Here is a 72,089-nt window from a genome sequence, read left to right on the forward strand (position 1 = left end):
CTTTGCCATAGTGTTTTGGCATCGCATTTTGTGAGAGTATTTGCTCACCAAATTATGTCATTTGACATACATGTGGTAATCTCTGATGATAGTTTCATCAATTACCACATAGTGCTCTTGGATTAGAGCGGGTTTTTTGGCATCATTTGAGCGGTTTTGCTCATTTTGTTTTGTTATATTGATTGCCATATTTTTTGACACTTCTCTTAGACAACTTATGCCGGCTTATGTTGTATTTTGACAATACTTGGTGTATGAGTTAGCCAGGCTTTGGCTATTGTCAGTTGATCTATTTGTGCTCGGTCTTGTCATAGGTTATCGCCATGGATTTGGCATGTACATCATTGTCAAGGTTTGTGCTTTTCCATACAAAGTTTGATGGTTCAAACTTTGAGCATTGGAAAGCAGGTATGCATGACGCATTGACTCAACTCGGCCAAGTGTTGCCACTATAGGGCATGGATGCTAGGCCAGAGTCTATGACTGATGATGAGTGGGAGGACTTGGATGAGCTTGCACGTTCGATGATCATGTTACACCTTGGTGAGTCTGTCTATCGCATTGGTTTAGATGCATATACAGTTAGAGATTTATGGCAAAGATTGTGCAATGCTTTTGGCACAAATGAGTCTAGAGAGATGTCTATAGTCAAAGAACGATCTTGCAGACATAGAGATGTTGTGTGTTGGCATTGTGGTCATACAGAGCATGTACGTAGGTGTTGTTTTTTATGAATGAGATAGTATAGGAGACAACAGAAGAGGGATGCTATCACTTTGGATGATGTGGGAGCAGATGTAGCGTATGTGGCTACGCATGATGGAGATGTCACCTTTGTTTCCATGTTTACTCTTGACTTTCTTATGTCAGTTTTTGACGACACATTACCTTCACATTGGATACTAGATGTGAGTGTGCTAGATTTCATGTTACACCGAGTCGTGAGTGGTTTAGCACATATACTAGTGGTATGCTTGGACGTGTGTGTCTACCTTATGGTTCAATGCATGACATAGTTGGTGCAGGAGATGTCAAACTATTGTTATCGAGTGGTGCATATGTGTTGCAAGATGTACACCATGTGCCAGGTTTGATGCAGAGCTTGATCTCTATGTCAGTTACAAGATAGCAGATGCCAAGTAGTGTTGCACGAGCACAGTTTCAGATTGCATCGTGGACAGCTAGTCATAGCGGGAGGTGCTAGTGTTGGCATGATTCATGCGATGTAAGTACATCCCATACAAGATACATCCCATACAAGATGGCATAGTCTTTGTGAGTAAGTAGCCATGCAGAGAGACAAGGCATGTCTCCTTTGCAGATAGGGTGCATGATGCTCCAGTTTGTGAGCATGTTGAGCCAGTTGTGCAGCAGGGCATATCATTTGTGGATATGATGACGGATATGGATGGATTGAGTGTTGAGGATTCAGTCGTGATTCATTCATTCATGGATATGCTTAGGCCAGAGGTTAATGTGTGTAAGTTAGAGCTAGGCATTTCTCTTACCATACAGGGTTCACGACAGCCAGATGCTCTTGGTGCACATGTGACATGCAATGGACACGAGGATGGATTCCAAGGGTCAAAGTTTGGGTGTCACGGTGATTTCCATGAGTGGAATTTTGAGCCAAATTTGACTGAGTTGGTCAGATTGACATATATTGCTAGGATTGCATCAGCATTGGGAGTCTCATGTACGAGATATTGATCTCAAGACCCAAGATTGCATTTGCAGTAGGTGCATTTGAAAGTGGAGTAGTTAGTCTTGCAGTGATTGACGTTGGCCTTGAGCATATGGGCACTTTGCAGTGTATGGTGAGATACCTGCACGATATGTGCGGCTTTGGTGAGGAGTATGGTGTCGATCTTTGGTGAGGAGTATGGTGTCAATCTCTCTATACTTTCTCTACGATTAGAGTTGGATGCACACAAATTCAATGAGCCACTGGGCATTGACTGAGGTCATACTTGTGATGGCCTTGTACAGGTTTTGTATGGTTTTCTTTTCCCTCTCATGGCCACTAAAGACCCATGTGGTTGGCTATGCCAAGTGCCCACCCACTATACTTATTCATTATGTTCAAAATAGAATAAGGGGACTCACATATAGAGAGTGCATTTGCGGTAGGTGCATTTTCAATGGGAGTAGTTAGTCGTGCAGTGAGGACTGACGTTGGCCTTGAGCATAGGGGCACTTTTCAGCGTATGGTGAGATACCTGCAGGATGTGTGCGGCTTTGGTGAGGAGTATGGTGTTGATTGCTCTATACTTTCTCTATAATTAGAGCTCAATGCACACAAGGTCAGTGAGCCAGTGGGCATTAGTTGAGGTCATACTTTTGATGTACAGGTCTTGTAAGGTTTTCTTTCTCTCTCACGGCCACATTGGCCTTTACATGGGAGGTTGTTGGGGTAAAGCCCCATGTGGCCGGTTAGGCCAGGTGCCCGCCCACTATACTTATTCATTATGTACATAATAGAATAAGGGGGCTCACATGTAGAGAGTGAGTTTTAGCCCCTGCAAACACAAGGTCTCCTCTTATCCTTTCTTCTCCATCACTGCAGACACTCACACACGCTCTCATTCGCACACTTTAGAAAGCACTTCTTTATTAATTTACTGCGTTTTTACAATTCTTTGCATTGTCCATGACTACTTGAACGACATGTTCAACACCAATTTCTTTAGTTACATTAACCAAGACCTCAGGAATATATTTGCCACTTTAATTGCACTAGAACTATCAATCACCTTTATAAACTTTTCTCCCCTTGGACAAACCAACATTACATTGATCAACGGTCTTCTTTGAACATTCGATAGACATCACTCACAATTGTGCATTCTGAAAGAGAAATGTTCCCAAGTATTATTTCGCCAACATGCTCTTTGACTTCGATGTAACATTTGTCCAAGAAAACATTTCGTATCGAGTGATAAGAAGGAGCTGAAAATCCTAGGCCAAACTCACCGATTTTCTTCTAAGCAACCTTCCAATGATTGTTGTCTACCATGACCAAAGCACTTCCAGTAAAGAATATTGCTTTGGCGAGTGCAATTTTTGCTTCTTCTAGACACTGCACTCACAAGCTTTGATGTAATGATTTTTGACACTCTTGACCAAGTCCACCTTCATTGTGATGCTCAAAAGGAATGTTACTTGAAATTTCCTCACCCTGCGCAGGCTATGCTCCAAGGTTAGTTGGTGTCACCATAGGATTTGTGGAGTTAATATTTCGGTCTGACAACTCTTGACTTGCAGCCACACAGAGCTATATATATGTTGTCTCTTGCTACCCTTTTTAGCAAGCTCTTCTCCCAAACGCTTTGCAATTGCACGTGCCTGAGGATGTTCACATTTCTTACAATCTTTTTAATGCTACCCAAAAAATGGTCCCTAATACGTGGTGCACCACCTGATTTTTTTGTGAGACAAAATTTACATTACGACTCCATGTATCGGCCGCAACCTAGAAGACCTTGTAGTTAAGCTACGATAAAAGGAATTTCTCATGAAATCATCGCCTGACTGATTACCTTTTCTTTGACCCCCCAAAGTCTTTTCACAGTGATTCAATTATGATGTGTGTGCTTATTTTGTATGCCTTGGGTTTTTTGCTTTTCAAGGAAAAGCGCCTACACTGGGAACCTCTAGGGCTCTAGTACCATAGGCGATACATGTAAGTGAAGTACCCAATCAAGCTGAGATTTGTCTTCCAGATTAAGATTTTACATTGTGGCACTTTGATTTGTTTTTGTTTGTTCGTTTTCAGCATTTTAATCTTGTAACTTTGGGGGGTCATATAACACTGATACACCTCCCCAGGCTCATCACACTAGTAAACTCCCTTTATAATACTTAAGCTCAAGGTCAATAGGGTCAAGCCCAATAGAAAGCCCTAGTACATTTCACACAATGCTGCTTAAATCAGATTAAGAACCTAAGTAACCATTGATTATTAGGAAGGCATTCCCCATGGTATTAAGAGAAGATCTCTAACACCTAACTTGGTCAAACTAGCTTAGTCGGATTGCTTGATTTTTAAACCTAGACAAGTGATTATGACAAAAAATTACATTGAATTAAATGTTTGATACTAAGGAAATGTGCTGGATATTATGCTACCAATCACAATCAAAGCAGACAATCATAGATGCAAAAAAGATAAGGGGCAATGCTAATGGATAAGAAACACCTGTTTGTGTCGATGGTCGCGCTTGATTTGAAGAGTGAGTCGAGATAAAGATTCCATGAAGGTCCAAATCCTAACAACAGCAACACGCTCCTGTACACACTAGGAAACACAAGGAATACCTCTAGGAGGCACATCAGTGGGAAAAAGGAACTTTGCTAATCACTCAACTCTAAAACAGAAACACTCCTATCGTACTAATCTTACCTACCCTCCATCACTCGAGTGATGAGAATCAAAGGTGTTTTATGGCATAGGTTTCTGTTTCAATGTACCGGATGTGAATGTGTAGGTCTGAGTCAATGTTTTGACTTTTATTGTGCATACTCGTTTGCTAATTGCTCTTACTCTTTATTATTTTTTGTTTTTTTATGAGTATAAAGCTTTATATGTACATTCCCTAACATTGGGAAATTGAGAGGTCAGGGAGGAAGGTTGAGAGGGGAGTAAGTGAATGATGACTGTCAACAAACACTCCCCCTTCCTTGGGTAGATCATACCATTTGAAATGAGCTCGTCACCCTTTGAAACCAATCGTTCCAGTTGATAATAGGTGAGGATTTTTTCCAGTAGTTTTCTATTACCTTAGGTGCTTCGTCGAGTTGCAAGGGTGGTAAGGTACTCTCCCACGATCGAACTTGAAGTGGTTCATCAGGTGATTCTTGAACACTGGGAGGTGTGGATTCTTTTGTAGCTTCATGAGGTCCACTATTGTAGGTGGAGGCTGTGGAGAAGCTTTTACCTCTAATGATGAATTACATGAGGAGCTAGAAGCTTCATGGGACTCCCCCTTCCTGAGCTAGGTGGAACAAATCGTTCTTTCTTTGGTACCCAAACTAGCTCTAGAGCAGGTATGTAGCATTCTGTGATTTTTTTCTTTCCACGATTATTGATTAGTTTTGGAGCTATGGGATTGAGCTCACATGGGCCCGGTGACAAGTAAGAACACAATCTACGTTTTGGTACCCAGATTTGATCATTTCCTTGATAGTATCCTTGGGCTTCAATAGTCGTTTAGGAATCCATCGCAACATTTTCTTACTTTTCTTGGAACCAGTGGGACGTCTCTTACAAGGCTTTTGTTTTTTAGAACTACCTATGGTCGCTAAAGAAGATTTAGGGACCCACTTGTATGTTTTCTTCATTATATAAGGATGAGTCTTGTCAGAAGCTATATGCATTGCTTGTAGCATATTTAAGGGTACAGGCATTTCATCCCCTCAGGTGTTACCCAGGTCGTCCCCCTGTTTCCCCAAGTGTCTATGGTTGCTTCTAGGTGGACCCAATCCACATTGTCCGACTCAGTCATCCCAGGTAGTACATCCATATAAGGAGAATCTTCCCCAACATCAGTGTCCGCTTTACACGTATAACAATACTGCAATGGGGCCGAGTGAACTGTGGTGTCAAATCTATGATCAATTATAAACCTGTTTCCTAGAGGGTGTGCTCGACCGGTCACAAGATCCACTCGAATGACAGAATCTTGGAACTGCAGGTAGACATGGTTCTTAGACCAGTCATGCACCATTTTTGCTTCCCTCATGAAAGGACGTCCTAAAGATCATCTCCGATGCCATAGTGTGCTTGGAGAAATCCATAACAATAAAGGTAATCCTTATTTTATGTCCAAAGACCTTGATCTTGAGATCTTCTAGCATCCCAATAGGTTTAACAATAGACCCATTGGCCATCTTCACTACTATGGTTTGTGGTCGCAAGGTGAGGTCTTCCCATAGTTTCCCAGCAATTTTTAGCCACAATGCTAACCCTTCCATTACATGTGGTTTGGATTTTCCCATTTTGAGAGTCGTTGAGCAATGCGCGTTTCTTGTTGTGCCGACATACCATGTGCTAGAGACTTCATGCGCTAAAATGCATTAACATCCGCTTGCGTTAATTGATCATCATGCACTGATTGGGTGCCACAAACTTGTTCTTCATCGGCCATTTTCTTTTGGAGTTGCAATGGACAAATAGACAAATATTCAATATCATTGGCAAATATATATTCTCACGATTCAATAGTCTCGTAGATGCACAAGGTAGCAACTTCTTGTCCACTACATAAGACGTCATAGCCGACTAAATCAAACCACAATTGATGCGACTAAACAAAATCATGCCGGACCCCATTGAACCACAAGACAAATTTGAAATACCCCGTATAACACGACAAATTTAAAATGACTAAAGATAATTGACTCAAGGAGGTGAACCACTCCAAACTAGATAATACACTTCAATAAAAATACAATACCCTTGACAAGATAGATGTATATCATAAAAATGTTTAGATCGGGTAAAAAGATGGTGTACAAGTTCAACAAGGGCATGTTGGACAGGGTTAGGATATGTCTTTAAATGTTCTTTGAAAAATATCAAAGCGTCAGATGCAGTTCTTCTTTGTTTTTTCTCTTTTAACTTCAGTTAACAATCTATTTTAATCTGAATGGCCCTCATAACATCTTGGTCCGGGTGGTAAAAAACTTCTTCTGAAAAATAAACTTTTCTTGTTGCACTCCAAAAATCTATCAACATGTCGAATAGATAGCCCAATGCATAAATGCGCTTGATTTTGTGTATGCATATGTGCACCGTGGATCGTACATTTCTAGAGCAATCCACGATCGCTTAGCCATCTCTGCATCCTCTGTTCTGTGCCTCCAAAACTACAGAGTCCGACTGTGCACTTGGATGCAGATAATTAATCGACGTGCGCTTAGCTGGCGTTTTGATTCCCAATCAATGATGCCAACACGGGGTTTATTTGCACGAGTAAAGTCCAACATTATGTTGAATGGGTGTACGTCACTGTGCACTATCTTGATTGAGTGGGTAGCCACAACGCCATCAATTAAGGTGTGACAAATGGCTAGCATCTTCTCAATCACTCCTTTGATCCGCATCGTGTCTATCTCTTATATAGGAAGATTTGCTACATGCAGTGACCTCCAGTCGTGTTGTAGCCCTGTGCATGTTTCATTTGAACAATCCGTGGGCAATTGATAAGATCACATCATGTCCCCCACGGTACCCCCATTGTAGTATGGGAATATTGTGATCCAAGGAGCTTCGGTGGTAAAGACAATGCACCTTAACATGGAGGGGTGAAGCGTTTGTATTCCTTGCCCTGGCTGAAAGCTATCAAATTTTGCCTCACTCCCTCCCTTGTAGCATTTTACCACATATGCAATGTGGTTTGGAAAGAAAAAGATACCTTTGATGGTGTAAAATATGCACACACCAAAGGAGCCTGCTCCAATCCTTGTACTTTCTACCAAGGCCTTGTGAGGATGCCGACAAGATAAGTGCACTTGGCATTCAAAGCCGTGCGCATGATTGTGTCGGTGCCCCTGCCATCTGATCGACCTTCCAAAGCTGCTTGCACATCTTTGGCCATCTTCAATCTCTTGGGTAAGGCTGCTTGGTCCTGCGCTTTCACATGCTTCATCCTAACCTTCTCTTCCTCCCACAATTTATCCCAGAGCTCTAATTTTGACATGTCGCAAATAGGAGGGATATCTTCCTTTAAGTCTTTGCAACATACTTTCATATTTCCCAACACTATCCTGACCTTGTGGTGGGGATCAAATTCTTGAATCCCTGCTAGAATCAGCAACTCATGTTGGCCTTCATCTCGTAGCCTACACTCTGTGTTCTCCCATATAGTGCTAGTGAGGTCTTTGATGAAGACGTCACTTTCACTAATATGTTATATGCGACCATCTGCACATGATGATATTGCCAAAATACATTCTTTTTAAATGGCATGCAAAATACTTTTCTTTTGATATGGCGTCATTTTTGCATTGGACAATAAAAAACATCATATCAAACACAAATTCATGGTTGCACACTACGCTAACACTCTCACACTATTTCAGGCAAACGCTCAACCATGACTTGAAGAGTTCAAGAAATGTGCATGGAATATTGATAAAAATTGAAAACAATCTTCACTTCAAACTGCAATCTGTTACACGTGTAAAATGCAGAGCAAACAAGTGGTTTATAGGAACTTCATCCAAATCAAATAATACCATGTTTGAAAGGTATGTTGGTGAGTGTGGTTGTGCAGTAGGTGATCCGTAGGATACAAGGTTCTCGTGAGGAGGACTCTACTTTACTTGGTTGGAAGGGGGGTCAAATGTTTTTATAGAGCAAGATGTTGTGCACATTGGTGATTGGTTGGAAGTAGGTTGGGTGCACAATGACGCTTGGAGTGGTGAGGATATGGACATTATATATGCATGGATGTTTATGTGTGTGGGTCTAGCACTATTGGAAGCCGTTGTAGATGGTATAGCTAAATTTGGTTGATGCTATGAGGAGTGCAATGCAGGGCTATGTGTGCTCATAGGGGCATGTCGAAGTGGTAAGGTAGGTATGAAGGTCAAGGGCAGGCAAAGGGCACCATATGTGTATGCTTTATGTGGTTTTCAGGGCCGGAGTGCTTTGCTCTTGTGCCTATCAAAGGTGGTTATTTGAGGTGTGCAAAGTGCAAGAATGGGAGTGCTAGAGGTGGCCCTCAGTGTGGTCTACAGACCGATTCATATGGATCCTCAAACGGAGCTACAATGTGAAAGATATGGTGGTTCAAAGTAGGAATGCTTTGCAGTACCCCGACAAACAAGGCAAGTGGAGATGAATGGTCAAAGCTAATGTCAGTGGATAGATACAGAGTGCTCAAGTTGTGGCACATGCCGGTATTTTTGAATCATCAATCAGAGTTTGAATGTGCAAGTTATGGCCAGTTAAAGATTTGTTGGGGGGACCAGTTGTGTGGCTATTTGACGGCATCGGTAGGCATGCCATCTAGTGTTTTTTTTCCTCACCAAGGTTCTCAGCATTTGTGTGCATTGTGTGGAATCAACAAAATTTGACATCTTGTTAATCAAAAGCATGGTTGTTAAGATACGGCTACTCAAAGTCAAGTGCATTTGCCAAGGGGACGGTGCCATATGACCTTTACTCATTTTCAAAGTGTTGGATGGTGGCCTCAAGGAAGTAGAAGTTTGGTAGGGTTCTCACAGCTTGGAGTCAACATGGTGGAGTTCTAGTAGGGTTTTCTGGCTTGGGCATTAGGTTCAAGAGCAAGAAATGGAATTTCTTTGAAATTGGAGAGGAAAAAGAGTTGGGAGTCTCAATGTTTTTTTGGAGCTCTAGGAGCTTGGGAGGGGTGGATAACTAGAGGCTACCACATGGCATCGTAGTGGTCCCGTATGCAAAGTATAGGCCTTGGAGGCTGTTTTATATAGTGCGGGATGTAGTGCCCCCATTGAACACAAGGAAGGACAGAGAGGGGAGCTCCCTCCTCCTGGAAATGGCATCCGGCACCCTAAGGCTGTGTGCACGGGTGGGTGGCGACCCTGTGATGTTTTGTTGCAATGGTGGCGTATGCCGCTATCATTGGCAATGCATGCAGATGATGATATGGTACCCCATGGAGTTCTTTCATATGGAAGGCTTCAATAGCCTCCCCTTTTTATTGAGGAGGAATGTCACACTCCCCCCCCCATTGTCACGGTGCAATGACAACCCAAGAAGGAAGAGCGAGGCCATGCATGGAGTATGGTCCAAGCAAACCTGAGGGCAAAGTGGTGGTTCACATGTGAGGAAGCTAAAAAAGATAAGAGCTTGGCAATAGGAGACGCCAAAAAAGCCTACACGCCTTATAAGAGGCCATTCTTTTGTAGTCTTCAAAAAGTTACTGGCATCGAGAGCTTCACAAGGGTGGACTTTTTTGCAGTGTGGCTTGGGAGAGCCGAAGCTAAGAGAGGTGTGTGCCCTTCTATGCAAAGAAATAAAAGTATATGAAGGTTATTTATGGTGTGTTTTGTAGAGAATCCAAGTTGTCAATTGACTATAGTGTCGTCTCTCCTTCCTTCCTCCCTTTCTTCTTTGCTCGTCTCCGGTATGTATGGTGTTGGTGTGTGTTGGTGTTGCACCCCCCAGACCATTTGTGTGTGTGAGAGAGAAAGAGAGAGAGGTGGTGTGTTGTGGAATTGTTGGAAGTGGGAAAAATTGGGGTGATTGTTGCCTGATAGTTTTGCAGAGCATGTGTGCATTACAATGTGTACGAGTGATGATTTTCTACTAAAAATGTGAAGTTTTCAAGGTGACTTTGAGAGGATTGGGGTGTTGTGACTACCCTAGGCTGTAGAGAGTTGATTTGGTGTGTTTTTGGGTGTGTTCACATTCCCCCTCTACATCTTATGGTGCCCCCACAGAGGAGTATGCTCATTGCTCCTATTTGAAGGTGCAGTTGTGGTCTCAAAGCTACTGGATGTGAAGTTTTTGAAGAGCAGATGCTCTTAAATATGGCATTCTTTTGTTTTCTATTTTTCACTTGGCTACACGATTATGGGTTGTTTCTTCTAGAGAGAACTTTTTCAAGAGCAGAAGGTGTGGTTCAAGTTTTTTCGCTCCTCGTTTGGGGTAGAGGCAAGAGATGGTACGATGGATTACTTGATGAAAAAAAGATGAATTGGGTGACTTTGGAAGTGTCCTTTTGGGGAAAATTTGTGGTAAATACGCAGTTGGATAAAGTAAAGGGAAGGTTAGATGGTCTAAAGCAAAGCTTGGATGGTGATTTTTGAGCATTTGAGTGGGAGTTTAAAGCTCTTTAGGGATAGCTTAATCAGGTAATTATTGCAGATAATGTTGATTTCTTAAAGTTGAGAAAAATCATGGATTTCATGAATGAGGAGGTTTGAGACAAAGTGAAGATAGCTGGTCCTATATTGTATGAAAAAATGGTGGCTCTATCTAGCGCACAAAATAAGAAAATTTTGAAGAAGCACCAAGACATGCAGGGTTTGTGGAGTCGGGTGATGCCAAGGCAAGTTTAGGTGATGGAAGTGAAGCCAAAGTTGGTGCAAAAGGATGTGCCAATGCAAGAGGAACCAAGGCCCTTCTATGGCTACAAAGAGATAGAGCAATTTCTAGGCCCAAGATGCTAGTTAGGGAGGCTCCAACTATGAAGAAATTATCGTGATTCCAGATCAGATAGGAGATAAACAAACAAGTCCAGGTATGGTTGGTGAAGCTCCTTTGACATGTGCTAGAGGTCAAAAGGTTGCAGATGAGGTCAAAGCGGTACATCTTGATGAGATTCTAGATCTCAAGATGAAAGAGGACGTAGAAATCAGTGATAGAAGTTTTCTAGATGCAGATACGACCTAGGAATAGACTATTTCCAATCGAGGTATGAAGAGTTTTATCTATTGCATGTGCATAGAGGTGTGGTGAGTGTATGAGAGGAGCAAGAATAAGTGCAAGCCAAAATGTGGGACATAGACCAAGTGGAGGGGTCCAGGCCGACTGGTAAGGACATGAAGGGGAAGATGGTGTGTGGTACCATGTTGATGGCTATGCTTGTGAAAGGGGTGTTAGAATGAGCTATTGTGGTGCATCAGGTACGAAAATCTACCAGGAGAGGTAGGGAAGCCTCGACTATGGAAGAAGAGTAGGTGGATGGTGGGGTATGTGGTGAATTTCTCTCTTCTTTTGCTAAGGATGAAGCAGGGGAACATGTGCTTGAAAAGCGGGCAGGTGAAGTTAACAACACAGAGGTGCTAATTGACCTTGATGGGCCACTTGATGAGGAAGGTCTTGATGATGCTCGGATTGACTGCATTGTAGGTGTGAAGGAGAGCATGGAGCAAGGTATGCAAGAGTGTCCAATGCAGAAGGTATGCTCCATGGTGCATGAAAAAGGATCCCATGTTGTGGCTTTGCTTTCAAAGGAGGTGTGAGTTATGGTTGAAAGGTATGTTGGTGAGTGCGGTTGTGGAATGGGTGATCTGTAGGATACATGGTTCTCTTGAGGAGGACTCTACTTTACTTGGTTTGGAGGGAGGGTCAAGTATGTTTAAAGAGCAGAGTACAAAGTGGTGATTGGTTGGAAGTAGGTTGGATGCATAGTGGTGCTTGAAGCGGTGAAGGTATGCTATGGTCATTATGTATGCATGGATGGTTATGTTCCTGGATGAAGGACTATTGGAAGTTGTTGTAGATGGATGGGTGTGCTCAATTCCAGGTGTTTTGATCCAGATGGTTTTACTATGTAGGGGGTTGGGAAACCCTCTTGATTGCAGGTGACATGAAGCAAGAATAAGACTTTGTACTTATGGTGGAGGTTTTTCTTCTTTAGTTTTTCAGTTTCGAGGTGAATAAAGGCTTCTTGTGGTTGAACATGAATGTTCAACAAGAGGGTTGCAAAATGATGGTATAGCTAAAGTTGGTCGATTCTATGAGGATTAAAATGCAGGGCTATGTGTGCTCATTGGGGCATGTCAAAGTGGTAAGGCAGGTATGAACGTCAAGGGCATGCCAAGGGCAGCACATGTGTATTTCTTTATGTCGTCTTCGCGACCAAAGTGCTCTGTTGTTGTGCCTATCAAAGGTGTCTAGTTGAGGTGTGCAAAGTGTAGGAATGTGAGTGCTAGAGGTGGCCCTCACTCTGATCTACATGCTGGTCCAAATGGCTACTCAAACCGAGCTACAGTGTGAAAGATACGGTGGTTCAAAGTAGGAATGCTTTGCAATTTCCTAGTGGATAGGGAAAGTGGAGATGAATGGTTAGAGCATGAAAAGTGCTCAAGTTGTGGTGCATGTTGGTATTTTTGGATCATCAATCCAAGTTTGAACGTGTGAGTTATGGCCAATTGAAGATTTATCAGTGGCCAATTGTGCGGCTATTTGACCGCATTAGTAGGCATGTCATCTTGTGTTTCTTTTTTTTCCTTGCCAAGGTTCTGAAGGATTTTATGCACTGTGTGTAATCAACAAGATTTGACAGCGCGTCAACCAAAAGCATGGTTGTCAAGATACGGCTAGTCAAAGTTGGGTGATGGATGGCGGCCTCAGGGAAGTTGAAATTTGGTAGGGTTCTCACGGCTTGGAGTAGACACAGTGGAGTTCTAGCATGGTTGTTGGACTTGGACATTTGAAGGTGACTTCAAGAAGAGTTGGGTGTTGTGAGAATTCTTGGCTATATAGAGAGTCAATCTGATGTGTTTTTGGGTGTGTTCCCCTTCCCCCTCTCCACCAGCTCTAGATCCCACCTCCCCATACCTCACCGTTGACCTAGAGGATAGGCCACTCTTTGGTAGCTTAGGGGTCTCTTGGTAGTGCATTTTCTAGGAGCCACCTAATGCAAGAGGAGGAGCCCTACTTGTTGTGGACACCTCTCTTGGTGCAAACATCACCCTTTGTGGAAATCCCTGTGAGTTGACTAGTTTTGACATCTATCACCGTTGGGATTTCTTTGACTAAGACTTTACACATTTTCTCTGAGACTCTTCTTCTAAACTCGGAACGGCTTGTTTTGGAGTACATATTTTATTTCTGGTATCCAAAGGGGCAAATTCCCTAGACACAGTGGTTGGTTATTCCTTCCTATTTTGTAGCAAGGATCAGCAGATAGAGTGGACTATGCATACTGTGATGGATTGACTTTATGTTTAAACTCTCAAGTTCTCTCACCACATGGAAGACTTGAGGATGATAGATTTGATACAAACTCTATCGCTCCTAGCCAAGTTCTATAAGTCACCCACCAGATGAAGCAAGATGTAGGCACATTGTGGTATACTTCTTTGCAGATACTCAAAGTGCACCCTCCTATGTATATATTCATGAGGACTCCTAGAGAGAGGATGCTTCTCTATGGATTTCACACCTTTCTTGGGTATGGTTCAGATAGACACTCCAATCACGGCTTTCTCAAGGTCGCTTGAATGTAAATTACTCATCCATCCAAGCTTGTCTCAAAGGTTGCAAGATTGGCTATGATGGTAGCATCCACTTTGTCTTACTGACCCCATGAGGACTATCTCATGGAATGTGCACAGGTTAGGTGGATCCCAATTTTTATGTCAAAGGGGTCAACACAAACAAGATCTATGGAGATGCCTTGTGGGTGGAGGGATTGATATGATTATGATTCAAGAGCATCATTTGTGTGAGAGTCATATTAGGCAATGCTGACAGATCTTGTGTGATCGTTGTGAGACCTTTTGGTCAACTTCTTTTGGGATTGGTGGAATTTGGGGAGGTGTATGTATGATTATTGTGTATTTATGGTTGCAGGCCATTGTGGGGGAAGGAATCGCTGTGCCAAGCAATGCCCAATGGGTCCATATGCAGGTCTTTGGCTGCCTTGTGGGTTTTTTTAATATATATGTATTCAACCATGCGAGTGGAGAGGATGAGTTTTGGTCACATTTGGTGGATTCCTTATCCCATGCAGAGCAATGGTGCATTTGGGGACTTCAATATGCTTGAGGAAACTTTGGATAGGATTGGGGACAACCATGCTACTATACATGGGGGTGACTTGTCTACATGGGAATGACTATGTATGGATTTGAGGATCTCATATATATGGCAGCATGCTAGCTTTGCATCCTCTCTTTTTCTCAAGCTAACCGCAAAGTAGAAGGAGTGAATCTATCCACCAGGATAGGTCTATTCTAGTGACCACTTATGTGACTTTGGTGGTACAGAATGCATCTTGATAGCATATTTTTTCTGATCATGCACTAGTGATCCTTACTCTATCAAGGTATGTTTGCCATTCCAGGCAATTTACAAAGCAAAGTTTCAATGACAAGACTAACAATTGCAAATTCTAATGGAAAGCCTAATTTAAATCGCGAGGTCCATCGACACCGAGTTTGTAAACTAAATGTTCGAAGTCTATCAATATGAAACAATAACTTAGACCTTTTAGCTTTGCCTGAGATAGTTTGACTTAAGGAACAGTCCTATCGCTACACCCTAGCTTCCCCTTGAGAATCCAGAATAGGCAAAGGAGTAATGTGTTGCTTCCATGAGAGGATTTTTCTAGATACATAGCTCAAAGAGAAGATTGTTTTGCTTTGGGCCAAGAATGTTGACATGGTGGGGGACGTTGCTACTAGAGTGGCTAATGGCCTTAAGGAGCTTAGTCGCTTTTTTCTCTAGGTATCGATAGCATGTTTGGCTGCGACTCAAGAGAAGTAGAAGTGGTTAGGTTGGGGCATTGCCTCCTTATACGGATGCAAGAGCAACGCCCAACTAGTCCTTGGATGGAGGACTAGATGTGACAGGCTGAACAAGAGCTGATCACCATTGAGGAGTGGCGCCATGAGTTTGCCTACCACCGTCAGGCATCTTAGTGGACCCATGTGGGCGACAAATTTATTGGAGAGTTTTTTTAAATGATGGATCTTTTCCATGCACATATCAGTGTTCTCCTATTGAGGATATTGGATGGGTTGGTTTCTACATAGCCTGAGGATGTACAGACTGTAGCTACTGACTTTTACCGTGAGCTGCTCTCAGTTGAGCCATAGTCAGAGCACAATGGTGCATGTAGAGAGCAAGTGCGGACATAGATGCCTTGCTTAGTCATTGAGGAGATGGGATAGATTCTTGAGAGTCCCCCTCTTGGTAGAGGAGCTTCAAGAGGATCTCAAAGCACTCCCCCGTGGTAGTTGCTCTAGAGAGGATGTTCTGACTCCCTACTTTTTCTTGGAGTAATGGGAGATGCTTGGACAAAATCTATGTAGCGCATACCAGCACATTTTGCACACTCAAGAGACTGATAGCTTGATCTAGGGTTTTTAGAAGTATGAATCAAAGGATGTTTTCTTTGTACAAATGTGCTCACAATTAGGTGTTTCTCTTATTTTTGGGAGAGGAGCTTGTGGACTTTGAGTTTGTTGATGACTCAAGTATGTTTTTGGAGGGTTATAAGGCCACTGAAGGTGTTCAGTTGTGCATTGGGAGCATTGTTCAATTGGAAAAATACAATGGCTTTTTGTGTTGGTGATGCTCCCACTCCTGACTGGTCGCCTAGAGAGGGTTTTGTTGGATCCCTTGAGGGATGCAAGTTCACTACTTGGGCTGCCGGTTTGGCTTGGACTTGTCACCACAGTAGTAGATAGGTCCCCTCCTCTTAAGAAGTAGGAGGAATCTAGGGCATAGAGCATGTGTCAAGACATTATCGAGGCTCTACCAACATAGTGGCACACATATATAGAGCCGGCAGCTACCATAGGAGAGAGTGGGGACTAGCACATGCAAATCACCACTCAACCATGCACTGTATAGGCCTTAAGCCATGCTATTTATAGGACCCTGTTTACCGCATGTCTATCCTAGCCTTTGGCCTGCCCAATCTTACCTTAGGCCTGACATTACTCTCCACTTGAAGAAGCGTTTTCGTCCTCAAAAACAAAAATTGGGATATCTTCATAAGAACACTAATGTTTTCCATTGTGACATCCTTTCTGGATCTAGTTCTCCATTTGATTAGAACACGGCTCAGTAGGAGGTTCAATGAAATCAAGAAGAACGTCTTTTTTTCCATTGTTGTCCCTTTGCAGCTGGTTTGTGTAACTAGCCTATATCCAACACAGTGTGTAAACTCTATCTATAATCACTAAAGTAGGCTGAATGAGTTACCACAACTACGAGGTGTCTAAAAGTATACCTCTTCTCACTTTATGAAAGTAACATGCTGATATAACTTATTGGCAAAGATTAAGTCCTTTACTTGTTTCATTCTGCATCAATAAACAACCCCAGCGTAACTAGTGATCGAGGTTGCAAACCTAATTGAAACATGGTCTAAACTCAGTTGCAACATGCTTTGCCTCATGGGAAGCAAACTCCAACTATAGAGATAACCTTTCCAATTGGATTGCTTGGTGCTAACATACACACTTAGCATATCCTTTAGCACAAGATTAACATTTGTAATATGCATATACTCTCTGAATGACTGCAAGTACAAAGATGTAGGTGTGTCTCCCCACCGTTTATAGAAAGTCCTCCAAAATGGTTGGGTAAATAGGGATCACAATTCCTTGCAAAATTGTTAATTGTAAACAATGATGGGGTGAATTATTCTCACCGTACTGCCTTACCATGCATGCATATCAGAAAAATAAAGTGATAAGCCCTTGGCTTAAATGACGGTCTCAACCGTGTGAGCCAATTGCATATGTGCCTTGCACAGTTTGTATTGGCATGGATAGATCACAGTAGGTCATTGCAAAACATAAATTGTGAACTTATACCCTCTTATTTCCAATACAATATGCCAAACATGTTACCCTTGATCCTAAGTTAATGGGTAATACTTTTGCACGGAACAGAAGACTTGCTTTTTGTCAAAGTTGTCAAAGCACTTTTCTTTGCACAATAGGAAAACCATTTCCAATTATAAAGTTCAAAACACAAAAAAACAAGAAGAGCTTGAAATTGGTTAACCTTGTCGTCCCTCTATGACCAGTAATCCTAAAATTCAGAAGGAGATGCTCGTTTGAGAGTGAATTTCAATCTGCATTTGTCGTCTGTGTTCTTGAAGCTTGCTCATAGCCATCTGTGTTCATGAATCTGGCTTATAGCCATGTATGCTAACAAAGCCATGTATACTAACAAAGTGAGAGTTGTCATATGTCCAAGCATGCCCATTTGGGCTTGCCCATGCTCACATCCAGTGAAAGATCATTCATACATGTTACAAAATCTAGCTCATAGCCATGTATGCTGACAAAGAAATGTATACTAACAAAGTGAGAGTTGTCATATGTCCAAGCATGCCCATTTGGGCTTGCCCATGCTCACATCCAGTGAAAGATCATTCATACATGTTACAAAATCTGGCTCATAGCCATGTATGCTGACAAAGCCTGTATACTAACAAAGTGAGAGTTGTCATATGTCCAAGCATGCCCATTTGGGCTTGCCCATGCTCACATCCAGTGAAAGATCATTCATACATGTTACAAAATCTCCACCCAAGATAGTATATTCCAAACTTTGGAAACTTTTATGCAATATTCCCTAAATTGAATCCTTGCTTTGCATAAATACAACAAAAAAGATAAGATAGGATGAAGCATGTGCTCATAGATAACTGACAATAGATGTCATGGAAAAATTAAATCGACCTTGTCCAATCGACCGTCTCAAATTGTGACAATAGATAGCTCAGAAAATGTAGCTATCAAACTTCATCCAAGTGTCAAACTTTACTTGATCGAAGCAACATTTGCTTGTCAAGTTGGCATTGTTGAAAATTTTGCAAGATTGAATAAGTTCAAAATTTGAAACTTAAAATAACATATTTATCGAGTTTCTAGAATTGCCACCCTAGGCATCAGAAGTTGTAGCACCTTGTGATATGGCTATCGACGTTGGATTCAGGTCATAGTTGTGGATGTCAATGTGCATCCAATGCGCTTAGTGTATTTAACTTGCCTGCACTCTGGCAAGCTATATATTCTTTGTAGTAACCATGCACCCAATGCATATATAGATATGGAGTCATGCTCCTAAAAGCCTTGCTTTTCCAGAGATTTCGATGGATTTCCCATTCTCGTGAAATTACCTAACCACTCATTAAGTGCTCGTAGCACCTTGCCTTGCTATGAAACAACAGGGAATGGAGCAAACTTGGTCGTAATGAAAACCCGCTTAGAGGGCATAACCAAGCTTTGGAAATGGCAAACACTGCTTGTAGAGATAGTTGTGCTATATTCCTCAAGCTTGTATAGTGTTTTTGGAAAATAAACTCTATATCAAATTAGAATCTAAGTAAATCAAACAATTTCTAACCTTGTTCTAGCCTCTTTGATTCCATAAATCTTCTTTGGAGTTTCACTTGAGAGGCATCTATGATAAATTCCCATCTTTGCCCTTGCAAGCCCCATGGATTTCAAATATTGGGGGTCACTCATAAGATTTTTGCAAATATTGGAGGTCACAAGGTTGACCCCCATGTATGTCCATCGTTCTCCCAACCACCACCATGCCTTGCATTGATTCTGCATGAGTTATGTAATGTAATTGCTTGCAATATCAATATGTCGTGCAAGTTGCGATTGGAGAGTTATGGAATTCTTTAATTTTCAAAATTTCAAACGTTCTACATGCCTTGCATAGTCGCCCCATGAGCCGGAGTCAAGGGGTTTGCTAAGTACCTTACCCGTGCACAAGCTCATCGGATTGAGGCTAGCCAATTTTGGTTGTGGGCTAAAGCCCTTAACCGGGGGGGGGGGGGGGGGGGTTCCTAGATTAGGGCAGTCACCCTAAAAACTTGAAAAGAAAACATGGTGACTTCTACAGCACAATGCAAAGTACCAGCGCAAATCTACCAAACTAACATATTTTCATGCAAGTCATCACCCGAGCAACTTCCACCTCCATTGTATACAAGGGTGTCCAAGAGCGTTCTTCTTCTACCCATCTCAGAGAGAGAGAGAGAGAGAGAGAGAGAGAGAGAGAGAGAGAGAGAGAGAGAGAGAGAGAGAGAGAGAGAGAGGGAGAGAGATCCAAGGTAGAGAGAGGATCCATCCTTCAAGCTCCACACCTGCTTTCCCCCTTTGCCATAGCTTCCTTTTTTTCTGAGCTCTGATACCAATATAAGAGACTGGGGACTAGCACATGAGAATCACCACCCAACGATGCCATAGCTATTTATATGACCCCTGTTACAACATGTTTTTTCCTGGCCCTTGGCTTGCTTGGTCTTACCTTAGGCCTGCCATGCCAACTAAATGGGGGCCTTCACTCGCCTTGAGGTCCTCATCACAGTAAGGGCTCGCTTAGACTCAGGCTTGTACATGCTCTTTGAGGTTCATAGAGAGGGTTGCCTCCATAGAGTTACTATTGAGGCACTAGGGATAGCAATATTGTTTGCAATGGATTCGAGTTATGGGCAAGGTATTGAGACTAGACATTGGAGGCTCTAGTCATGGGAGAGTCACCCTCTGTTGTGATTGCAGTGGGACCTCGGGGACTGGTTTTGGGGCAGGACATGTGTGCTTGATCCTAACCCATTAGATCTTGAGACATGTGTGCTTGATCCTGACCCATCAGATCTTGAGACTAGACATTGGAGGGACATGTGTGCAGTGGGACATGAGTGCAGTGGGACCCTGAGGAGTGGTTTTGGCAAGATCCTTTTGCTTTAGTTGATCACCCAACATACTAGCTCCTGAGAGAGAGAGAGAGAGAGAGAGAGAGAGAGAGAGAGGCATGCCCTGCTATAGCAGGTCGCTGGTACGAGGAGGGCCTCATAGCTAAGTTCCTCGTAGTCTTTTGTGAGCGCTTGTGGGACAACAAGCAGACGAAGAGAGTCACCATGTTTAGTGGCTAATCGAGCTACCACATTTGGGAGTTGTTTGGTCTACAGTGGCCATCCGGCGGGTTGTGCCGCTTATGTTCATCCACTTGAGTCACAAAGGCATTGGCTATGGGACTGCCCCATGGTACAGCACATTTGGCTTCAAATTGTATGGACGATGCCAGCCTTGTCGTCAGCTAGGCAATACACTTGGGGTGTTGCTACCCTCACGGCCCAACACTTCGTTTTGAGATGTCTTCAACTAACAGAATGATTGTGATACCGGAGGCCTGCCTGCTCTCGAGGATGCCATAGAGCTTATGCCTCATGAGTGGCAGTGATAGAGAGCTTTGTTGGGAGCTCAACTGCAGCATGCCTCTTTGGTTCATTTGGAGAGCCCGTTGCTTCCGCATCTTTGAGGCAATGTTATTTCAATATTCTAGTGTTTTGACTTGTAACGGTTAAGATTAACATGTAGTGGAGTTGAAAATATACAAGTATAACTTTGATCTATTGTTGCTTTTGGATAAATGTAGTGAGGCAATCATCTTTTGCATATTTCACTATTCTAGTGGTTTGACTTGTAATGGTTAAGATTAACATGTAGTGGAATTGGAAATATACAATTATACACTTTGATATATGATTGCTTCTGGATAAAAATAAATAAATGTAGCTGAAGGAGTACGAGCGGAAGTGCGACGCGAGAGAGAGTGCGAGAAGAAGAGCACGACGATATGGTGAACTTGCTCTATTGTAATGTGTAGAGCATAGTGAGTTCTTATTAGGTTTTTACAAAAGAATATGTGTACATACCTGGCGGCCCGCCCACTTACCTGGGCGAACACATTGGGCTTTATACCCCAACAACCTCCCACTTAAAGTCCAATGTGGTACTTTAAGTGTGAGAGAAGCTACTATACAAGCTAATATACAAGAGATGTAGAGAAGTGATGTACTACCCTACACCTAACTGCTTGCGAAAATGCGCAAAGCTCTCTGAGGGAAGTCCTTTTGTAAGTAGATCAGCAGGATTTTCTGTGGTGTGAACTTTGACAAGCTGAAGTTGCTTATCCTCGAGCATTTCCCTGATGAAATGATACTTCACATCCACATGCTTTGTCTTTGAGTGATAAACTGGATAGCGAGGCAATTGTATAGCACTTTGACTATCACAATATAACACAGGCATCTCTTCTTTGATTCCCAAATCTGTTACTAGTCGATTAAGCCAAATTGGTTCTTTACATGCCTCTGATGCTGCAACATATTCAGCCTCTGTAGTAGACTGAGTAACACAATCTTGTAATCTAGAACGCCATGATACTGCTCCACCAGCCAATGTAAAGACATACCCTGACGTAGACCTTCGGTTGTCTAAGTCACCTTCATAATCTGAGTCTGTAAAACCCTTTACACTTAGCTCCTGACTCCCATAGCATATACGCATACTCTTTGTAACTTTCAGGTATCTCAATATTTTTTTCACTGCCTCCCAATGTTTCTTGCCTGGGTGTGACATGTATCGACTTACTACTCCCAGTGCAAATGCAATGTCTGGGCGAGTAGCGATCATTGCATACATCAAACTACCCATTGCAGACGCATACGGAATCTTATCCATTTCAGCCTTTTCTTCCTCAGACACAGGACAATCTTGTTTGCTAAGTTTCACATATGGTGGCAATGGAACACTCAATGCCTTTCCCTTCTCCATATTGAAACGTTGCAAAACCTTGTCAATATACTTTGTTTGAGATAACCAAATCAACTTCTTTGATCTGTCTCTCTCAATGCGCATACCAAGTATATGACTTGCCTCACCCATGTCTTTCATGTCAAACGATTTTGCCATCTTTGACTTCAAAGCTGAAATTTCTTCCAAGTGCTTGCCAGCAATCAACATGTCATCCACATACAAAATAAGGATCAGCCAACTGCCATCCTTAGCCTTCTTTGTATATAGACAGTGACCGAACTCACTACGTTTGTAGCCTTGAGAAAGCATAAACTTGTGGAATTTATGGTACCATGCCCTCGGTGATTGTTTTAAGCCATAAAGACTCTTTAACAACTGGCATACCCAATCTTCCTTGCCTTTCTCAACAAACCCTTCTGGCTGCTGCATGTAAATTTTCACATCTAAATCACCATGCAAGAACGTTGTCTTGACATCCATTTGGTGCAACACCAAATCTAATATGGCAACCAATGCAAGAAAGCATCTCAATGTAGTCATCTTGACCACCGGAGAGAAGACTTCATCAAAGTCAATGCCTTGTTCTTGCTTAAAGCCCTTGCAACAAGCCTTTCTTTGTACTTTGGCTGACTATCATGAGCGGTGATCTTATACCTGTAAACCCATTTACAAGGTAGAGCCTTTTTTCCCTGTGGTAATTTAACTAGCTTCCATGTCTTGTTTTTATGCAAAGCTATCATCTCTGACTACATGGCCAATTGCCAATTCCCGGAGTCCTTCATTTGCACTGCTTCCTTATAACATGAAGGCTCATTGCAATCAGTCAACATGACATAATTCATAGATGGAACAAACCTATCAGGAGGTCGCGTGACACGTCCAGATCTACGCACAATAGGTGGCTCAGGCTCAGCCACAACCTGTGGTTCCACTCTATCCTGTCCTTGCTCCTCTTGAGCCCTGACATTTTGTCTTGCACGTGCTGGTCCATCTTCTTGGAAGACAACTCTTCTAATCTCCTCAACCCTCTCTGGTTTAGAATGATATTTGGATTCATTAAAGTGAACATCATTGCTGCGGACAACCTTTCTGGATTCAGGATCCCAAAGTCTGTACCCCATCTCGCCAGAATTACCATAGCCTAGAAAGATGCACTTTCTACTCTTTGGCTCAAGTTTGTTCCTAAATTCCTTTGGAACGTGAGTATATGCCTCACAGCCAAAGACTCTGAGATGCTTGTATGAGGGCATTTTGCCTGACCATACCATCTCTGGTATTGAATCCTTCTGCAAAACCTTGCTAGGAGATCTATTTACAAGATGAACAGCTGTTGATACAGCTTCAGCCCAAAACCCATTTGGCAGTTGTGCATTAGACAACATACTTATGACCTTCTCTTGTATGGTCCTATTCATCCTCTCAGCAACACCATTTTGAGGAGGATTGTAAGGAGCAGTAAGTTCACGTTTTATACCTTTTGACTCACAAAAGTCCTGAAAGGCCTTTGAAACATACTCTCCACCATTGTCAGTGCGTAAGCATTTAAGCTTCTTGCCACTCTGATTCTCCACAAGTGTCACAAACGTTTTGAAAACACTAAACGCTTCATCCTTGTGCTTGAGAAAGTAAACCCATACTTTCCTCGAGTAATCATCTATAAATGTCATAAAGTAAGAAGCTCCCCCTAGAGATAGGTTAGGCATAGGTCCACACAAATCACTATGAACAAGTGCCAACTGTGTATCTCTTCTACTGCTTCTATGCTTATGTGGCTGCTGTGTTTTCTTACCATACACACAATGTTCACAGAATTCAAAATCATTAAATGAAAAGCCAGGCAAATAACCAGAACGAGACAAGATTTCCATTCCCTTCTTGGACATATGTCCTAACCGGCTATGCCACAAAGAAACGTTCGGCTGCTCGGTTACATTGATTACATTTTTAGAGACATTTGATACATAAATCATGTAAAGTCCTCCAGACTTTACTCCATGTGCTACTGTCATAGAACCCTTGGATATCTTTCACATGTTCTGTCCAAAAGTGGTGACGTAGACAGCATCATCAAGTAAACCTGTGTTGATCAAGCTCTTTGTAATTGCGGGAACATGTCTCACATTCTTCAGCGTGAAAGAAGAGCCATTCTGAAACTTCAATTGAACATCTCCAACACCTAAGATCTCACATGTCTGCCCATTGCCTAGCCGAACATGATCTTTAGTGGTCACATAAGAGGTAAACCACTCCTTGTTTGGAGACACATGAAGTGATGCCCCTGAGTCTATAATCCAGTCACTCAGTGCATTTCCATCAGATGCTGTAAGAAGAGTTGAGTCCATTGTATTCTTCAAGAAGTAGATGTCTCCTGACACTAGACTGTCATCCTCTGCAACAGTGTTTGTCACATTTATTTCTTGAATCTTCACTGAGGACTTGTTCTTCTCACCATGGTCTTCAGCTTTCTCTTTGCCTTTTTCTGATTTCCATTCTCTGCAGTCTCTTTTCATGTGACCCTTCTTGCCACAATGGTAGCATTCTATGTCACTCTTGCCTTTAGCACTGTGGGACTTGCTACGAGACTGATTCCTCTTTCCACCTTTGTACTTTTCTTTGGTCCTTCCCCTGACAACTAAGGCTGTTCCTTTGCCTTTGTCCATTGTCTTTCTATTGGTTTCTTCAGTAAACAGACTTCCTTCTACACCTGCTATGTTCAAACCATCTGGAGGTGCAGAATTACTCAAAGCTGTGCGAAAAGTGTCCCAACTTTCCGGCAATGTGATCAATAGGAACATAGCTCTAACAGGTTCATCAAACTTGACACCTTGAGATGACAACTGACTATAGATTGTGTTGAATTCATTCAGATGATTGGGCATAGGTGTCCCTTCTTTCATCTTCAAGTCAACAAGCTTCTTAAGCCAGTATACCTGTGAAGCTGCACTCTGCGTCTCATAAAGATCACTCAGCTTTAACCATGCTTGATAAGCCGACATCTCGTTTGCTACATTGAAGTAAACGCTTTCTGCCAAAGTCAGCATAATGGTAGAAAGTGCCAATTCATCCATTTTGTTCCATTCATCTTCGTCCATATCTTCTGGTTTTATCCCCTTGAGATTTATAGGTTTTATCTGCTTCTTTTGTACCAACACGTGCCAAATCTGCTTCTTCCACAATGGGAAATTGGTTCCATCCAGCTTCTTGATATTGTAAAGAGCAGTGTCCTGTGATCCAGCCATAGCTACGCTTCACAGTGGTTTACTTTCCTGGGAAAAATTCGGCAAAGTTTCCCCTGTAAACTGACCTCTGAACCAATATCAACCTGTCAAATGAACCAAGAAAGCTTCAGATTCTGCATAAATTTCGGCAGAGTCTCCTTTGTAAAATGGCTCTGGTGTACTCAAAAAACAGACCAAAAAACAGCTCAAAAAACACTGTCTCTCTGACACTGTAAGCTGCGGGTAAACCTGTCCTGCACATGTACTGTCTCTCACTGTCCTGTCACTGTCCTGTAAGCATAGACTGTGACAATGCCTCAACGGCAGTAAAGCAAAGATGCAATCCCAACTGTCTAACTCACAGTCAATACATCCTAGCTGCCTATCTAAGGGTGCTCGAGGGATCGCTCCAAGACCTGTATCACCGAAAGGATCTCAACATTCGAGAATCCCCTAGCTCAATAAAACCTCACTCGACTCTCAACAAAGGCTGCAGTAAATCTGACAGTACGTAGACTTCCCACAAAGTCATACATCCACAAATTTTCCACTATATGTTGTAACCGCTGCAGCGGTTGTTTGCTGCGTGACTCACAGCCAGCAAACCCTCAACAGACATACATCATCTCTGACAATACATCCCATGTGGAAGTACCTGCAATGTCAGGATGAAATCTGGAATATCAAGCAGCAAACACAAGCTACCTGATGAACTAGTGGATGTCGCCTACAGTCTGTGTGTAGATGCGCCCGTGTCGTATGTGACACGCCTCCAAGAACTGTGAGCCGTCCTTCGATGTGTAGACAGCCACAAATCAACACTCTGGGAGTGTCGATATCCTCAGCACCTGCAGTCGTAGGTTGAAAACCCCAAATTTGCAGAGACAGATCTGCACCCGTCGAGACCACGTAGTCGAAAATGGCCTGCGCAGACCTTTGTCGAAGCCGAACGGTGACCGAGATGACCTCAAAATGAAATTCTAAGCACACCTAGCTCTTTAGGACTTCCCACAGGATTTGGGGCCGTGTCTTCGCCTGTCGAATCTCACTCCAATCTGAACTGGTGACTCTAGCCTCCTGCAATGCTGCCCCGAGCCTCGATCTGAGCTCTGATACCAATTGAAGGAGTACGAGCGGAAGTGCGACGCGAGAGAGAGTGCGAGAAGAAGAGCACGACGATATGGTGAACTCGCTCTACTGTAATGTGTAGAGCATAGTGAGTTCTTATTAGGTTTTTACAAAAGAATATGTGTACATACCTGGCGGCCCGCCCACTTACTTGGGTGACCACATTGGGCTTTATACCCCAACAGTAGCAAGGCAATCGTATTAAATCAGAGTTTTTTATGGAAGGTAATTTGGGTGCTCTACCTACGGGGGTGAAGATTCAGGAGAGAGGGATTGGGTCAGATCGATGCTTGGGGTGCAGGATGGCGACAGAAGATCTGGCCCACTTATTCATGGACTGCCCAACTATTAAAGGCCTTGCAGGAAAAATATGCGAGTGGGTCCAAAGAACATGGAAAATTAGTTTCTTCAAGACTGACCTAATCCTTGGAGGCAAGAATTCAAGAAATCCTGCCCTCCTCGTCAGCACTCAAATCGTCAAATATTTCTTCTTACATAATGTATGGCAGACAAGAAACCCCCGTGTGTTTGAAGGAGGTTCTGAGGTGGCAAGCTTTGCAAAAATTACTCAAGAAAGCAAAGTGCTCATATGGACGCTCGAGTGCAAGGAACAGTCGGAGGATTGATCCAGGACAAGTGGTGCCTTGTCAGCAAATGGAATGCCTAGGACGGGGGAAAATCTTGGACATCGGTAAATAAAAGATCTCAAAAGGACAACTTTATGGACCCTTTGTAACAAGGAAGAGGCGGCGGGTTGGGGGGACTGCCTTGATGTAAGTATAGTCATGGCTCAACAAGAGCATGACTAGACCTTGTAATTTTTTGGGATGTTCAACATAATTCACTCACAATTGGGAGTTATGCTATAAAGTTTTCTTTTAAAAACATAAAGAGTTTTTCGCAAACACTCTTGCCAATAATTTGATTTATTTGAACTCGTGCCTAGCATTTGAAGCCCCAATCTAGGTCCTAAAAATAGGAGTCACCAATGCTAAGGACAAGGAGGCCACTTCTCCATTCCCAACACACTCGTCTAATGATCGTGTGCGTAGTATGCCCGTTCACTTGTGGTAAAAAACATGCACAAAAGTGACATATATTCCATAAGTACTGTAATCAAATAGTCACTTCGAATGACCTCTTGATTTTCTTTTCATGTTTACAACAGTAACAGTGTAGAAAAACCACCACCTCGAATGAGACATCTTGTAATCGTTACCAAGGTACATGCATCTTTGTCATTGCATGCACATGCACGTCCTTGCAGAGGGATTTATCCCATACATCTAAATTTCCAAACCTTGGCTCTTTACCTATTCACACGTAGGTACACCTATACATAAGCACCACCTTGTCTTGAATGGATAGCATTGGAGTACATTGTGGTTTCATAGTGCCAAGCAAATGGAAGCAATATGTTGCCAAGAATGCCTGTCTACTTTCCTCGGTGTAAGACCTTTGACAAAAAAGACCCTGATGCCATTGAGTTCTCTCCGTCGTTCCCAGCACATGCTGCATCAATTAGGTGGCCATGGTGATGCCAACACATAGCTCTTGCTTGATGGTACGTGGTCCTTGCCCAACCATGTAACATGGCTAATATTTGGAAGGGATAAGCACGTCCCCCTGTGGGCTCTCTGGTGTTGAATTGTCAAGCCATCGCAACAATATATACAGGCTGTGCAATACCAGTGCGTATTTACATACTACCAGCTACAAGCCTATTGATGTGCCCAGGGATGCAATGGTTCTGAGTAAGAATATCTGAAATATTGAAGATAGCTTCATAATGGCAAACCTAGGCTTGCAAATATGAAATTGCAGCATGTAAGTTTAACAAAAAGGATTACTAATCCCCATAATTACAGCATTTTCGACATACAAAAGGGTACCGATCATAGGGGGTATGAACAGACTGAACTAAAAAAGGGCATCTCATCTTCAAGAAGAATCTACAGTTAGGGTTTTTAATTAGGCCTTCGGCTCACATGATGTGGCCAATCTATGTATAGAGAACCCCCGAGAATCTGCCTGTGTGCAAGATAGCTGGCATATAGTTTCCTCAGCGTAGTCGAAAGAGGTGACTAAGCTCTTTGTGCTCTAAGAGAGGAGGTGATTAATAGTCATGTACTGGAGACTCTGACAAATGCATCTCATCATCTTCCTCCATTCTTGCTGATTTCTGAAGTCCTTCAGGGAGGAGGTCACCACCTCACTAAAAAACAAACACCCAACCAACCAGCTACCTTATTGTGGTCCCTCACTGATCAGCACCTCTACCCTACCCTGTTTTTGGCTCCTCCTTTTCATAATGTTTCAAGAGTTGGTAGCTGGAGTTCTGGGTGCCAGAATGATTGTGAAATCCCTCCATGACTATGCTGAGTTTGTTTGAGAATCTATGTATTTTACTCCATTTAGGTCTATATAAGTACATCATTTCCTGACACCAATACCTTACAGATTACGATTTACAACACAAGCACGGAGTTTTGGGCGGGTATACATGTGGTCATTTCTGCTCTCTAATATCACTTCCTTATTTACTCCCCTTGAAAAATCTTGCAAAACTTCCCGCTGCTCCCTTGAGTTTGCTCTTTTTTTGATTACCCACCACGGTAGCTAAATCTCCAGCCTCTTCCTCACCTGAATGGTGCCCTTCTCTATGCTTGTGAGAGTTGGTGTGCCCTTTTGTGGCAAATCGAGAACTTCCTCTATCATCTGGTGAGTTAGGATTACTGCTTGGCAATGATCTAGTGCGACTTCTCATCGTTAAGCGGCGAACCATCTTCAAACTGCTACCTTTCTTCTTCTGCGCTTCAGTATCGCAGCTCCTTCTACCATCCACACACTGAGAACCAGCATCTAGTGGTCCTTCCACATTAACGAGTCTAGGCCTAACAAAAAAACAACAGATTTAGCTCAGAAAGGATGCACCTTATGAATCGATACTCTTAACAAAACCTCCTAACTTAATTTCAGGATCTTGTAATGCAGAATCTACTTGATGATCAACATTAGCTCAGAGAACGGTGATGGCAATAGGTGACAGACTCTCAAATGAAAGTCAGGAAACTTTACCGCATCATATCATGAGGTTCAGGCGACTGCATATCCATGTGCGTCTCTCCATCACTATAATTGCCATCAATGTCTTCGTACTCGATGCTCCTCGTGTACCCATCTCTGCTTTCTGGCATGCCTTGAAAATGTCGCCTTCGTGCTTCTTCCAAGGCCATATTTCCAGACACAGAAGTCACTGCGGGTGAAACCCTTCTGGATTCATGAGCCCTTATTTGTAAGGATTTTTCATCCACCGTAGTATTCAGTTGTGGCATGCGTCCACCACTGGATAGTGGATGTAGATTGTTGCTGTTCCATGCCATGGCCACCTGATCATGATATCGAGTGTCCTTCACAGGTGACCCAAAGGAGGCCTCAGGTATAGCCGGAAAGCGTTCAGACTCCTCAGGTTGAAGGGCACCATGCTTCCAAAGGCTGAGGGAGTAGCCTTTGGTGGAAGGTCGCTCTAACGGAGCAGCACTCTTGTCGGGCCTCACACTTGAACCTCTTCCAGCCTCATGTTCTTCCTCGAAGTTACCCACAGGTGGCCAGCTTCGAGTGCCCTGCTCATTTTCTGCTGGGAGTGAAGCCAAGCTTACCTTGACATCCACTGGAAAACCAAGCACAGACTTGAATATATTTGCAATGGTCTTCTGTGATCTCTCACATTTGGCTTTGTGCTCTGGGTGGCTCACCTCCAAGTGTATGACAGCATCAACTGCAAGAGAAAGAAGCATAATGTGTGCATTTGAGAGAGAAAGAGAGAGAGAGAGAGAGAGAGGTTTAATAAAGATACCTTCTGACATTGAGATTGAGATGAGTTTCCCATGCACATGCAGGAGTTGCCTCAAAGGAAGCGGACATCTCTCAACTACTCTACACCAAATCTCATCCAGCTTCGACGAACTTAACATCTGTCCACTATTCCCATCCTCCACAAAGTCATCAGAAAGATCTTCATCATATTGTTGCTTGTCTGAAGCTTGTGGAAGACATGGTGATGCACGGCTGTGGGTACCCCTGTCATGAGGAGCCAACTTCCTTTGAGCCTTTATATCTTGGCCTCTCCTCATGTTCCAAGAGGTGTCATGGTTAGAAGCTACTTGTCTACTATGATCCATCCCTACTTGCCTCCTATGATCCGCGCCTACATCGGACTTTGACGATACCATCTCAGAGCTCATATTTTGCCCATGATTCCCATCATCTTCCCATGTTTGCCGGCCAGAAGACATGCGCTCCAAATCACCAGCTTCATTCTCGCCCATGTCATCCAATGCAACAGGGCTTTGCGTGACGCTCGTTCCTGCACATGATGCAGGAAACATGCAAGACCGGTCCGGACCAAGCTGCAGTAATGCAGCAGTCAACCATGTTGCTCTGTCATTGGAAACCCTCAGTTGCTTCTCGGCCTCAGAAAGGGTTTTCATCGCCATGCGCAACCATTCAAGCTTTTCCTCAGACACTGATGCATAAAGGCACACAATGTAAGAAATAAAGGGGATTTCTTTGCAAAGTACAAAATTATCTGAAGTACCGTCTTTTAGAAACTCTATAGACAGGAAAGAAGAGGTAAAGAATCGCAAAAAAAAAGTTTGTCGTCAGTAGGTAATATTACATGTTTGCTTCTTAAAAAAGCCTTTCCTCTGACTCTCTGTGAACTTGAAGCTGCCAGCCAGAATGTCTGTAATCAAAGTGGCTAGCCGTGACATCAAGGAAAGAGGCTCTACTCCGGAGTCTACCAACTCACGGGCTCTCCGAACCGTGCCAACCGTGTCTGCCAGCAGAGCACTATCGAGCAAACTCAGCATTCGCTCATCAGAAGCAGAACCAACCTGGGAGACCAAGAAGTTGTTAGATGGGTAATCAGACTCATCCTTCCTAGTATGAGACACATATCATGGTTGGTCAAAGGGGTAATATTAGACAAGAGCAACACTTGCGCCTCACCACATTGTAGGGTGTGCTGGATGAGAGGAGGGACCACAATGAACCCTCCTCTCCAGTGATACAGGCAGGAAGAAATCACTTAGTGTTCAAGGCAAGAGCCCTGGTACTGCAAACACAGTAAATGCCTTCACTTACCATCGTACTTATCGAAGCATCGATGCATAAACAAGACATGCAACACATCCATATTAAGAATAAACCTGGCAAACAATTGCCATATCTCACAACTTTAAAGCAGTGCTTCAAAACCATGTGACCTACCAGTTCATAAACAGTTGAAGAATTGATCTCTTGGCCCAGTAAACTTAGTTGATCGAGGGTAGTTTCTGCATCTCGAAGAGAACCATCTGACCGTGATGCAATGAGATGCAGAGTATCCGGATCTACTGCAAAGTTTTCCAAATCAGCAAGCTGTTGCAACCTCTTCACAATCTCAAAGTCTTTGATTTTGGGAAAAGGGAACTTCTGACATCTAGAAACAGCTGTCCGAGGCAATCGGTCAGGGTCAGTCGTGATGAGAATGAAGACCACATTCATGGGAGGCTCTTCCAAAATTTTCAAAAGAGCATTCCATGTCTCTGTGGTAAGCACGTGGCACTCATCTATGATGAACACTTTGTAACGCGACAACGGAGGGGCCGAAATAGTCTCTTCTAGTAGCGCCTTCACTTTTTCAATGCCATTATTGCTTGCCGCATCCACTTCCTTGACCTCCGAGCACTTCCCTGTTGTCACCATGATGCACTCCCTGCAAATCCCACAAGGGCGCCTCTCCTCTGATGATGAGCAAATGAGAGCTGCAGCGAAAATTCGTGCGGCGGATGTTTTACCTGTCCCTCGGGAACCCTGAAACAGATACACAGGCGCAATCTTGCCTCTCAAAATGGCATTGGAAAGGGCTTGAGTAACTATGTGCTGCCCCACAACCTCTTCAAAACCTTTGGGTCTATACTTTTGGCTCAGATTGCGCGGCTTGTAATCACAGAGAGCAAGCTCCTTGCATTCCGGAAACGCAAGTTGAAGATTTTGTTTGTCTTCGACTCTCACCAAACTATGTCCATGTGCTTCAGCAGAGGGATTCAAGGCCTCCATCTCGCCCCTCTTGGACAACCGCCCACCATCTCCATCCACAGAAGAGGAAACCATATCCTCACTTTCATTGTAATCTTCTAGCTCAGTAAGTAATGGAAGAGGCTCAGCTTCACCATTCCTTTGACGGTGCGAATCTGACACGAAGCGCTGTCGTAACATCAATTGCCGCTCCATAATAGAACCACTCTTTCTCCTGGCCATCTTTCTAGGATCAGGCAGTAACACAGCTTCTTGTCCTGATGAATAATATTTGGGTGGCTTGTAATTCTTGGATTTATGGTGACCCTTTGCACTCTCCTTTCGAGAAGGCTCCACAGAGTCTACTTCATAATCCAAAAATTCACCGTCCCAAGGTCCTGCCCTCGAGGTCCTTCTGACAGAACTCATACCAGAATACACATGTGCATGCCGGGAGCTTGCAATGGAAGAAGGTTTCCTGCCTGCCGATGACCGCCTTCCTTGTGGCACCAAGCCAAAAGGTGAATGGGGTGCGGGGCCTCCTTTGAATGCTGAAGCAGTATGAGATGGAGTGAAGTCACTCTCAGCTTCTTCATCAAAATACTCGTCCTCCTCCTCATAAGGCTCCTCCAGTGTGAAGAGGGACCTTGACTGGCTCATTCTCTGCAAATCCTGCTCATGAGAGTTGAGTACCAAGGGCGAAAGTATCTGTGCATTCTGTCGAGCGGGCCGCTCCATTTCTGGCATCCTAGATGCCCTATAAGAAGGTTTTGCTCTTCTATATAATTCTGTCCCAAAGCCCTCATGTTGAAACGCAGAGAATTCCCCATGAGCACTGCTGTCATCTCTTGCTGCATCCAACCAATGACGCATGTCCGGGGAAACCTCTTCCTCATAGTTTTCTACATTGAAGGGCCCTTCTTCCTCCTCATTGATGTCATTTTCATCATCCTCAGCAACAGAAGAAGGTCTCCAATTGTGAAGCAGAGACTTGCCACCCATGGTTTGCTTCACGGACTCGCTTTTATCACCGAAAATGCCAAGCTTCTCAAGGTGATACTTGAGTTCCTCTCTCTGCTTGTGAAAATCAGGAGGACCAGTAGCACCTAGCTCCATAAAAGCTTCGCTTGGAAAGTCCCAATCAGGCCGAGAGCTGCCATTTGCTAGCTCTGGCGATCTGCGCGACCCCTTCTCTGAAGGAGCACCACCTCTTATACCATCTCTTCTGCCACTACCACCAAACCCGCTTTGTTTGTGCATCATTAAATCGCCGTATCCTCCTTGGAAAAATGGACCGAATTCGGAGATTACAGAAGGGACTGCCTCCAAAACTGGAGACCGCTGGACTGATGTTGCAGTTGATGGATCCCTAAGCCCCTTGCTTTTCTTCAGAGCATTCAGCTCCTTCATCAAAGGAAGTTCTCCGGGTTGGCCACCCTCGAGCATGACTGAATTTCTGCAGGATCATTAGAGGACGATTCTAATGAGGCAACTGTCATGCTGTTTCACAAAAGAAAGGGTCAATTGTGTAAAACAGGTAAACCCACACAGATTAAGTGTTGATGATAAACCCCGCAAAGTTTTGATGACAATGAGAATACTAGAATGAATATGAGAGAGAGAGAGAGAGAGAGAGAGAGAGAGAGAGAGATTTGATGAGTACAATTGAGCAGACAATAAGGATTGTGCTCAAATGTATGTGTGTGTGTGTGTGTGTGTGTGTGTGTGTGTGTGAGTGAGTGAGTGTGAGAGAGAGAGAGAGAGAGAGAGAGAGAGAGAGAAGAGAAGCAGCAAGCGTACCAATGCTAGCATGAACATGCACGGAGGTCCTATGCGATCAAAGAGGCGAACAACAGCCAGAAGAAGCAGAAGTCATACGAAAAAGGAGCCAAAACGAGAGCAAGCAGCAGAGAAGCAAGATAGCGGCAAACACACACACACACAGAGAGAGACAGAGAGAGAGAGAGAGAGAGAGAGAGTTACCAGTTAGTGACGACGCTCCACAGGGGGTCAGATAGCGATGAACGGAGAGAGAGAGAGAGAGAGAGAGAGGCTCACCAGCTGGCGATGAGGGAAGCTGAACCTGTTCCACAGGGGCAAGCGCCCATCTTGTGTTAAGGTGGGGGTGGCTTCATGGTGCAGGTGGTGGTACTGCTGGTGGGGATGGGGGTGGTGGAGGAGGACATGCTAAGCCTCACCTCCATAGGCGCAAAAACACCGCTTGATTACGTGAAATGTTCTCCAGAATCCCGACCCTTTTGGCTGTAGTCTACTAGTCTGGACTCTGCTCTATCTGGTCTAGGTGAAATGCTCCTAGTTTTGTCAACCTAGGCTAGTGGTGCCCCCCAAGCTAGTGGTGCCCCCCAAGTTCCAACTCCTATGGCTCTCTTTTTCTCTCCCCCCCTCCACACACACACCCATCATACACACATGTGACATTGCCATCTTCCCACTTGCTTCTTTCTATTTTTGGCCTTTATCACATTCCCTCCCCATCAATCACAACTATGGATCCTGTTAAAGATCATAAATATATTATTTTATTTGTTTACTTAGAGCTCAGTCGCACCCTTTGGGAGTAGGGGGATATCAATTTTTGGTCTGTCTCCCTTAGTGATGGTTTCCCTTTTTGTTAACTAGTACAGCCACGTTCGCCTTCGGCGGTCTCTCTTTCTCTCCCTTTCTCCCTCTTTATCGCGTGCAAAGGGGTTTGTTTTTGTTTTGGACTTTAGCTTTCAGGTCGCAAATTACGATATGTGTAAAGAGCTCACCCTTTCGCCATATTATGTTAGTAGATAAAAAAGACGTTTTCTTTTTAAATATAAGATTTTTCGATTGGTCATTTATCTCATTGATTTGAATGGGATAGAAATCCTAAGAAAATATAATGAAGAGATCATCATGAAGATATCTAGGTATATCTATTATATCTTTCTGCTTTTACTTATACCTCATCCATGTGGCTCCAAGTATGAGTATGACCCTTCTTACAAGGACCAGGCAGGTCTACAACAGAGCACCAAGGTTTGTAGGCATGTGGAGTCATGATGAGATTGTTAGTGACAGGTTGTCTGCTTGCATTTTGCTCGCCTTGCCTGCATAATCGTTGGAGCGGAGCCCCCCTTCTGGTCTACGTCCGCAAATCTCACAAGCTAGGGCCTACGAGGCCAATTCTTACATAAATAATCCTTCGACCTTTGATGCTCCCGCTATTGTTACATCAATCCCTTGCTCCAACTCTACCACCAGCTTGTGCCCCATGGCTTCACCTTCACCTTTGTCAACGCCCATCATATGCATCGACTGCATAGTGCCAAACAAGATGCAGATGCAAATGATTCTCAATGTAATGGAAATGGCCTATGAACTTTGAGAGTAGCGGAATTAGGAAAATTAGAGAAAGCATTTTTGTGAGATACTTTGTGAGCATAGAGGGTGAACTTAATTGATGGTAGCAACATAAACATAGTATTGAATTAACTTGGCATGAACATTACTTTTGCAAGAGAGAGAGTTTAGAGAACTTGACAACACTTGAGGATCAGATTTATGTGGAGCCGATCCCCCCTCCAATAGGCATTTGTATTATAGATTCTCCCATTAAGAGAGACTTCGTACAATATAATCTTTGTGTTCCTTGTGACCTAGGTGATGCAATGAAGATGGGAAGCTTCATGCACGCGCATAACATAAACTTTGTAAAAAGCATTAACTATCCCAAGCCTTAGTCCCAAGGCCTCAAACACCTTCGAAGGTGGAGAGAGCTAGCTGGGAATGAGGGTAGGGAAGAGGAAGAAGAAACATTCCGTAGGAGAAAGAAATAGTTCCTTACTTATCATCACTCTTTTTGCTAGCGTACATAATAGCATAGTAATGAAGATGGAGAAGCCTTGGCAAGCTTAAGCATTGAAGCATGGCTCTTGGTTGGATTTGCATTCCATAGCCAAGAGTGTTGGTGTACGCTCTCAACCTCTCTAATAGCTTGGAGAAGGAGATAGAGCTCTTGCACTTTGCACTTCACACAATGAGAGTGTGTGTGAGTGTGTGTGGGAGAGTATACCCCCCAATCATCCCCCCTTCTTGCTTTGGTCGACCCCCCCTTGTAGCTCATACTTGAAGCTCATTGGACCTTCCCAGGCCTAGCCAATCACATACAAGAAGCATATCAAGCAGATAGGCTTGGGACAAGTATCCCCCTTTTCCCTTTAAGAGAGAGGACTTGATAAATACTAAAGCAATTAATTGAATTAACTAATATATCATTGAACACCTTGGGAGGCCAACCAATAGGCTTTAAGCACACCATGAGGGCAACATGGGGAGGAGCTTGACAAGTGTCCTATTTGCTTTCTTTGTACCAAGCTTTCCTTGTGTGACGCGATAGGGGAGAGGCAAATACATTGATAATGAAAATTACAAAGTACGAAGAATAAATTGATGAAGTAAAGAGTCTGTATGGATAATAATTACAAGAAGAGCATAGCTCGTTTCATAACCTCCCGACCACCACCGAGCTATCTCAATCACACTCTCAATCTCAATCTTGTGCACAATCTCAATCTCAATCACATCTCAATCACAATCACACTCTCAATCTCATGATGGCAATAACCATCATAATCGGAATCGCAACACGATCACAATCCCAATATCATGACACCTTGTACAGATCTTGTTTCACACATTGGTTTCTGCCAAATGATCTTTTATTTAATAATTATTACTCAATACATCTCTAATGTATTGTGAAGAGAATATATTTTCTCCTTCGTACATCAAATTCATTTGTGTACGGCTAATACTTTCTATCTTTCTAACCTGTTACATTCTTTTGGACTTTAAAAGCTTCAAAAAATTAGTCCTATTACATTCTCCCCTTATCAAAATTAACTATGTCCTTAGAGTTGGAAAGAGGGATTTTCAACATACAAAACATCAAATTCAATTCAAAAGGCATCTTTTACATGATACATCTCACTTAACGAAAACTTCAAGAAGAATCCTACTTCTAAACTGTCTAACTCTACAATCAATTTGGTTTCTAGTTCTGCCTTCATATGTTTTCTTTAGAACAAGATTATCTAAAAAAATATATTTTGTTGGCATTCTCACAAAATTTGATATTTCAAAGAGGAATTTACAGACACACATAAACAATCATGATAATACAAGTTACCCTTATGTGAACAAAATTCCCTCTCAGACATCCCTCCCACATGAGAATTTAGATAAGAGATATAATGGTAGAGTAAAAATTCATTATTTACTTCATGTCTTCTTAGATTCACATGCCACAACTCTCTCCTCTTGACATAAGACACATCCCATTTGTTCCCTGCTTGCATCACATGTTACCACGAAAGGTTTTCCAAGTTTTGAAATTTCCAAAATATAATTTTTAGCACCCTTGCTTTCAATGTTTCAAATGTAGTTTTACAACTATCTCCTTCCTTAATTCTGATCTGGTCATATCCAGATCGAAGGTCAAACTTTAAAAATACTTGTGCACCGCTAAGTTGATTCATCAGCTCATTAATGTGCAGAAGGAGATATTTATTTTTAAAGGTTCATTTATTAAGACCCATGTAGTCAATGTATAGTCTATAAGTCCCATCCTTCTTCCTCTAGAAAAGAACTGGGCTGCCCCAAGGAGATACATTACGCATGATTAACCCTTTCTTCAACAAGTTATCAAGTTTGAGTTTTAGTTCCTAAAGTTTATCTATGTTGAATATATAAAGAGATCAAGAGTGATTCGGATTCTAGATATAGACCTGTCCCACGGTCTAGTGATCTAGGAGAAGACATATATAGGAGGTCATCAAGGAAAACATCCGTGAGTTCATCTAAAAGCTTTTCTACATACACTGTTTTTTTTTTCCTTAGTTTATCTTTTAGCTCATTTGTCAAAAGTTATAAAAGTCTCACACTCTTGTCTAAGTCACCTTATCAATTTAAGGGCCAAAACTAGATTTAGAATCTCTTTCTTTCCCATGAAGAGTGTGACTATCCTCATCCAATGATTTAAGAGAGATTTTTCTTTCTTCACAATCAATAAAAACATGATTTTCGATCATCTAATTGATACCAATAATTACATCATGCATACCCATGTTTATGACATAAATTTCTCCTTATAATTATGACTATTCAAATAAAAGACATGTATTTAATTAGTCCTTTCGTGAACCTTTTATTTTCAATAGTTAACTCCACAAGTCTCTTGATTTCTCAGTTTAATTTCTCAGTCAGATTAGAGAACAAGAATCACTGTGTACTACTCGAATCAATTAAAAAATTCAATTTCAAATCTTAAATTTTATAAGCTTTCAAATGATGCATCAAAGACATAAAGCATCATAAAGAAGGGTTAGATGACTTACCTTTATCATTCGCATCGTCAATGGTCTCTAATTCAACCATCTTGGTACAATCAATGACTTTGTCCGGGCATTTGAAAGCCTGGTGGCCTTGCTCTACATATCAAAAGCATAATCCAAATCTCCGAACTCTTCAATCCAAACTTTCAAATCTTCTATGCCATAAAATTTGTTGAGTCTAGTCTTCTTGAACACTTGATTAATCTCGCAACTTCTCTCGCATCGTCATCATCTTGATCATAACTCCTCTTTCGTTTCTTCTTCTTTGACCCTTTACCTCTTGAAGACGGCGATGGACGGTTTCCATGTTTAACTTCCATCTTCTCCTCCACTTTGTCTTCTTGTACTAGTTATTCTCTTTCTTTTATCCGCTTTCACGTATCTGTTGAGATCTTCATTGAGCCATCGAATAATCTCCGCTTATTCCTTCAATCACTGCTCGTATGCTTCCATCGCTACCGCAGGATTGAAACCGCTCTGCTACCACTTGTGATGCGACAGGGGAGAGACAAATACATTGATAATGAAAAATACAGAGTACGCAGAATAAATTGATGAAGTAAAGAGTCTGTATGGATAATAATTACAAGAAGAGCGTAGCTCGTTTCATAACCTCCCGACCACCACCGAGCTATTTCAATCACACTCTCACTCTCACTTTCAATCTCAATCTCGTGCACAATCTCAATCACACTCTCACTCTCAATATCTCAATCATAGTCACACTCTCAATCTCAATCTCAATCCCATGATGGCGATAACCGGAATCGCAACACGATCACAATCTCAATATCTTGACACCTTGTACAGATCCTGTTTCACACATTGGTTTCTACCAAATGATCTTTTATTTTAATAATTATTACTCAATACATCTTTAATGTATTGTGAAGAGAATATATTTTCTCCTTCGTACATCAAATTCATTTGTGTACGGCTAATACTTTCTATCTTTCTAACCTGTTACATTCTTTTGGACTTTAAAAGCTTCAAAAAATTAGTCCTATTACACCTTGTGTGAGGGTGTGTGTGTGTTCTCTGTTGGAATTAGGGTTGCAGAGAAACACACACAGCTTGGAGAAGACGAAGGAAGCTCAAGGCACACAATAGAGAGTGTGTTACTTAGTGTGCAATGGAAAGATAGATAGCCCTAGAGTGATGGGCGTATATACAATGCACGGGGGAAAAAACCTCCTAAAGAGGGAAAAAATGCCCCGGCGGTCCTAGTGTGTTCACACACATCACTACCACATGTATATGGTAACAAATCCCCCCTGGAGTGATGCGGTGAACGAGAGCTGGCACATGAGTAAAGGGAAGTGCCATGCCCTGAGGACAGGATCAGTCCACAAAGGGGAGTAAGCCCAAAGCTTTGCGGAAAGCTTCAAGCTTCTCACGAGACAATGCCTTTGTGAAAAGATCTGCAAGGTTGTCCTGTGTTGGCACATAAGCCAAGCTGATCTCTCCTGCTGAGAGCCTCTCCCTGACATAGTGGTAATGCACCTCAATGTGCTTTGTGCGAGCATGAAAAACTGGGTTCCTCGCAACTGCCAATGCGCTCTGACTGTCAGTGTAGATAGTGTTGGCAGTGTCCTGTCCAACACCCAAGTCAGCCATAAGGCATCTGAGCCATACACACTCAACCGTAGCTGTGAAGACTGCCCTGTACTCAGCCTCACAACTCGAAGTGGCCACAGTAGGTTGCTTCTTGCTCAACCATGATATACATGAACTGCCAAGCATGAAACAAAAACCACTTGTGGACACTCGCGTGTCAAAACAACCAGCCCAATCTGAGTCCGAAAAAGCATGTAAGTCTGGCGGCAATGATCCCCCCTTGGGATAAAACAAGCCAAGATGTAAAGTGCCACTAAGGTAGCGGAAAATCCTCTTGACAGCCTGCCAATGCTTAGACCCTGGGCTATGCATAAATCTGCTGACCTGCGAGACTGCAAACTGAATATCTGGCCTCGTGTTGCATACATAAATGAGGCAGCCAACAGCAGTTTGGTAAAGAGTGACATCAGCAGGATCGCTAGCATCATGTAGACTCAACTTCAAACCTGTTTCCATGGGAGTGGCAATAGGTTTGCAATCCTCAAGTCCAAACTTACATAGCAATGTCTCTATGTAACTTTTCTGACACAAGGCAATACCACCATCACACTGCTTAAACTGTATACCCAAGTAATGATGCAACAGCCCCAAATCTTTCATCTTGAAAGTAGCATTCAAATCAGCCTTAAATTCAGCAATATGTCTCTCATTTGGTCCAGTGATCAGCAAATCATCAACATAAAGAACCACAATGAGAATTACATCATCCTCACGCTTTACATACAATGTGCTTTCTGTTGGACTGTTACGAAAGCCTCGTTTAACCAAATGAGTGTCAGCTTTCTCATACCAAGCACGAGGAGATTGCTTCAACCCATACAAAGCCTTCTTACATTTGCACACTTTGTCCTCTTGTCCTTTTATGACAAAACCGCGAGGCTGCGTTACATAAACTTCCTCAAATATGTCACCATTCAAGAAAGCAATAACAATGTCTGATTGATGTACATCCCAACCAAAATGAGTTGCCAATGCACATAGAAAACGCACAGTAGTCATACGACAAGTGGGAGCAAAAGTCTCTTCATAATCTATGCCTTTTTGTTGTGCATAACCCTTTGCAACAAGTCGAGCCTTATGGCGATCGATCTCACCATCCGGCTTGCGTTTCAACTTGTAAACCCACTTCGTACCAATGGCCTTTTTGCCAGGAGGCAGATCACATAAAGTCCATGTGTCATTCTCTATAAGTGCATCATATTCTGATTTTATGGCAGCAATCCAATTTTCTGAATTCTGTGCTTCATCAAAAGACAGAGGCTCCTCAACATCATGTAAACTAGACACAGCCAAAGCATAACAATCTGATGCATAAGATGCATGGCGAGAGCCTGAACGAGTACGACTAGATAAAGGTGCATCCAATTTACTGTCACGCAAAGTGTGCACCAGCCATTTTGGCATACCTCTAGCCTGCTCATTTTCAGCCCTTTCCTCATCAAGTACATCATGTACATCTGCATCAGTAATAGGCTGTTCTAAAACATTTTCAGAAACCCCCATAGGCTGTACATTTGCCTCATTGGAACTTACATTCGTATTTCCACCACTGAAAAGAGGCAACAAAGTGTCATAAATGTCCTGTGAGCTTACATTACTGTCTCTAGTACATGACAGCAAGGGTTGAACAGAATCTTCCACAAACACTACATCCCGTGAAACCAAAATACGTTTTGTTTGCGGATGATACAACCTGTAACCTTTGCTTTCAGCACTATAACCAACAAAAATACATTTGACAGCCTTATCATCCAATTTTCTGCGCTGCACTTGTGGCACCAAAGCATATGCCAAACAGCCAAAAACACGCATGTGCTCAATAGAAGGTTTTCTATCATGCCATGCTTCATATGGAGTAATAGACTGCAAAGCTTTCGTAGGACACCTGTTAAGTACATAAGTGGCACACATGATGGCCTCAAGCCAAAAAGAATGCGGCAAAGCTTGACTTTTGACCATACATCGTGCCATTTCCGTTAGTGACCTGTTTTTCCTCTCAGCAACACCATTTTGCTGAGGTGTATAAGGCACTGTACATTGGTGTTTTATCCCACGACTAGCCAGAAATGCATTAAATTCATGAGACATATACTCCCCCCCTCGATCGGAACGGAGGGTGCCCATAGTACATTTGGAGACATTTTCAGCCATAGCCAAAAATTGTTTGAAGCACATAAAAACTTCGGACTTCGCTTTAAGCGGAAATACCCACGCATGCCTGGAGTAATCATCAATGAAAGTCACGAAGTACAGGTAATTGCCCAAGGACGGAGTTTGCATGGGCCCACAAACGTCACTATGCACAAGCTGCAACCTGCATGTGGCCCTAACTGAACCATCCTTTGGAAACTTAGAACGCTGCATTTTACCCAGAATACAGCCTTCACAAACATGTTTGATAGGTGCTTCAAGAGGCGGCAAAGAAGCAACCATATCAGATTTCTGCAAACGCAGCAAACTGGCAAAATTCAGATGACCAAAACGTGCATGCCAAAGTTTTGCATCTGAAATAGCCCTTGAATCTGCAACAGCATTTGCAAAATTTTGTCCACACTTGTCATACAAAGTGAGCTTATACAGCCCACGGCACAAAAGCCCAGATGCAACAATTTCATCACCAAAACTGAGATCATGAACTGTACATCTGTCATCCACAAATTTGACTACAAGTCCAAGTCTAGCAAGTGCGGATACAGACAAGAGATTCTTCTTGATCCCAGGTACATAAAGTGCATCAACAAGTGTGAAGGAACTGCCATTAGCAGTAGTGAGCACAATCTTTCCAACTCCCTGAACTGGATAAGAGGCGTTGTTGGCACAAGTGACTGAATTCCCATGAGGGACAGACTCGAGAGAGGTAAACAATTCACGATGTGAGGTAATGTGCTTTGTAGCACCACTGTCGAAATACCACACATGTGAATCTGCAGCAACTGACAAGCATGCATCATGGACAGCAGGATTGTAAGTGCACTCTGCGCTAAAAGCCCATTCTGCATCAACATCAGCATCACAATCTCCTTTCACAGAAGACTCAACAATGGCTGCATTTGTAGTGGAACCAGCATTTGCAGTGGAACCACCCTCTTTCTTCTTAGCCTCTTTGGCCTTCAACTTAGGACACGACTTGATCAAGTGATCATTGGCTTTACAATAATGGCAACGCATCTTCTTTTTGCCCTTATCACCAGAATTTCCAGACGAAGTGCTGCCAGCAGAAGCATTAGGAACAGAATTTTTGCCACTCGCAGCAGAACCATAAGAAGTGGCTGCATTACTGTTACCACCCTTTCTTTGAGAAGCAATAAAAGCCTGTTCAACTGCACGCTGCCTAGTCCTGTTTTTTCTAGAAAGTGACTCTTGCAACAGCAATGTGCATAATGCATCAAACTTGACAACTTCAGGATTTCCTTGGGTCATCAGTCTCCAAGTACTAGCAAAAGTCTGGTAGGAATCTGGTAAGGCATCAAGAACAGTCTGCACAAGGGAACTGTTAGAAATGACTTCACCTGCAGAAATGAGTTGCTCATTGATATCCTTGACACTAGCAAGGAAAGTGTCCATATCATCTTCCTCATGCATAATCTTCGACTCTAGCTCTTTACGCAGCAAAGCAATTTTAGCCTCATTGCGGCTTGCATAAAGACCTGCTAGAATATCCCAAGCCTGTTTTGCAGATTTTGCTGAATGGATGTGAGGAATAATGGTGCGCTTCACAGACAACGCAATCAATGCATGAGCCTGCGCATCCTTAACATCCCAACGAGCTTGTTCTGCTGTAGGCAAAACAACTCTAACAGCTGCAATCCTTGCAGCAAGACCTGCAACATCCTCAATATCGCCTACATCTTCAGAACCAGGACGTACATCAATGCCCTGCACAATGTTCCAGACACCTTTTGACACAAGAACATGTTGCATCATATAAGCCCACATAGGGTAGTTGTCCCCATCCAACCTGTCCTCAGCAGCAAACATCTTGAACACATCTGTGTTGTTGTTGTCAGCCATGGTAAATGCTGCACCTGATGTGAAAACTGCCCGAAAATAGGAGAAATGGAGCGGGAACAACTTGTGCTATATAACACAAACCGTAGAAGACTATAAGGCACCTGTTATGCAGAAAACGGCACTGACAGAAAATCTGCACAAAATGACGAAATAACCTGTGCAGTACTGCCCGTAGTGGAAACGGTGGCCGAAATGAGCCCAAATCAAAATTCTGAGCAGACCGAGCTCTTTGAGCTCACCCAAAATATTTGTCGACCTGCGAACGCTTGCCAAAGCTCACTGAAATCGGAGAAAGTGAGCAGGCGTGTGCTGGAGCAGCTGGCGACTAAGCCCGGGAGGACGTGACCTGCTCTGATACCAATTGTTGGAATTAGGGTTGCAGAGAAACACACACAGCTTGGAGAAGACGAAGGAAGCTCAAGGCACACAATAGAGAGTGTGTTACTTAGTGTGCAATGGAAAGATAGATAGCCCTAGAGTGATGGGCGTATATACAATGCACGGGGGAAAAAACCTCCTAAAGAGGGAAAAAATGCCCCGGCGGTCCTAGTGTGTTCACACACATCACTACCACATGTATATGGTAACATTCTCTTTCTAGCCCCTTCTTGTAGGGCTCGCCTCCTCCTTGTAGGGATCTTTGTTGACTTTGTGGAACACCTTGCCCTCAAGCACCTTAGTCAGCCAGGATGACAAAGCACTTCAAGCTTGGGGTAGTGTTCACACACAAGCACCTCAAGCTCCCTAGTCGGCAAGCACCTCAAGCACCTTAGTCATCAAGCACGACAAGCACCTCTATCACCTTAGTCAGTAAGCACGACAAGCACCTCAAGAATCTTAGTCATTCAGCAAGCACGACAAGCACCTCAAGCTTTGGCCGGGTTCCCTCCTCAAGCTCAGTCCTAGCTTACCTAAGGTCAAAGGACTTTTAACATCTTAATGTTTGGAGGTCTTTAATGAAGCTAACCCTAAGGTCTTTAAGCTCCATTAGCTAACCTTGCTCTTTGACAGATCATCTCTCATTTGGACCCCTTAACCATTGGCCCCGTGTCAAGATAGACCCAAAAGCACATGTCTATATTCTAATCCTTGTTCCCTTATATTCTCCTACATTAAATGATCAGTTTAATATGAGAAAATCATTTGGGTTGGTTAGATATTATAATTTATGACATTTCTTCCCCAAAGAAAGTGCTGACATTATGTCTCTAAAGTCAGGGTCAGTAGCATATTCATCTATCATAGAAGATAGATCATTGCGAGTTGCTATAGACATAAGGTCTTTTAATTTTCAATAGTTAGCCTTGCTCTTTGACATACCATCTCTCTTTTGGACCCCACTACCATTGGCCCCGTGTTGAGATAGATCTGTAAGCACATGTCTATATTCTAACCCTTGTTCCCGTTTATTCTCACACATTAAATGATCAGTTTAATATGAGAAGATCATATGGGTTGGTTAGATATTAGGTTTTATGACATTACCTCTCTCTTGAAATCATAGTCATCCTCGACTATGAGGTAGAAGAGATAAATCCTTAGTCATCAGTCAATGTTGCTTAGCGGGTAGAGGATCCCTTTTTACCCTACTACATCTTTCCAGACTAATCCATTTGGTGCTTGGGAGACATAGCTGTGGCAAGCATGTCTGCTCTTTAGTCCATTTCATTCTCTCAAGTAGAGTGACAAATTCTACTTGGTGTTTGAGAGACGTCGTCATCACAAACATGATTCCAAGCATGCATACTATTTAAATTTGTGCACAATAAAAAGATAACTAGTCTTATAAGACAAAAACATCAGTCATTTAAAAGAAATTTGTACATTTGCTTACTCTAATGTGGCATTGTAAGCATTGACAAGGTTCATACTATCCTTAAGATGTATTCCTTGCATCCATCTAGCATCTTCAAAAGGATAATCTTTTAACTTAATAAGATATTGTCGAATAGTCTTACCATGTCGTATTACCTTGTCTTTATGCCAAAGGATAGCTTCGGGTTGTAGCACCTCTTCTTGGTCTTCGATTTTGGGAGGGTCTTCAATAATTGGTTCACTTGGTGACTCTCCTTTGTAGGGCTTAAGTAGGCTCACATGAAAAGCATTTTGTATGAGCCAATGGTTGGGCAACTTGAGCTGATAAGCCATCTCATTGATGGGCTTCAAGATTTGAAAAGGACCATAGTATCTTTTTGCTAGCTTAGCATAATACTTTTGATGGCCCATAGGATTTTTGCCCATCGTTTACCTCAATAGAGTCTTCGGAAACTTAAGTAAGACCCAATAATTTTCTTCGAACATTAAGGCCCTTTTGTGCTTGTCAGTAGCAGCTTTTTGCCTTTGTTGAGAGATGGATATAGCCTCCTTAATATATTGAAAAGATTCTTGTAGGTCACGGCTATACTCATCGGTAGTGAAGATCTTCCCATGTACTTTAAGTAGCATTTAGGTCTTCCCTCAATTATTTCAAAAACTGCTTTTCCTGTAGAAGTATGTACAGTATCATTGTAGGCATACTCTACAAGAGGTAAGTACTTTTCCCATTGTGAGCGTTAATCTACTTAAGTAACATAAGTCTTTAGTAGATCGAGTATCATAAGATTGGCAATCTCACTTTGGCGATCCGTTTGTGGGTGAAAGGTCGAGGACAAATCCAATCTTGTTCCTAGATTTTCGAAGAGACCTTTTCGGAAATTACTGGTCATTCTAGGATCTCTATCTGACACGATGGATGGTGGCAGTCCATGGTGTTTGAAAATCTGTGATATGAAGAGAGTTGTCATTTGGTGTGTCTTAATAGTCTTTTTGACAGGAATAAAGTGTGCTTGCTTGCTAAACCTATCGACTATTGTCCATATTTTCATATTCACATGGATAGACTTGGGTAATCTAGAGATAAAATCCATGGATGTACTCTCCCATGGTGAATTTGGGATAGGCAATGACTAGAGTAATCCAGGTTGCTTCCCTCTATCATACTTGGTCTTTTGGCATACCACACATTTTGAAACATACTCTTGTATGTCCACTTTCATGGTAGGCCAATAGAAATACGTCTCTACTCCTTGGAGAGTAGGTTGACTGCCTCTTTGCCCTGCATAGGGAGCAGCATGGGATTCATACATGACTTTCTCATGAATGGAGTGGGTAACACATAGCCTATTTCTGTGGAGAAGATAACCATCCTGCAAGGTGAATGGTTCCTCTTTCTTCCCCAAAGTAAGGGCTGACATTATGTCTCTATAGTTAGGGTCAGTAGCATACTCATCTATCATAGAAGATAGATCATTGTGAGTAGCTATAGACACCGCATTAACTTTTGGTCATCGTGAAACTTAATCGGCCACTCGATTGTGCTTACTAGCAATGTGAGCAATATGGAAATTAAATTGAGAAAGAAAATTTACACACCTCATTTGTTTATCAGAAAGCTTGGTTTGCATCATGAAATACTTGAGACTTTTGTGGTGGGCTCATAAAATAAATGGAGTCCCCAATAACTAGTACATCCATGTATCTAGGACATGTAGAACAGCTAAAATCTCTTTCTCATGAATGCCTAAGACACGTTCATTTGTATTGAGACTTCGGATCTCATATGCTATGGCATACCCTTCTTGAAGCAAGACTGCTCCAAGGCAATCACCACAAGCATCACATTGGACCTCAAATGGCTTTGAGAGATCTGGAAGCATGAGGAATGGTTAGGAGATAAGCTTCTCTTTGAGCATGGTAAAATTATTTTTCTCCTTAGAAGTCCATAAATACTTAACGTTCTTCTTTGTTAAGTCATGTAATGGTCCTGCTATTTGAGAAAATTTAGTTATGAAACATCTATAGTATGCACACATACCAATAAAGCTTCTTAGCTCATGTAGATTCCTTGGATTATGCCATGCTTTTATTACCTCTGACTTTGATGGATCCATCCAGATACCATCTTGAGAGATAATATGACCTAAGTATTGAATCTCTTGAAGGAAAAGAGAAAAAGCTTGTTTTCCCCCAATGCTTGAAAAATCACTTGGAGATGTTGCTTGTGTTCCTCCAAGGACTTGGAGTAGATGATGATATCATCATCTACTCCAAATGAATTTACGGTAGGGTCTAATTAAAGATTTTATCCATTGATCGATTGAACATGGCCGGTGCATTAGTCAAGCCAAAAGGAATGACTAGATATTCATAAAGACCAAACATTGTGAGAAACGCAGTCTTTAGGATATCTTCATCCACTATCCTTATTTGATGATAGCCACTTTTAAGGTCAATCCTATTGAAGTAGGTAGAACATTGTAGCTTATCAAATAGATCTTCTACCCGAGGCACGGGAAATCTATTTTTGATAGTGATATGATTTAGTGCTCGATAGTCCACACACATATGGTATGTACCATCTTTCTTTTGCATTAAAAGGACTGGAGAACAAAAGGGAGGGGAGCTAGGCCTCAACATCCCTTTGTCTACGAATTCTTGTACTTGCCTCATGATCTCCTCTTGTTGAGCTTGGGAAACTCGATAAGGAGGCTTGTTAGGCGGTGAGCTTCCTGGTAGGAGCTCAATTCGATGGTTATCATCCCCTCGTTTTGGAGGTAAGTTGATAGGGATATCATCGATGAACAGATCTTGGGATCCTTTTAGAAAATTAGACAAGTCTAACTCTTCTTGATTCCTATCATTTACATTTGATGAAACATTAGGACCTTTTAGGGACTCTTTTGACAAAAATCATGTACGTAGAAAATGAGCTCTTCATTGATTTATCAAAAGCAGGCGAATTTACAAGTGGTATAGTAGGACCAAACTCACTAACATCTATATACATGCTCTTTCCCCTGTAGATGAAGTAGATTCTCCTTTCAGGGAACTTCATGTTGGCAACCATGTGGTTGAACCATGGTGCCCCTAGGATAGCATCCTCATATTGGAGAGGAGAGATGAAACGTCTTCTTGTCGACATAGCTTTGGACATGGAGCCTCAACTTACCAATCAAGGGAGTAACGGAGGCTCGCTATCCCTTGAAAGCAATGTAGGCCATTATAGCATCTCCCATCTCGAAAGCTTGAATGCCCAATTTGGTGGCCAACTCTATTGATATGAAGTTGTGAGTAGATCCAGGGTCAAACAAGATGAAGGCATCATGCTCCCTTACCTTTCCCCAAGCATAGGAGAGAGGTGCACCTTTGCAATGAGCATCCTCATTTGGAGCTTCAATGGTGGAAGCTCCAGGAGTCTCATTGCGAGCATTTCTCTTGGGGCAAGAACGATAGACATGTCCTTGCTCCCCACACTTAAAAACATTTATGGTCCTCGGGAGAGAGTTTGTTTTTACCTTTTAAACTCCCTTCTCCTTGGACCGATTGTTGTTGTTATTGTTGGAATTGCCTTGGGAAGAATTTTGGGCATTCATTTTTCCCTTTGCATCATTTTTTTCTTTGTTATCCATAAGCTTGACATTTTGTCTAGCCCCTTGTTGGAAATTGATGCACAGAGCAACCATGGTGTGGTGGATAACTTCAATAATAGAACCAGGTTGTTGGGAGTTGACATACTCAGTCATCTCTTCAGGTAATCCCACACAAAACTGTTGCTTTTTCTTGGCAAAGTCTATCTTTTGGAAGACAGTAGCCTTGAGATGTAAGTCTAAAAACTTGTCCACACATTTGTGAATAGACTCATCAGAGAGAAGCTTCAAACTGCGCCATTCGGTGAGCACTTTGTCCTTTGCATCGCTTGCAAGTAATTGCAAGCATGATGGAAACTCGTAGAGTTTTTCATGTCTTTGGGGCTTCACCATTGCCACGAGCCAATTTTTGGAAGCTCCTCGATACATGGCGTAGCTTGGAGGACTCCATGAAGCCCTCGTCTCCAAAGGCCGCATCAAATTGCTAGATGAAGGCCAATACTTTGTCGACAACACCAAAGGTGCCATCATAGGTGAGAAAAGAGATACTCTTTCCTCCCTCTTTGAACTTTTTGAGTTTTAGTGACCTTCACCATGCAGGGTATGATTTGTGATGTCCTCCCCTCTTGTATTCTCTAAGAGAATAGCCATAGTTTTTCGTCCAAAGAGGAGGAACGTGAAGAAGAAGGAAAAGAGAATGACATATTTTTTGCCCTTTTCTTCCTTTGTTTCCTCTGTTTCCTTTCGGAGTGACTAGGAGAAGGACTGTGGATTGAACTTTTCCTCTTGGGAGGAGTTGGAGATCGTCTAGACCGCCATCTTCAAGGAGCCACATCTTCAGAGAAACTTAAAGATTCATTACTTTCTTGCTCTTTGGATTTCTCCTCTCATATGGGAGAGAGTCTTCTTTTGGGGGTCTCTTTAAGAGGCCTCCTAAGCTCTCTCTCCTCTTGCAGAGGAAGGGAAATGCGATAAGCGCGAAGTTACTGAGTAATTTTGGCTTGCAAAGAAAGGTTGCCCATAGCTTGCTGCAACCTAGTAACAAGATAATTGGCAAACATGGGGGCATCATCATTAGCACCTTCATGTGAAAAATCAAACTTATCAATGTTCATTCTACTCTCTTGGTTATTGTCAGCCATGTTAACAAAATTTGTGTACTTACTTAGTGTATGCTCTGGAAATTCAAAACCTTAGTTGCCACTCCTCTTAGCCTTTGAAAATCGGTACTTAAGTATCCACACCCACGGATTGAAGTGGTAAATTATAGAGAGGAGTGGGTCTAATATTGCCGAGGGATAGCTCCTTTTGGACTTCTTATGGCTCAATAATCGTAAATCCGTAGGCAAGTCTAAAAAGACCCCATTATTAAGTCCAAATCTCCCGAGGTGTGCACCATATCCCACATAGTGGCCACATAGTGGGCTCAACAAAACCAATAATAGATCCCAGTTCCACTTACCCTAATATAATTAACAAAATCAACCATTTATAGGCTACTTAAGGACCTCTCTTCTCAAGCAAGAAAAGAGAAACCAAATGCTCTGATACCAATGTAATGGAAATGGCCTATTAACTTTGAGAGTAGCGGAAATTAGAGAAAGTACTTTTGTGAAGTTACTTTGTGAGCATAGAGGGCGAACTTGATTAATGGTAGCAACATAAACATAGTATTTGGTTCACTTGGCATGAACAATACTTTTGCAAGAGAGAGAGAGAGAGAGTTTAGAGAACATGAAAACAGTTGAGGACTGGATTTATGTGGAATCGGTCCCCCCTCCAATAGGCATTTGTATTATAGGTTCTCCCATCAAGAGAGACTTGGTACAATACAATCTTGTGTTCCTTCTTGTTGTGACCTAGGTATGCAATTAATATGGAAAGCTTAATGCATCACGAGCATAACATAAAATTTGTAGAAAGCATTAACTATTACAAGCCTCAGTCCCAAGGCCTCAAACACCTTCGAAGGTGGAGAGAGCTAGCGAGGAATGAGGGTAGGGAAGAGGAAGAAGAAACATTTCATAGGAGAAAGAATTAGTTCATCACTTATCATTGCTTTTCTTGCTAGCATACATAATAGCATAGTAATGAAGATGGAGAAGATGTCAAGATTAAGCATTGAAGCATGGCTCTTGGTTGGAATTGCATTCCATAGCCAAGAGTGTTGGTGTAGGCTCTCAACTTCTCTACTACCTTGGAGAAGGAGATAGAGCTCTTGCACTTTGCACTTCACACAATGAGAGAGAGAGTCTGAGTATGTGTGGGAGAGTATAACCCTCAAGAATGTCCCCTACTTGCTTTGGTCAACCTCTTCTAGCACAAGCTTGAAGCTCATTGGACCTCTGCTGGCCAATCACATGAAGGATGCATATCAAGAAAGCATGCTAGCCTTGGGACAAGTGTCTTCCTTTCCCCTTTGAGAGAGAGGACTTGATAAATGCAAAAACAATTAATTACATCTACTTAATTATCATTGGACCCCTTGGGAGGCCAACCAACAGGCTTTGGACACTCCTTGAGGGTAACCTAGCTAGGGGCTTGACATGTGTCCTACTTGCCTCTTGAGCAAGGGGTGCCCTTTGGGGGAGATAGTGGTGAAGCAACCACCCCCCCTACTTGCATGGCTCGCCCCCTCTTTTGTAGAGATATGCATTGACTTTTGTAACACCTCAAGCCCCTCAACCTTGGGCCCAGTTCTCACCACAAGCTCGGCCCTTAAGCCCCTCAAGCTTGGGTTGCCTTCCCACCTCAAGTAAAATCCTAGAATTTCAAGCATGACAAGCACCTCAAGCAATTCAAGCATCTCAGTCATCATGCATGACAAGCACCTCAAGCTTGGGCCAGGTTCCGACCTAAAGCACAACCCTAGCTTACCTAAGGTCAAAGGACTTTTAACACTAACCTTTGGAGGTCTTCAATGGAGCTAACCCTAAGGTCTTTTAAGCTCCCTTGGTTAGCCTTGCTCTTTGATAGACCATCTCTCATTTGGACCCCTTTACCATTGGCCCCGAGTTGAGATAGATCTGTATGCACATGTCTATATCTAACCCTTGTTCCCGTATATTCTCCCACATTTAATGTGAGAAAATCATTTGGGTTGGTTAGATATTAAATTTTATGACATGTAGAACAACTAAAATCTCTTTCTCATAAATGCCCAAGACCCGATCATCCGTATTGAGCCTTCCGCTCTCATATGCTATGTCATGCCCTTCTTGAAGCAAGACTACTCCAAGGCAATCATCTTAAGGATCACATTGGACCTCAAATGGCTTTGAGAGATCCGAAAGCATGAGGTCTGGTGGGGAGGTAAGCTTGTTTTTGAGCTGTTCCAAAGCATTTTGCTCCTTAGCAGTCTATGAATACTTAATGTTCTTCTTTGTTAACTCATGGATCGGTCCTGCTACTTAAGAAATTTTACTATGAAGTGTTTATAGTATGCACACTTACCAATAAAGATTCTTAGCTCGTGTAGATTCCTTGGATTAGGCCATGCTTTTATTACCTCTAAATTTGATGGATCCATACGAATACCATCTTGAGAGATATTATGACCTAAGTATTGAATCTCTTGAAGGAAAAATTCTCTTTTCTTTTGTTTGAGAAAAAGCTTGATCTCCCTTAGATCTTGAAAAATCACTTGGAGATGATGCTTGTGTTCCTCCAATGACTTGGAGTAGATAATGATATCATCAAAGAACACTCCAATGAATTTGCGGTAGGGTCTAAAAATTCTCTCCATTAATCGATTGAACGCATTAGTCAAGCCAAAAGGCATGACTAGATATTCATGAAGACCAAACATTGTGCAAAATGCGGTCTTTAGGATATCTTCATCCACTATCCTTATTTGATGATAGCCACTTTTAAGGTCAATCCTACTGAAGTAGGTAGTGCCTTGTAGCTTATCAAATAGATCTTCTAAGTGAGGTACGAGAAATCTGTTTTGGATAGTGATATGATTTAGTGCTCAATAGTCCACACACATACGGTATGTACCATCTTTCTTTTGCACTAAAAGGACTGGAGAACGAAAGGGAGAGGAGCTAGGGCTCACCATCCCTTTGTCAACCAATCCTTGTACTTCCCTCATGATCTTCTCTTTTGAGCTTGGGAAACTCGATAAGGAGGCTTGTTAGGCGGTGAGCTTCCTAGTAGGAGCTCAATTTGATGGTCATCATCCCCTCGTTTTGGAGGTAATTCCATAGGGATATCATTGATGAACACATCTTGGAATCCTTTTAGAAAATTAGACAAGTCTAACTCTTCTTGATTCCTACCATTTACATTTGATGAAACATTAGGAACTTTTAGGGCTTCTTTGATAAAGATCATGTACGTAAAAATTGAGCTCTTCATTGATTTATCAAAAGCAAGAGGATTTACAAGTGATATAGTATGACCAGACTCACTAGCATCTATATACATGCTCTTTTCCTTGTAGGTGTATGTGAAGTAGCTTAGCCATCCACTCCCTAGTTTGTGCAGCCATCATATGCTCCACTTGAGATTGACACTACTATAAGGCACACTCCATAGTGGGATGCAGTGGTGGAGAGCGATGCTATGGTGATGGCACCACTAGTTCCATATCGACTCCACAAATCAAAGAGAGCATACATAGAGATTGACACTCCTATGGATCACACTCCATAGTGGGATGTAGTGGTAGAGAGGGATGTAGTGCTGGAGAGGGATAATATGGTGATGGCACCACTAATTCCACATCCACGCCACACAATCATAGACCACTTCTCTACCCGACATATGATGACCCAAATGCTAGAGCACTTGAAACAAAAGAATTAATGCTCACTGAGCCTACACAAAGGGATTGAGCAAGCTAGAATGGATTCACAAGAGTCAAGGGAATCTAAGGACATAGCCCACAACTCCCTTGAAAGATGGAGCCAACAGAGATATGATGTGAGGATGGAAGTGGAGGCAGGCTCTTAATATCATGCTAGGACTAGCGACTAGGCCACATTTGAAGAGGATTTTGTAAATGCTACTCTCATCTTTAAAATTCCAAGAGTTGTAGATTTTGTCATTTTTTTCTAGTCTTTTGATGTTTGATTCAATACTTAGAGCACTACCTTAAGATCGTAGGTAGCATGCATATGGCATAAAAAAGGGTTTTTATCTGCTCCTTGAGAAGTTGTAGGATGGATCAATGAGATATTCAATCTTGTAAGAAGTGTATGTTACTGGTTTTCTCATTGGCATTATTACTTCCTAACTAGCGATTGCTATCACTTGTTGATTTGCAGTTTACATTGCAACCCATGCTAATGCGAGATGAGCTATCGTCACCCAAATGGCTCTTATGTTTTGTAATTATGTGGAGATTTACTTATTGGGATGACGTTATCTCCCATTTTGTAGTTTGGCATCCTTTTTTTGTCAGCATCCCGAGGATTCACCTCAAAATATGTAAGTGTAGCATGTGAATTCACCCAGAGGAGTTTTTTATATTTCAAAGAGTCATAGAATTACATATGCAAGAGGGGTTAAAAAATAAAAGTTTTTGAAAAAGCTACATTATGATACAAAAGAGGTCTTTTAATTAGGTTTTCCATTCTGAAAAACACCATGCTTGTTTGGTGACATCGGCTATGTGGCAACCTAATATAGATCCACATGACATGTGCACATGTATGGCACCATAGGTGGATGTAGAGTCACTATTTTCATAGATGATGAATCTAGCCAAAACTTCCTGAACTACTCATTGGTTAAGAAGTTAAGGTTTCCTGAGATTGCGAGTGACCATTAGCTATGAAGGACTACGAGGCTATGCTTGACTTTTAGCTCATGCATTTGGCTAGGGCAGATGTGTACCTAGGTAGGGAGAGGCTATAAAAACTGAGCCCTAGTTACTTGTACAACAGACTACAGTTTGAGCATGGTGGTAGGGTCACCACCCTATAGGGTGACCATAGTGTCCATTCTACCCTCTCACCTCTTCCATATAGCTTCTCAGGGAAGCCCACAAAGGCCAAATAACAAAGGTGTTTGCTTATTACACTCTTTTAAATTTTGTTGCTTTAAGTGAAAGTAATAAAAGTTTTTTTGTAGTTGAAAATGTGAATAATGTTTGCGTAGATAAACACACTAAAAGACATGGCATGGGACAAGGCACTATTTGATAACCGTGTTTGGCATGCATGCAATTCTAAAATGAAAAAATCCAAGGCAAAAGAGACCATTAAGAAAAAATGCATAGATGCTTTAATGAATTTATTGGAGGAGTTCCAAGATGTTTGTTGGAACTAGGATTGCAAAGAAACGCACACAGCTTGGAGAAGACAAAGGAAGCTCAAGGCACACAATAGAGAGCGTGTTACTTAGTGTGTAATAGAAAGATAGATAGCCCTAGAGTGATGAGCGTCACAATGCACGAGGGAAAAAACCTCCTAAAGAGGGAAAAAATACCCCGGCGGTCCTAGTGTGTTCACACACATCACTATCACATGTATATGGTAACAAATCCCCCCTGGAGTGATGCAGTGAACGAGAGCTGGCACATGAGTAAAGGGAAGTGCCATGCCCTGAGGACATGATCAGTCCACAAAGAGGAGTAAGCCCAAAGCTTTGCAGAAAGCTTCGAGCTTCTCACGAGACAATGCCTTTATGAAAAGATCTACAAGGTTGTCCTGTGTTGGCACATAAGCCAAGCTGATCTCTCCTGTTGAGAGCCTCTCCCTGACATAGTGGTAATGCACCTCAATGTGCTTTGTGTGAGCATGAAAAACTAGGTTCCTCGCAACTACCAATGCGCTCTGACTATCAATGTAGATAGTGTTGGCAGTGTCCTATCCAACACCCAAATCAGCCATAAGGCATCTGAGCCATACACACTCAACCGTAGCTGTGAAGACTGCCCTATACTTAGTCTGACAACTAGAAGTGGCCACAATAGGTTGCTTCTTGCTCAATCATGATATACATGAACTTCCAAGCATGAAACAAAAACCACTTGTGGACACCCGCATGTCAAAACAACCAGCCCAATCTGAGTCCAAAAAAGCATGTAAGTCTGGCGGCAATGATCCCCACTTGGGATAAAACAAGCCAAGATGTAAAGTGCCACTAAGGTAGCGGAAAATCCTCTTGACATCCTGCCAATGCTTAGACCTTGGGCTATGCATAAATCCGCTGACCTGTGAGACTGCAAACTGAATATCTGGCCTCGTGTTGCATACATAAATGAGGCAGCCAACAGCAGTTTGGTGAAGAGTGACATCAACAGGACCTCCAGCATCATGTAGACTAAACTTCAAACCTGTTTCCATGGGAGTGGCAATATTTTTGCAATACTCAAGTCCAAAGTTACATAGCAATGTCTCTATGTAACTTTTCTGACACAAGGCAATACCACCATCACACTGCTTAAACTGTATGCCCAAATAATGATGCAACAACCCCAAATATTTCATCTTGAAAGTGGCATTCAAATCAGCCTTAAATTCAGAAATATGTCTCTCATTTGGTCCAGTGATCAACAAATCATCTACATAAAGAACCACAATGAGAAGTACATCACCCTCATGCTTTACATACAATGTTCTTTTTGTTGGACTGTTACGAAAGCCTTGTTTGACCAAATGAGTGTCAGCTTTCTCATACCATGCACGAGAAGATTGCTTCAACCCATACAAAGCCTTCTTACATCTGCACACTTTGTCCTCTTGCGCTTTTATGACAAAACCGCGAGGCTGCGTTACATAGACTTCCTTAAAAAATGCCACCATTCAAGAAAGCAGTAACAATGTCTGATTGATGTACATCCCAACCAAAATGAGCTACCAATGCACATAGAAAACGAACAGTAGTCATACGAAAAGTGGGAGAAAAAGTTTCTTCATAATCTATGCCTTTTTGCTACGCATAGCCTTTTGCAACAAGTCGAGCCTTATGGCGATCAACCTCACCATCCGGCTTGCATTTCAACTTGTAAACCCACTTTGTACCAATGGACTTTTTTCCAGGAGGCAAATCACATAAAGTCCATGTGTCATTTTCTATAAGTGCATCATATTCTGATTGCATGGCAGCCATCCAATTTTTTGAATTCTGTGCTTCATCAAAAGAGAGAGGTTCCTCAACATCATGTAAGCTAGACACAGCCAAAGCATAACAATCTGATGCATAAGATGCATGGCGAGAGCCTAAACGAGTACGACTGGACAAAGGTGCATCCAATTTATTGTCACGCGATGTATGCACCATCCATTTTGTCATACCTCTAGCATGCTCATTTTTAGCCCTTTCCTCATCAAGTACATCATGTACATCTGCATCAGTAATAAGCTGATCTGTATCATTTTCAGAAACCCCCATAGGTTGTACATTTGCCTCATTGGAATTTACATTCGAACTTCCACCACTGAAAAGAGGCAACAAAGTGTCATAAATGTCCTATGAGCTTACATTATTGTCTCTAGTACATGACAACAAGGGCTGAACAGAATCTTCCACAAACACAACATCCCGTGAAACCAGAATACGCTTTGTTTGCGGATGATACAACCTGTAACCTTTGCTTTCAGCACTATAACCAACAAAAATACATTTGACAGCCTTATCATCCAATATTTTGGGATGTGTTTTTGGATCCAAAGCATATGCCAAATAGCCAAAAACACGCATGTGCTCAATAGAAGGCTTTCTATAATGCCATGCTTCATATGGAGTAATAGACTGCAAAGCTTTCGTAGGACACCTGTTAAGTACATAAGTGGCACACATGATGGCCTCAAGCCAAAAAGAATGTGGCACAGCTTGACTTTTGACCATACATCATCCATTTCCATAAGTGACATGTTTTCCCTCTCAGCAACACCATTTTGTTGAGGTGTATAAGGCACTGTACATTGGTGTTTTATCCCACGACTAGCCAGAAATGCATTAAATTCATGAGACATATACTCCCCCCCTTGATTGGAATGGAGGGCGCCCATAGTAATTTCAATACATTTTCAGCCATAGCCAGAAATTGTTTGAAGCACATAAGAACTTCGGACTTCGCTTTAAGCGGAAATACCCATGCATGCCTAGAGTAATCATTCATGAAAGTTACGAAGTACATGTGATTGCCCAAGGACGGAGTTTGCATGGGCCCACAAACATTACTATGCGCAAGCTGCAACCTGCATGTGGCCCTAATTGAACCATCCTTTGGAAACTTTGAACACTGCATCTTACCCAAAATACAACCTTCACAAACATGTTTGACAGGTGCTTCAAGAGGCGGCAAAGAAGCAACCATATCAGATTTCTGCAAACGCAGCAAACTGGCAAAATTCAGATGCCCAAAACGTGCATGCCACAGTTTTACATCTGAAACAGCCCTTGAATCTGCAACTACATTTGCAAAATTTTTTCCACACTTGTCATACAAAGTGAGCTTATACAGCCCATGACACAAAAGGCTAGATGCAACAATTTCATTACCAAAACTGAGAACTGTACATATGTCATTCACAGCTTTGACTACAAGTCCAAGTCTAGCAAGTGCAAATACAGACAAAAGATCTTCTTGATCCCAGGTACAAGAAGTGCATCAACAAGTGTGAAAGAACTGCCATTTGCAGCAGTACGCACAATCTTTCCGAGTCCCTGAACCGGATAAGAGGCATTGTTGGCACAAGTGGCTGAATTCCCATGAGGGAAAGACTCGAGAGAGGTGAACAATTCACGATGTGAGGTAATGTGCTTTGTAGAACCACTGTCGAAATACCACACATGTGACTCTGCAGCAGCAACTGACAGACATGCATCATGGACAACAGGATTGTAAGTGCACTCTACACTAAAAGCCCATTCTGCATCAACATCAGCATCAAAGTCTCCTTTCACAAAAGACTCAACAATGGCTGCATTTGTAGTGGAACCAACATTTGCAGTGGAACCACCCTCTTTCTTCTTAGCCTCTTTGGCCTTCAACTTAGGACACTGCTTGATCAAGTGATCATAGCTTTACAATAATGGCAACGCATCTTCTTTTTGCCCTTATCACTAGAATTTCTAGAAGAATTGCTGCTAGCAGAAGCATTAGGAATAGAAGTTCTGCCACTCGTAGCAAAACCATAAAAAGTGGTTGCATTGCTATTACCACCCTTTCTTTGAGAAGCAATAAAAGCCTGTTCAACTACACGCTGCCTAGTCCTGTTTTTTTTGAAAAGCGACTCTTGCAACAGCAATGTGCACAATGCATCAAACTTGAAAACTTTGGGATTTCCTTGGGTCATAAATCTCCAAGTACTAGAAAAAGTTTGGTAAGAATCTGGTAAGGCATCAAGAAAATCTGCACAAGGAAACTGTTTGAAATACTTCACCTGCAGAAATAAGTTTCTCATTGATATCCTTGACACCAGCAAGGAAAGTGTCCATATCATCTTCCTCATGCATAATCTTCCATTCTAGCTCTTTACCCAGCAAAGCAATTTTAGCCTCATTGTGGCTTGCATAAAGACCTGCTAGAATATCCCAAGCCTGTTTTGTAGATTTTGTTGAACGAATGTGAGGAACAATGGTGCGCTTCACAGACAACGCAATCAATGCATGAGCCTGCACATCCTTTACATCCCAACGAGCTTGTTTTGCTGTAGGCAAAACAACTCTAATAGCAGCAAGACCTGCAACATCCTCAACATCGCCTACATCCTCAAAACCAGGATGTACATCAATTCCTTGCACAATATTCCAAACGCCCTTTGACACAAGAACATGTTGCATCATGTAAGCCCGCATAGGGTAATTGTCCCCATCCAACCTGTCCTCAGCAATAAACATCTTGAACACATCTGTGTTGTTGTCAGCCATGGTAAATGAGGAGAAACTGAGTGAGAGCAACCCACAGTAGACTGTATGGGACCTGTTATGCAGTATTTGGCACTGACAGAAATTTTGCACAAAATGACAAAATTGCCTGTGCAGACCTGGATATAGAGGAAACGAAGGTCGAAATGAGCCCGAATCAAAAATTTGAGCAGATGTGTGCTGGAGCTGCTGGCGACTAAGCCCAGGAGGATGTAACCTGCTATGATACCAATTGTTGGAATTAGGGTTGCAAAGAAACCCGCACAACTTGGAGAAGGCAAAGGAAGCTCAAGGCACACAATAGAGAGTGTGTTACTTAGTGTGTAATAGAAAGATAGATAGCCCTAGAGTGATGGGTGTATATACAATGCACGGGGGGAAAAACCTAAAGAGGGAAAAAATGCCCTGGCGGTCCTAATGTGTTTACACACATCACTACCCCATGTATATAGTAACAGTATTTCACAGTGATTTACCTCATGGCTTGCCACCATCTCGGGAAGTATACCATGGCATCATAGGTTAAGACACTTTGAAGCACGGGAGGTGGAAAAACAATTAACAAAATACTCAAACAAAGGCTTTATTAGGCCAAGTTCTAGTCCGTGGGCATCACCTACTTTTGGTAAACAATAAAGAGGACCTATACAGATGTGAGTAGATTATATGGCTCTTAATTAGATAACAATTAAGAAAAAACACCTGATGTCGTGTATGGATGAGTTGTTTAATCAACTCTTTGGGTTCGAGTATTTTTCCAAAATTGACATGAGATCTAGCTATCATCAGGTCATGATTAGACTAGAAGATGTTGCAAAGACAACATTTAGAACCCATTTTGGGCATTTTGAGTTCTGGGTCATCCCATTTGAACTAACCAATGCACCATTGATATTAATGATGGTGATGGACAGACTTTTGGTTAATATAACATAGTGGCGAATGCACCTAGTCGCATGTGGTAGATTGATGAATTAAACTTTGCAATATTTAAGAATGATTTCTTGGAATCACTACAAGGCTTATGTGAGCAAGATCCATCCGTTACAAAAGTCTTGTGCACTGTACACGATCTCACTACTTCACAGATGCAACCACCTCCCTCATGAACACGTAGTGCTAGTCCGAAGAGACAAGCCGTAGGTGCAACAAGTAGGAAAGTGAGAGTTAGTACGGAGAGACTAATTGAGACTTTTGAGTATAGTTTGGGACTGGAGATCTCTAATATAAACCCTTCATCACCTTTGAAAGCTTCGATTTCAAAAGGGGGTGATAAACTTCGACGGGGGATAAGTATGCTAACTACTCCATTGACGACAAGTACTTACTTTGCAAGGGTAGAGTATGCGTACCAACTATTGGTGACTTTTGGGCCCACATTCTTAAAGAAAGTCACAATGGTCCAATTCCCAATCATCCCAACATTTAGAGGACCTATATACTAGTTAAAATCCTTTAAAAATTCCTAAAGGGAAAGGGGAAAGCATTTCCATGGAGTTCATCATCGGTTTTACCCAAGACTAGGCATCAAGGGAACGACTCAGTGTGGGTGGTAGTGAATAGGTTAACCAATAGGGCAAAGTTTATTGCCACAAAGAAAATGGTTAAAATGCTAGAGTTGTGGCAAAACTCTTTATCGAACATCTCTATAGGCTATATGGCCTTATCGCAGTTATAGTGTCAGATAGAGATAGGAAGTTCAATAATATTTTTTGGAGGGAAGTCTTCAAAAAGCTAGATACTACTCTGAGTATGAGTACAATAGATCATCGGCACTCTGATGGTCAAACCCAAAGGGTTAACCAAACCTTAGAGTAAATGTTATATTCTTATGTAAGTAAGCAAAAATCTAACTAGGAAGAGTACTTACCCATTTTGGAATTTTCTTATAATAGTTCCAAACATGCAGCAACCGGGTTTATACCATTCATGCTGATGTTTTCTAGCCAAGATCTCATATGGATGTAAGTCTAGGGAAGGAGAAAAATCAATCTGTCAATGGTTTCCTTAAAGATATGAATGATATGCTGAAAGCAGCAAAGGTAAGCATTCGTAGTGTACATAATCATGCTAATATGTATGCTGATAAAGGATAAAGAAAAGTCAGAAACCATGAAAACGTGAAAGTGTGATAAACTTTTCCCTAGATATTGTGGTCCCTTTAAACTTATTAAAAATATTGGGGATGTAGCATATAAACTTTATCTACTTAGAGAGTTCTCAAGTTCACCAATTCTTCAAGTTCACCATGTCTTCATGTATCAAAATCTTGAAGAATTGTAAAAAGTAGCCTCAAGATCATGTCGAACCTTGAAGTGTCTCTCAACCTCTCCAAATATTATAAAGGGCCAGCCCTATGCTAACCAATATCTTACCCATCGAGGCAGAAACTATCAATCATTTTTTCCTTTTGCTGCAAACCTCACAGACCGTGAGTAGATTGAATTAGAAGAAAAACCAAAAAAGGAACATGCCGACCATGCACCAACTTTGCCATGGCCACTAGATAGAAGACAACGTTCACGAGAGCCCCAAACTCGGATACATCAACAGAAACATAGTGTTAGCACAGTCAAGACATCAACCTTTACAGGGGGACCTTACTTGCACAAAAAGGAACAATTAATCTACAAAAGCATCGTAAATAAAACCCTCGAGGGATTCACCATGGAAAACTTACCGCACGACGTAAGTGCAAGGGATGGTTTTTTGTTAACAAGTTACATAAGCGTATAAGTTAGGGGTAGGCCTCCAATATTTTATCACCCAAGATTAAAAATAAGGGAGGGGGGTATCATATTTATTTGGGGGGGGGGAATAAGTGAGAAAAGGGGAAAATGAGAGGAAGTTTTTGTTTCAAAATCATAGCTTCCCAAAAGAGTTTGCCCTCAAACTTGTGAGCTAATAGCTACAAAGATACATGCAAGAACTAACATTGCTTTGTATCAATTGCTTGTTTTGTGATTATAGTTCATTGTTGAGGGATGAAAGCTATAAAGAATTTGTATAGGTGCAAATTTACACAAAGAACCTAAAACAAATTTATAACCATGTTTTTTGAGTAATTAGATGGGTCAGAATTGGACGAGTAGCTATAGCATAGGCTGATCACGTACATAGTTTGAAAGTCAAACTAAGACACATTGAGGGTATATCTAGTTATCAATAGAAGTGGTTTCTTAGTATGTTGCCAGTCACTATGCTACACACTCTTTAACTAGTTTTACTCAGTTAGATCATGTGAGACCTTGATTTTATATGTAAGATAGGGGTATGATAGTTTTCTTCATTGATTGTCGTATAAGTGTAGAAAGGGGGGTCATATTCCCTAATATGATTCGTATATAGGGGTTTTATCAAAGTTGTCCACTCACAGGTGGCGTCCCGTTTTGTATATAGAGTGAATCCCCCGGGAGAAAACCTAAGGGGGAGGGTGCCACCATGCAGGATGGCTTGCCACACCAAGCCAACTTGCCCTTCAACAACAAGCCTTTGTAGAGTAGCTAGATAGTATCGTCGCAAACACGGGGGAGCCAGCCGCTCCATCACCTCGAAGGGAGTCACTTGCAACCATCACCTGCACCCAACAACATCACGGAGTCAAGATCAGACCAGAAAAAATGCACCTGGATTTCAGGGGAGCCCTCCTTGACCTCCAGTGCCACCATGAAGAGCCGCCCTACCACGACTACCCTACATGTCGAAATCCGCCTGAAATCAAGAGCTCATGGAAAGCAAACCGATGCCCAAACTACCATAGTCCACCGATTCTCTTTGCGGAGAGAGGAGGGAGGGGAGGACTCTGTAGAAGGTGAAGATAGTCCCAGCAAGTGGAAACTACCCTTAGAAGGCCGACCAACGGGAATCGGGAACAGCTACACTGGGAGTAATTGCCGCAGTTACTACACGCAGTTACTGTAGTAACTCTGGAGAGCTATAAATAGGACCCGTTAAACTGTAACCGGGCTTATTGGATTTTTGGTTTTTGGCTTTCTAAACACTTTTGGTTTATGAGCTCTTAGCTTCTACATTCACCCCTGTAATCATTCACTCCTACAATCAATCCTCAGACTTCATCTGAGCTTAAGCCTATTGTACTCTGTACTGGTTATCTTGGAGCTAATGATCTAAATCTACAAATATCATTTCCAGTCTTCCAATTGTGTCTTTTATTGCAGTATCTCATTCCAGTTTAGTTCTCTATTTCAATCCAGTACTCTGTTTTGGTCCTCACTAACTAAATTGCCTAGAAAATTAGTAGCTCTAAACTCTAACATTGGAATAAGCGGTCTGAAGAGACCAGCTCCCATTCCATTTTGGCGATCATGGTGGTTAGAGCTGATTGCTCTTAGACCAGAGAGCTCTATCTCCTAGTTAGAATTCTCAGCTACAAACATTTCACCCAAAGTCAGTAGTGGTCAAAAATCGTCAACCCGGTTGCGCACTTATTCTACCCATGTCGACCCTATTCTAGACATGTCAGAAAAAGATGCTAATACTAAGAAGGACCCCAAAAGTGCGATTGAGTCTCAGGAGGAGTAGAGTAATGTTGAAGAGGCCAGAGACTCTCAACATTCCAGTCACTCAAGGAGAAGGAGGACTGAGCATGAGGAACGCAAAACTAGGAGTTCTCGGTCCACACACAAGGCAACTGAGGCCAAGGGTAGCAAGGGAAGTCATCACAGTTCCAACAAGAAGGCCAAAGAAGAGACTGAGACTAAAACTAAAGTGGAAGGTAACTAGGATGATGACACTGATCATTATAGGAAGTCCTCAAGCCGTAGTCAGGCTCCCAAGGCCAGAAGAAGCAGAGACGATGCCGATCTGCATGATTACATTGCTTCATTAAGGATTTATTTTCCAGTGTTCAAAGGCGGAAAGAAAAATGATCTTGATGTTATTCAAGCCTTTGAGCAATATGCTGAGTTAAAGAATATTTTTGAAGATGACTGGGGAGAATAATTTCCTCAGACACTGAAGGATGCGGCAAGGAAATGGTATTACCATTATCCAGCTTGCCAGCTCAGGTCTTACAATAAACTGATCAAGGTTGTCATACTTGAGTACTCAAACAACAGAGGTGATGAAGACATTCTCTGTGAGCTGGACAAGATTAGACAAGGGAAATTGTACGTGAGAAGCTATGTTGAAAAGATCAAGGAGTTAACCCGGTAGCTGCAGGAGCCACCTTTAGAAAAAAGACTGCGTGCATGGTTTTTGAATGGGTTCCACAGCAAGAAGCTGAGAGAGCAAGAGTTACCTGCACCAACAAAGAATTTTAATGACTTGGTGCAGAGAGCTGTGAAGCTTGAGCAGCAAGCCAAGAAGGAGAGAAGCCATAAGAAACGGAGGTCTAGCAGCTGAGGAGTTCTTGTACTCACAATTCCAATTCTAGTGAGACTTCCAGCAGCTGTGATAGCAGTTTGGATGAAAAGAGCAAGGACAAGGCTAAGAAAGGGTCTTGGTCCAGGAAGCTTGATGAAATGGCCAGGCAGATTACTGAAATTAGCCAGACTAGACAACCAGTCTGAAGGATGGAAACCTGGTGCTCCAAATGCAAATCTAAAGATCATGTTTCCAATGAATGTCCACAGTGTACCTATTGCAAAGCGTATGGCTATATGTGGAACAATTGTGGCATTCAAATCCATCATTTCAAGAAGGGCAAGGATTATTCTCTAGTTGCATTTTACGAATGGTGAATCCGCGAAGGTAGAGACGACCAGTGTACCTCAAGAGGAAAAATCTGGTACTAGTGGCACTGGTACTAGGCACGGCAGATACCAAGGGGGTACTGGCCGAGGCCGAGGTCGTGGTAATTTCAAAACCGAAGTCTTAACTCCTCTACTTGTGGGGAATATGGGCATTTTACAGCTCAGTGTCCAAAAGCACCCAGTACTGTGACTACTGAGGTGAAAGCCCCAGAACCAGTTCCAGTACAGGTAGTCACTCGCAGTAAAGGGGTAGTTATTGAAGAAATTCTAGATAAGCCTGTAAAACCAGTCAGTCATGAAACTAGAAAATGGACTCAACAGAGAGAAGTGTGGAAGGCTAAGGGCAAGGAAAAGGTAGTCGATGGATGGCAAGAGCAGCGAGAACCGATAGCTAAGATCACAGAGGATTTAGCTAAGAAGCTACCAGTGCAGCTAGAGAGTTCTGATGCTTAAGTTATTCAAAAGATACCAGCCCATTCTTCTAAGAAAAGGCATCCAGATTAGTCATGATTTAGAATCTCTAAAACTATGCTTGATGCAGTGCAAGGACTGGTGAAATATCTAGGGCACGTCAAATCAGATTTGATTGCAAAGGGAAACACTGAATTAGGGAGAGCAGACACCAGAAAAGAGGATTGACACTGTGAAGATAGTTCTGATTCCTCGAGTTCTGATAATAATTCTGACCAAGAGAGAGAAGGAATCCATGTCAAAATCTGTGACCGAATTCAGAAACTAATAGTTGAATTAGAAGATATCAGAAAGACTTTGCATGAAGTAGCAAAATTCATAAGACAACAGAGAAAGGTTGAAGCCAATGCCAGAGCATTTGATTTGGTGGCTATCAGAGATGATGAAGTGTCGATAATATAGGTGGACTACAAGGTCAGGAAACAGTGGGAGCCGCTATCCGGTGTTATACTGGATGGAGGGGCAGGTGTGAATATCCTGGGGGCACATCTTCAACAAAGGTTGGTTATCACAAATTTGAAACCAGCACCCTTGAAGGTTCAAATGGCCCATCACAGAGTTGTTCAAGAAACTAGTACGATCAAGAATATGCAGATTAGGGTGGGTAAATAAAAATTCAAAACCAGCTTTCTGGTACTGGATGTTCAAGGAGCATATTGTATGCTACTAGGACGTCCATGGCTGCGGACGGCGCTTGCTGTTCATGATTATGTCAATAAGACCCTAACAATACAGGCAACGAGTAAGAGAATCCAGGTCCAGACAAATAACACCAAAAGCTGGAAGAAGGCACTTTGACCAAAAGAGCTTTGTCAAAAGTATGGGGTTAAAAAGATTGAAAGGATGCTTGCAGCCATGAACATTTTTCCGTTGGCTGAAATAGAATTAAATGCAATATTATTCGACAAGGATCAAGCTGAAAAACAGAGGAAGCAGTTTCTAGATTAGTTCACTAAACTCAATCTTGGAGAAAGACCAGTTCATTTGATTGGACGGCCAGAGAAACTAGGTGACTCCAAAGAAGAATGCTCAGATTCCAGTACACTAGCGCACACTGAAGATGTGTACTCTGAAGAAGTTACTGGAGTTCAGAATGAGAATCCAGAACTAATAGATTCGTTCCGGGATTATGCTGAGGAGTCAACCAAAAGGAAGAGAGGTGGGCCAAATTGGTTGCTTCCAGATGATCAAGAAATTGAAGAATGGAATCTGGGTTCTGAAGAAAGTCCTCGATTGATCAAATTGAATAAGCATCTAAACCCAGAAATGAAAGAAAAAGCCCGACTTATGTTCCAAAAATACAAGAATGTATTCGCATGGGAACATAGTGATTTAGAAGGTGTAGATCTAGAGGTTTGCCAACACAGAATACCTCTGAAGCTAGATGCCAGACCAGTACGTCTACAGAGGTACAAAATGAATCCAAACTCTGCTAATAAGGTCAAAGAGAAAATTGACAACCTTTTGAAGGCTCGATTCATCACAGAAGTCGCCAGTAGTGACTGGCTATTCCCTATTGTGCTAGTACCAAAGAAAAATGGAAAACTCAGAGTTTGTGTGGATTACCAAAAGTTGAATGCTCAAACCATCAAAGATCCTTTTCCATTACCTTTTACTGATAAGCTTCTTGATGAGATTGCAGGCCATGATATGTATAGTTTTATGGATGTCTACAATGGTTATAATCAGTTAAAGATTGCTCTTGAAGATCGGAGAAAAACCACTTTTATTATTGAATGGGGTGAATTCATGTGTTTAGTCATTCCACTTGGTCTCTGCAATGCTCCAACAACATTCCAACGTTGCATGATGGAGATATTCAGCGACTTCTTGCACCGATTTTTAGCTATATTTATGGATGAGTTCACTGTATTCTCACCAAGGAGGAGCATCTACTGTTTTTGGAAATGGTTTTCCAATGATATAAAGAGAAGAGGATCTATTTGAATCCATTCAAGTCAGTTTTCCTAGTCTGGAAGGGACAATTACTGGGGCATATAGTGTCCAGGAATGGCATAGAGATGGCCAATGATAAAATCCAGTGTGTCCAGCAAGCCAACGCACCCTGCACAACATCTGAATTAAGTTCATTCTTGGGATATATAATTTTTTATAGAAGATTTGTTCATATGTTTGCTTCCAAGGAATTGCCTTTATACGAGCTTACCAAGTAAACCAGTAAGTTCATCTGGACTTCTAAATGTGAGGAAAGATTTCAATGTCTTAAAAATGCCATTACCAGTAAGCTAGAACTCCAACAACCGGACTGGGATTTTATATTCCATGTGCATGTCGATGCTTCGGGACTGGCAATGGGGGCAATAATAGCTCAACCAGATGGGAGGACTCATTATCCAGTGTGTTTTGCCAGTCAAAGATTTAATCAAGCTGAACAAGGATATACTACCATGGAGAGAGAAGCCTTAGGAATGGTTTTTAGTGCCACCAAGTTTCGACATTACTGACTGGGAAAATTATTTCATTTCTATGTGGATCGTCAAGCATTAATATTTTTTATTAATAAAGTTATTATCCAAGGAAGATTGATCAGGTGGATGATGTTCGTGATGGAGTTTGAATTTTGCATATTCCACAAGCCCGGTAAATCTCATTGTGGTGCTGATTTTCTTCCAGAAGTACTGAAGGCTACTCCGAAATATCCTTGAGAGATGAGCTAGTAGATGTAGAGCTATTTCAGGTGACAGATGAGGAGTTCACCATAGTAGGAGGATTGCTCTATAGACTGGGAGTAGATGGTGTTCTTCAAAGGTGTGTGCCAATGGAAGGAAGAATGAAAGTTATCTCTGAAGCACCCAATGCAGATTCTGGAGGACACTTCTCCACTGATATAAGAAGATTTTGCAAGCTGGATTATGGTGGCAAAGTCTAATAGCGATGTCTGAATTTTTTGCAAAACCTGTGATATATGTTAGAGAATGGGTAGACCAACAGTAGCTGATATGACTCCACTTACTCCAGTTCAACCACTAGGAGTATCCATGAAATGGGGTCTGGACTTCATGGGACCATTCAAGAAGGTCACTCCAAGGAAGAACCGGTATATCTTGATGGCTACCTGTTATGTCACTAAATGGGTGGAGGCCCAGATAATACTGCAAATTCCACTATTGTTTTTCTATTTGAAAACATTATCTATCACTATGGATGCCCCATCAAGATTGAAGGGACACATTTCATCAATAATACCATGGAAATTCTGATGGAAATGCTTTCAGTTAAGAACATGAAATCAACTCCGTATTATCCTAGGTGCAATGGTCAAGCAGAGAGCAGTAACAAAACCATCAAGAATATTCTAACCAAGATTGTTCAGAAGGAGCCACACCAATGGGATCTTAAGCTCCAGGCTACTCTATGGGCCTACATAATAGCTTATAAAGTCACCACTGGAATGACACCTTTCAGAATGGTGTATGGTATTGAAGATGTAGTGACTATTGAATTTGTGATTCACAGTCTCAGAATGGTGGTTGAATATGGATTATATTTAAATCATAATCTTAAGCATAGACTGAAGGAATTAGTGGAGCTGGATAAGTTACGAGAAAGAGCCATGTTGGAATAGGAGATTGTTAGCAACGCAGAAAGCACTGACATGATAGAAGAATCAAGGTTAGGGAGTTCCACAAGGGAGACTTAGTTTTTCTTTATCAATCCAAATTGGGCCCTAAGAAACCAAATTTAAAGATAGCTTGGGCTGGTCCATATGAAATTGATTGGGTATTTTCCAATGGCACAATGAGGTTGAAGGATTTATCCGGATTATTGATGCCAGGTGTTTATAATGGGGCCAAGATCAAGTTATATTATTCTAATGAAAAAGAGACTGCCAGAGAAGATGATACTGGTATTCTGGGTACTGATGACTAGGGACTTTCAGACCCAGCCATTCTAAATCTTTTCCGTGTACAACCAGTACCAAAACTAGTGATAGTGCCAGTAAAGTCTCAGAGTGACAAAACAGTGCCAGTGACAAAGCCAAGAGAGTTTCAGAGTCAGTATCAGTTCCTATGGGGAAAAGGGCCAATGGGAATGGATGTGATAATCATTAAAGGGATTATGGCACAAAATCGCCAATGCATGTGTGCCACGTCGCCAACGACGCACACAATTCTAGGAATGGTAAGTAGTGGAGTTTTTATAGCGCGTACGCGTATAACAATAAGGCGTGTGGGCATACTTCCTCACAAGTCTCCTGCGCGATGACTACCTATTGTTACACACTCACCATCGCCAAGATCTACAGACTCTTCACTACAACCAAAAACCTCCTCGTCAGAAGACTCTGTTGGTCCCTATCTGTCCCTACCTGACACACCTTACTGTGGCTTTGAATATACAAGTAAGTCTTCTTCCTCTACAGATTTGCCATCCTCGTAGTGTATGGATAGAAAGAAAGTGTCGGAGAAGATGCAGGATACAATGGATGAAAAAGCAGCAATCATCACTTTTCTTCAAGCCTCCCTACCACTTATCCCACATAGCAAGATACACACATATGTGTTTACTGAGCAAGCAGAATCGTTGCTGTAGTTATGGGATTTGCATATGGTCGTACACGCTACAAGATTGGATTTTGACATAGCCATTATCAAACAGGTTCTTGATTCTTTCAATGCTGAGGAAGGCAGTGTCATTGTTAATGGAGTAAAAATCACAACGATACTGATGACATTGCCTACGCTTTCAAAATGCCGAACGAGAAAAATCCAACCACAGCATCTACAGAGCAGATAAGTCTGGCTCTGAAGGAGGATGAAGAAACCAAAAAGAAAATGAAGGTTGGTGCACAAGGGAGCAGGATTGGATATTCCCTCAGCCTACAGGTTTGTTGCAGAGGCTGTCAACTTGAAGAACAATCCCACATATGTGTCAGAGAAGGTGTTTGTCATGTTGCTCGCAAAAAGGCTAAGTGCTAAAGCTAAAATCAATTTGTGCCAGATCTTGTCTCACAATGTTTTACAGCAGATTTCCAAGCTGAAATCTCAAAGTGTATTCAAAGCTTGGTATGTCTGGAAATTTCTATATTGTGCTACTGCTCCAGAAGCCTCTTTCTACGTAAAGATGGCTTAGAGTCTGAAGCCCATTCCAATCACTAACAATGTAGAGCTTTCTTCAAATGAAGAGGCTCTAGGAAATCAATTGGCCACAACTGGACAGAAGAGGAAGGCCATACAGGTGGAGGCTAGTGGTTCAAAGAAACCAAGGATTATG

At 42.2% G+C, this 72,089-nt stretch overlaps 2 protein-coding genes across 5 annotated transcripts; one reads left to right on the forward strand and one right to left on the reverse strand.

Annotated features, from left to right (window-relative positions):
* Positions 1 to 27,477: 27,477 nt before the first annotated feature.
* Positions 27,478 to 34,790, reverse strand: LOC147461640 (uncharacterized). 4 transcript variants are annotated; one of them, XM_086509140.1, is made up of 6 exons: positions 34,488 to 34,790; positions 31,641 to 33,885; positions 31,048 to 31,264; positions 30,226 to 30,894; positions 29,448 to 30,147; positions 27,478 to 29,263 (listed from the first exon to the last, which is right to left on the reverse strand). In XM_086509140.1, exons 2-6 carry the CDS (start codon positions 33,873 to 33,875, stop codon positions 28,906 to 28,908), a joined length of 4,179 nt encoding a protein of 1,392 aa, XP_086365266.1. In that variant the 5' UTR covers positions 33,876 to 33,885; positions 34,488 to 34,790; the 3' UTR covers positions 27,478 to 28,905. The 4 variants fall into 4 exon arrangements, with proteins under 4 accessions (XP_086365266.1, XP_086365265.1, XP_086365264.1 ...); XM_086509139.1 differs by having other exon boundaries at positions 34,413 to 34,790; XM_086509138.1 differs by having other exon boundaries at positions 31,641 to 33,929; positions 34,488 to 34,789.
* A 35,155-nt stretch (positions 34,791 to 69,945) lies between these two features.
* LOC147461641 (uncharacterized) lies at positions 69,946 to 70,440 on the forward strand. Its single transcript, XM_086505981.1, has one exon. The coding sequence runs from the start codon at positions 69,946 to 69,948 to the stop codon at positions 70,438 to 70,440; it is 495 nt and encodes a 164-aa protein (XP_086362107.1).
* The last annotated feature ends 1,649 nt before the right edge of the window (positions 70,441 to 72,089 follow it).

The sequence above is a fragment of the Adiantum capillus-veneris genome, chromosome 3 (genome assembly GCF_014529385.1).
Source record: "Adiantum capillus-veneris isolate H3 chromosome 3, ASM1452938v2, whole genome shotgun sequence".
Classification (NCBI taxonomy): Eukaryota; Viridiplantae; Streptophyta; class Polypodiopsida; order Polypodiales; family Pteridaceae; genus Adiantum; species Adiantum capillus-veneris.

Coding starts and splice junctions, on each gene's coding strand:
- LOC147461640 (XM_086509140.1), bottom strand. CDS start 33,875: ATGCTCGAGGGTGGCCAACCCGGAGAACTTCCTTTGATGAAGGAGCTG. Junction 31,265..31,640: donor CTTCAACTGTTTATGAACTG/GTAGGTCACATG, acceptor TTGGTCTCCCAG/GTTGGTTCTGCTTCTGATGA. Junction 30,148..30,225: donor CTCAATCTCAATGTCAGAAG/GTATCTTTATTA, acceptor TTTCTCTTGCAG/TTGATGCTGTCATACACTTG.
- LOC147461641 (XM_086505981.1), top strand. CDS start 69,946: ATGGGTGGAGGCCCAGATAATACTGCAAATTCCACTATTGTTTTTCTA.